Source organism: Oncorhynchus nerka, linkage group LG8, assembly GCF_034236695.1.
Source record: "Oncorhynchus nerka isolate Pitt River linkage group LG8, Oner_Uvic_2.0, whole genome shotgun sequence".
Taxonomy (NCBI): Eukaryota; Metazoa; Chordata; class Actinopteri; order Salmoniformes; family Salmonidae; genus Oncorhynchus; species Oncorhynchus nerka.
The window spans coordinates 23,688,958-23,740,352 of NC_088403.1; the positions used below are offsets into that span (position 1 = coordinate 23,688,958).

The 51,395-nt window shown below is 44.9% G+C and overlaps 1 protein-coding gene across 1 annotated transcript; it reads left to right on the forward strand.

Moving 5' to 3' along the window:
* The first annotated feature begins 25,687 nt into the window (after nt 1–25,687).
* Nucleotides 25,688–44,593, forward strand: LOC115125859 (myotrophin-like). Its single transcript, XM_029655434.2, has 4 exons — nt 25,688–25,944; nt 30,552–30,665; nt 35,682–35,765; nt 44,103–44,593. The coding sequence occupies exons 1-4, from the start codon at nt 25,876–25,878 to the stop codon at nt 44,187–44,189; spliced, it is 354 nt and encodes a 117-aa protein (XP_029511294.1). The 5' UTR covers nt 25,688–25,875; the 3' UTR covers nt 44,190–44,593.
* Nucleotides 44,594–51,395: the final 6,802 nt, after the last annotated feature.

Genomic DNA, 51,395 nt, shown 5'->3' on the forward strand with positions numbered 1-51,395 from the left:
ATCTAACACAAAAGGACATAAGTGAGCAAATCATTGCCACACTAAATGCAAACTCAATCGTAATCTTCTCTCTCTTGTTCCTGATTTAGTTTCCTAGACTGGCTTGGTAAGGAGATTTAAGTCGCGAGACTGTTGATTAGAGGAGGAGGGAACAGGGTTTGGACCAGGGCCTTATGAGTAGGGCCAGGAGTTTTTGGCCACAATTGTAGGAACTGCTTTTACGGGTATTTACAGCATTGTCCACTAGTATTGACATAAACTCTACACATCACTTTGCTCAAGCTGAACCTTTCCAACACCTTGGAAGTTGCTGTTGAGTTCCTCCCAGGTTAATCACCCAGCGACTGGGAGACGCATAGCACTCCTATATTTCTTCTGTGAGGCAGTACCACGGACAGCTTAGAGGGAAAAATTTTCACCCAGATGCAGACACGTCAAATTGACAATGGTTTAATATTCCAACAGGGGCAGGCAATAGACAGGTCAAGGCAGGCAGGTGTCAGTAAACCAGAGGTGGGGCAATGGTACCGGACGACAGGCAGCCGCAGGAGACAAAGGGCTGTGAGACATAGGTTTGACTCTGGACACATGAAAGGTGGGGTGTATACGAAGGGTACGGGGCAACAGAAGATTAACAGCAGAAGGCCTAATAATCTTGGAGATGGGAAATGGGCCCATAAACCGAGGGGAGAGTTTGCGGGATTCCACCCGAAGGGGCAGATCCTGGGTGGATAGCCATACCTTCTGCCTGAGACGATGTTGATCAACTTCTCCTTGTTCCCTGGAGTGGGTCTTGAGGAGGGCCGACCGGGCTCTCCTCCAGGTATGACGACAGCGGCGGACAAACATCTGGGCAGAAGGTACGCCGACCTCTTGCTCCAATTCGGGGAAGAGTGAGAGCTGATACCTCAGGGAACACTCAAATGGCGATAGGTCCATGGCAGAGCAGAGAAGGGTGTTGCGGGCGTACTCGACCCGCACCAGCTGCTGGCTACAGGAGGTGGGGTTGGCGAAGACCAGGCAGTGCAGAGTAGTCTCAAGATACAGGTTGGCTCTCTCCGACTGGCCATTTGACTGGGGGTGGAATCTAGAGGACAGGCTGGCCGACGACCCAATGAGGGCACAAAACGGCTTCCAGAACCAGAAGAGAACTGAGGCCCCCAGTCGGAGACCAAGTCCATGGGAAGTCCATGGATCCAGAAGACGTGCTGCACCATGAGCTGGGCCGTCTCCTTGGCCGAGGGTAGTTTGGGGAGAGGAATGAAGTGAGCGGCCTTGGAAAACCGGTCGACCACAGTCAGGATGGCAGTGTTGCCCTTAGATGGGGGGAGACCCGTGACAAAATCCAGGGATATGTGAGACCAGGGACTGTGAGGGACAGGCAGTGGCTGCAGAAGACTAGCCGGAAGTCTAGTACAGACCGTGCAGGCGGAGACAAACGCAGCGACATCTGGAACCATCGTAGACCATGAAAAGCGTTGCCTCATGAAGGCCAGGGTCTGGCAGGAGCCCGTGTGGCTGGCAAACCTGTAGGAATGGGCCCACTCCAGGACCGCAGAGCGGACAGCGTCAGGCACAAACATCCGATTATTCCCCCCCCCCCATACACCAGTCACGAGGTTTCCCTATACACCAGTCACGAGGTGGGAAGGATGGTCTCGGGATCCGGTGTGGTACCCGTGGGGCTATGGCAGTGGGACAGTGCATCCGCTTGACGTTCTTGGATCCCGGCCGGTACGAGAGGGAGAAGTTGAACCGTGTGAACAGCATCTGGCTTTCCTGGAGTTGCGGCGCTTGGCAGTGCGGAGATACTCCAGGTTCTTGTAGTCGGTCCAGACAATGAATGGGTGTTCCGCCTCCTCCAGCCAGTGACTCCATTCCTCCAACGCCATCTTCACCGCGAGAAGCGCACGATTCCCCACATCGTAGTTCTTTCTGTGGCGTTGAGGCAGTGGGAGAAGAAGGCACAGGGATGTAGCTTGAGATCCAGGGCAGAACGCTGAGACAGGACCACCCCCACTCCGACATCAGAAGCATCGGCCTCCACCACAAACAGATGGGGAGGGTCCGGTTGAACCTAGATGGGAGCTGTGGTGAAGCGATGTTTGAGGTCCCGGAATGCCCGGTCATTAGCTGGAGACCACATGATAGAGCCTTGGGCGAGGTCAAATCAAATCAATTTTTATTGGTCACATACACATGGTTAGCAGATGTTAATGCGAGTGTAGCGAAATGCTTGTGCTTCTAGTTCCGACCATGCAGTATCTAACAAGTAATCTAACAATTTAACAACAACAAAGGAATGAATAAGAATATGTGCATATAAATATATAGATGAGCGATGGCCAAATGGCATAGACAAGATGGAGTAGATGGTATAGAGTGCAGTATAGTGCACACAGGGGGATACCAGGGTGCTGTAACCCCAGATAAAGAGGCGATAGAACCCCAGGAAGCGTTGGAGCTGCACCCTGTAAGTAGAGTGGGGCCAATCCACCACCGCTCTCACCTTCCTGGGATCCATTTGCACACTCCCTGCGGTGAAGATGAAACCCAGAAAAGGGACGGTGTAATGATGGAACTCACACTTCTCTGCTTTTACAAACAGCTGGTTCTTCAGGAGGAGTTGAAGAACCTGTCGGATGTGGAGAACATGTTCTTAGGTGGAACAGGAGAAGATGAGGATGTCATCTAGGTAGACAAAGATGAACCGGTTCAACATATCACGGAGAACATCATTGACCAGAGCCTGGAACACAGCAGGGGCATTGGTAAGGCCAAATGGCATGACCCGGAGAGATTTGGACTGGTCTCCCCACAGCAGAATGGCATGAAAATGGGTGCGAGCAAGGAATGCAGGAATGTTCTCCATATGGCCCACCAGAGTACTCGATCCTACCGGTGAGCCTGGTTTCTTTAAAGGACAAGAGGACACAAAATGACCAAGAGTCCCGCAATACAGACAACTCTTCGTGACGATCCTGTATTGTCGTTCCGCTGGCGACAGCCCAGCTCTGCCTAGTGGCATGGGCTCAGGAAGTGGTGACTCGGCCATCTTCGGCAGCCCTCAGGGCAAGTCAGGAATCCTTGGGTTCTCCCGGCAACGAGAACGTCGGGAGCTTCCGGGACGACTCGGAGGCAAGGTGGGATCCCTGGGCGTGCGAGCGAAATTCAATTTCCTCTCCCTCAATCATTCCCGTAATCGCCCATTGATAATGAGGGAATCGAGCTCCGTAGGTAACTCCCAGGCTGCAAGCTTGTCCTTGATCTCCTCCGAGTCACTGTGCAGGAACATATCAAACAGTGCCTCTTGAGTCCAAGCACTCTCCGCTGCCAACGTGTGTAAATCCACGCCATAATCAGCAACACTGCGGGAGTCCTGCTGAAGTTGGATTAGCTTCCGGGCGGCCACTCGCCTGGAGAATGGGGTATCAAAAACCTTCTTCATTTCTCCCACGAGACTAGCGCATATGGCGGGCTGTTGTTCCCACACAGCAGTAGCCCAGGTGAGAGCCCTCCTGGACATCAGCGTGATGAGTTAGGCTATCTTGGAGCGATCTGAGGGGAAGGAGGAGGGCTGAAGCTCGAAGACGAGGGCACACGGAGCTAGGAATGCCCGACAGGTGCTCTGCTCTCCATTGAAGCGTACTGCAGGAGGTAAGTGGGGCTCCCGAGAAGGTGGAGTGACCGATGAGATGGCACTGCTAGCAGCTGAGTCACTGAGGAGCTGTGGGGTTACCACCATGGTAGGCGGCCTCCCAGACAACCCGTGGAATTGCTCCAGCAAACTGTCCAACGCCCAGTCATGGCGTTCAGCTACCGTTTGGACCCCCTCTACAAGGCCACGAAGCAATTCCTTGTGCTTTCCAATGGTGGCTCCCTGGGTGGAGATGGCGTTGTGCAGCTGGCCCGGGTCTGCTGGGTCAGTCATGGCCAGTTCGTACTATCATAAATCAAGGTAAGATCCAGATGCAGACACTTCGAATTGACAATGGTTTAATATTCCAACAGGGCCAGGCAATAGACAGGTCAAGGCAGGCGGGGGTCAGAGACTGGGAAAAGCAGGAGGTGAGAACAAAAATGCTGGTTGGCTTGACAAACAAGATGAACTGGCAACGGGCAAACAGGGAACACAGGTATACATACACAGGGGATAATGGGGAAGATGACAAGAAGACACCTGGAGGGGGGGGGGTGGAGATAATCACAAGGACAGTTGAATCAGATCAGTGTGTGACAAAGTTGTTCTTTAGGCAAAAACCTATCAACTGAATATGAACCATATTTGATGAGCCTTACATGTCTCTGGAACATGTGGGAGCAATCCTGTGCTCCCAATGTGAAACCAGTGAACAAACAACCTGAATTTGGAAAAGTGAGTAGTGTAGACTGAGGTGTTCTGTACCCCTTAGGTGGTTTAGCAGTCAGAAGTGATCTAATGTGTTGCTTAGCCCCTCTCCTTCAGTTTGTGTTCCTGAGCACCTGAAAAGCAAAGTTCAGTGACCTCGGCAGACAAGCCCTATTGATTCAAAAGGCTGTGAATCGCTCTCTGTTTTGTCCCGTGCATCCTTGCGAAATCCCCTGAACTCAACAACAATTCACAGGAGTGTGCTGTTTGCTCTCGTAAAAAATCAGAGACAGACTATTCAAGATCTAGTATTGTGCATATCAAAGAAGACAGTGAGCTTCCTGAGCTAGAGGCTAGCAGTTACTCCATAGCTCTGTGTACGCTCACCTCTGCCTTCTGTGTTCTCAGACAAAGCAACTACACAGGGTAGCTAATGTCAACCTACACTCTTAGAAAAAAAGTTGCTATCTTGAACCTTAATGGGTTCTTCGAATGTCCCCATAGGAGACCCCTTTTAAAAACCCTTTTTGATTATGGGTAGAACCCTTCTGGGTTCCATGTAGAACCCTTTCTACAGAGGATTCTATATGGAACCCAAAAGGATTCTACCTGGAACTCAAAAGGGTTCTCCTATGGGGACAGCTGAAGAACACTTGTTCTAATTGTAGCAAAACACATATTGATGAATTGCTGTCTAATTGGGCGGCTGGAAATTGCATAGATTTTCTGACCAGATTTATCACAAGTGAAGTCTATGTCTCACAAGCTGTGAAAGATAAGGAACCATATTAATAGGGGAGCTTTGTGGTGAACAACCTGAACAGGGAAATGCATGGTAAATGTTTTTAGATTGCCCAACCTTGATTAAGTATGAAGAGAAACACTTGTAAAAGTTGACTGTTCTATCTTCCGGTAATGTTCCCTCGATCCCTCCTTGAGAGGGAAATCTAAACATGCAGAAACATTTAGCCAAAGTGTGCGAAAATTTGTATTCACTTAATCCCATTCATTTTCCCCTTCTGTCTCTAACTCTAAACTTGGAGGCAGAAATTGGATGATTTCCATTGTCACTCGAGTGAGGCGCCTTTTCACAAGGCACTGCTAATCTTCCAGACCTCCCTCTGTTTAACTCATCCTGTGACATATTGACAGAGGGATTTCTCCATTCTTTACTGTGTTAGAACAAATCATCTAACTTGACTCATTCTGTAAATGGAATATATGTCAATGGAATAATTATTCATCTATTAGACATTCTCATGTATTACCATATTTTCAATCATATGGCTAATGTATTTTACTGTGGGCCCAAGTAGTTCGTATAATCAGTATGATCAACATGATTTCCCTCAGTCCATGATCGGTACATTGAACTAGTTATCAACCTTACACTGAGGAATTTCAGTGATTTAGCCTACAGTACATACAAATGTGTGGTACATTAGTACAACCTCTATTGCACCTCTATGTGTTCTGTCCCCTCCCCCCTCCACACCCTCTACAGTGCTAGATGAAGAAGCTGAGGATGCTTACAGGTCAATAGAAGGTGGTGATTGGCTGCTCTGAGTGATGGGCGGGACTTTATTCCCTGGATCACCGAGGCCAGGAGAGAATGGTGAGACTATATCCCAAGGGAGGACTGCTAGATGGTGAGGGAGCGGCGCAGATAATAGGGGGTGATATGCTGGAAGGAAAGAATGAAAGAAGATAGAGAAAGAGCGCAAGAGCGAGCGGGAGAGAGAGACAGCGAGGGCTGCCCGTGAAAACTGGAGCCCGCGGCGTACATCGCTCACACGTCCAGCAGAGAATGGAAGCAGGCTGACTGATTTGTGCCTAATAAAGTTGTCACATCCTATCAACAGCCACATTGACAACGTGCAGCACAAGCCCTCAGCCAGGGCTGTTTAGGGATGACCAGGGGCAGCCAATGGCGTGACAGGGCTAGCTGAGGGATGGATGATGCGACGGAGCACTGCTTGATGGGAGTGGGTGCGGATGATAGAAGGTTATAAGGGTTAACTCTGGACAGTGGACATGTACTATACAGTATATTTGCTTTTCAGTTGTAGCTGTACAGTGTATTTACTATTTAGTTGTAGCTGTACAGTATATTTACTATGTAGCTGTAGCTGTACAGCATATTTACTATGTAGTTGTAGCTGTACAGTGTATTAACTATTTAGTTGTTGCTGTACAGTATTTTTCCTATGTAGTTGTAGCTGTTCAGTATATTTTATTTAACCAGGTAGGCTAGTTGAGAACAAGTTCTCATTTACAACTGCGACCTGGCCAAGATAAAGCATAGCAGTGTGAACAGACCACACAGAGTTACACATGGAGTAAACAATTAACAAGTCAATAACACAGTAGGAAAAAAAGAGTCTATATACATTGTGTGCAAAAGGCATGAGGAGGTAGGCGAATAATTACAATTTTGCAGATTAACACTGGAGTGATAAATGATCAGATGGGCATGTACAGGTAGAGATACTGGTGGGCAAAAGAGCAGAAAAGTAAATAAATATAAACAGTATGAGGATGAGGTAGGTAAATTGGGTGGGCTATTTACCGATAGACTATGTACAGCTGCAGCGATCGGTTAGCTGCTCAGATAGCAGATGTTTGATGTTGGTGAGGGAGATAAAAGTCTCCAACTTCAGCGATTTTTGCAATTCGTTCCAGTCACAGGCAGCAGAGAACTGGAACGAAAGGCGGCCAAATGAAGTGTTGGCTTTAGGGATGATCAGTGAGATACACCTGCTGGAGCGCGTGCTACGGGTGGGTGTTGCCATCGTGACCAGTGAACTGAGATAAGGCGGAGCTTTACCTAGCATGGACTTGTAGATGACCTGGAGCCAGTGGGTCTGGCGACGAATATGTAGAGGGGGCCAGCCGACGAGAGCATACAGGTCGCAGTGGTGGGTGGTATAAGGTGCTATAGTAACAAAACTGATGGCACTGTGATAAACTGCATCCAGTTTGCTGAATAGAGTATTGGAAGCTATTTTGTAGATGACATTGCCGAAGTCGAGGATCGGTAGGATAGTCAGTTTTACTAGGGTAAGTTTGGCGGCGTGAGTGAAGGAGGCTTTGTTGCGGAAAAGAAAGCCGACTCTAGATTTAATTTTAGATTGGAGATGTTTGATATGAGTCTGGAAGGAGAGTTTACAGTCTAGCCAGACACCTAGGTACTTATAGATGTCCACATATTTTAGGTCGGAACCATCCAGGGTGGTGATGCTCGTCGGGCGTGCAGGCAGCGAACGGTTGAAAAGAATGCATTTGGTTTTACTAGCGTTTAAGAGCAGTTGGAGGCCACGGAAGGAGTGTTGTATGGCGATGAAGCTCGTTTGGAGGTTAGATAGCACAGTGTCCAAGGAAGGGCCGGAAGTATACAGAATGGTGTCTTCTGCGTAGAGGTGGATCAGGGAATCGCCCGCAGCAAGAGCAACATCATTGATATATACAGAGAAAAGAGTCGGCCCGAGAATTGAACCCTGTGGCACCCCCATAGAGACTGCCAGAGAACCGGACAACATGCCCTCCGATTTGACACACTGAACTCTGTCTGCAAAGTAGTTGGTGAACCAGGCAAGGCAGTCATTAGAAAAACCGGGGCTACTGAGTCTGCCGATAAGAATATGGTGATTGACAGAGTCGAAAGCCTTGGCCAGGTCGATGAAGACGGCTGCACAGTACTGTCTTTTATCGATGGCGGTTATGATATCGTTTAGTACCTTGAGCGTGGCTGAGGTGCACCCGTGACCGGCTCGGAAACCAGATTGCACAGCGGAGAAGGTACGGTGGGATTCGAGATGGCCAGTGACCTGTTTGTTGACTTGGCTTTCAAAGACCTTAGATAGGCAGGGCAGGATGGATATAGGTCTGTAACAGTTTGGGTCCAGGGTGTCTCCCCCTTTGAAGAGGGGGATGACTGCAGCAGCTTTCCAATCCTTGGGGATCTCAGACGATATGAAAAAGAGGTTGAACAGGCTGGTAATAGGGGTTGCAACAATGGCGGCGGATAGTTTCAGAAATAGAGGGTCCAGATTGTCAAGCCCAGCTGATTTGTACGGGTCCAGGTTTTGCAGCTCTTTCAGAACGTCTGCTATCTGGATTTGGGTAAAGGAGAACCTGGAGAGGCTTGGGCGAGTATCTGGGGGGGGGGGGGGGCGGAGCTGTTGGCCGAGGTTGGAGTAGCCAGGAGGAAGGCATGGCCAGCCTTTGAGAAATGCTTGTTGAAGTTTTCGATAATCATGGATTTATCGGTGGTGACCGTGTTACCTAGCCTTAGTGCAGTGGGCAGCTGGGAGGAGGTGCTCTTGTATGCAACTGTTCATGGAAGTCGGGAACCAATACACGCAGTCAGTCAGGAAAGCCAAGGCCAGCTTCTTCAGGCAGAAATTTGCATCCTGTAGCTCTAACTCCAAAAAGTTCTGGGACACTGTAAAGTCTATGGAGAACAAGAGCACCTCCTCCCAGCTGCCCACTGCACTAAGGCTAGGTAACACGGTCACCACCGATAAATCCATGATTATCGAAAACTTCAACAAGCATTTCTCAAAGGCTGGCCATGCCTTCCTCCTGGCTACTCCAACCTCGGCCAACCTCGGCTGTTGGCCGAGGTTGGAGTAGCCAGGAGGAAGGCATGGCCAGCCTTTGAGAAATGCTTGTTGAAGATTTTTCGATAATCATGGATTTATCTTTGAGAAATGCTTGTGACCGTGATTTTACCCTAGCCTTAGTGCAGTGGGCAGCTGGGAGGAGGTGCTCTTGTTCTCCATAGACTTTACAGTGTCCCAGAACTTTTTGGAGTTAGAGCTACAGGATGCAAATTTCTGCCTGAAGAAGCTGGCCTTGGCTTTCCTGACTGACTGCGTGTATTGGTTCCCGACTTCCATGAACAGTTGCATATCGTGGGGACTATTTGATGCTATTGCAGTCTGCCACAGGATGTTTTTGTGCTGGTCGAGGGCAGTCAGGTCTGGAGTGAACCAAGGGCTATATCTGTTCTTAGTTCTGCATTTTTTGAACGGAGCATGCTTATCTAAAATGGTGAGTAAGTTACTTTTAAAGAATGACCAGGCATCCTCAACTGACGGGATGAGGTCAATATCCTTCCAGGATACCCGGGCCAGGTCGATTAGAAAAGCCTGCTCGCAGAAATGTTTTAGGGAGCGTTTGACAGTGATGAGGGGTGGTCGTTTGACTGCGGATCCATAGCGGATACAGGCAATGAGGCAGTGATCGCTGAGATCCTGGTTGAAGACAGCGGAGGTGTATTTGGAGGGCCAGTTGGTCAGGATGACGTCTATGAGGGTGCCCTTGTTTACAGATTTAGGGTTCTACCTGGTGGGTTCCTTGATGATTTGTGTGAAATTGAGGGCATCTATCTTAGATTGTAGGACTGCCGAGGTGTTAAGCATATCCCAGTTTAGGTCACCTAACAGAACAAACTCTGAAGCTAGATGGGGGGCGATCAATTCACAAATGGTGTCCAGGGCACAGCTGGGAGCTGAGGGGGGTTCGGTAGTAGGCGGCAACAGTGAGAGACTTATTTCTGGAGAGAGTAATTAGTAAAATTAGTAGTTCGAACTGTTTGGGTATGGACCTGGAAAATATGACATTACTTTGCAGGCTATCTCTGCAGTAGACTGCAACTCCTCCCCATTTGGCAGTTCTATCTTGACGGAAAATGTTATAGTTGGGTATGGAAATCTCCAGATTTTTGGTGGCCTTCCTAAGCCAGGATTCAGACACGGCAAGGACATCAGGGTTAGCAGAGTGTGCTAAAGCAGTGAGTAAAACAAACTTAGGGAGGAGGCTTCTGATGTTGACATGCATGAAAGCAAGGCTTTTTCGATCACAGAAGTCAACGAATGAGGGTGCCTGGGGACATGCAGGGCCTGGGTTTACCTCCACATCACCCGCGGAACAGAGGAGGAGTAGTATGGGGATGCGGCTAAAGGCTATCAAAACTGGTCGCCTAGAGCGTTGGGGACAAAGAATAAAAGGAGCAGATTTCTGGGCATGGTAGAATATATTCAGGGCATAATGCGCAGACAGGGGTATGGTGGGGTGCGGGTACAGCGGAGGTAAGCCCAGGCACTGGGTGATGATAAGAGAGGTTGTATCTCTGGACATGCTGGTTGTAATGGGTGAGGTCACTGCATGTGTGGGAGGTGGGACAAAGGAGGTATCAGAGGTATGAAGAGTGGAACTAGGGGCTCCATTGTAAACTAAAACAATGATAACTAACCTGACCAACAGTATACAAGGCATATTGACATTTGAGAGAGACATACAGCGAGGCATACAGTAATCGCAGGTGTTGATTGGGAGAGCTAGCTAAAACAGCAGGTGAGACAACAACAGCTAATCAGCTAGCACAACAACAGCAGGTAAAATGGCGTTGACTAGGCAGAGAGGGTCGGATTAACTACACACAGAGCCTGAGTGCGGCTGGGGCCGACAGATAAAAATATAAACAAACAGAATGGAGTACCGTGATAATGGACAGTCCAGCAGGCATCAGCTATGTAGCCAAGTTTACAGTAAGGGTCCGGTGGAGTATTGGGCTCTAGCCGTGTATGAGTGTGGTTCGGGTGAACAGCTGAGTAGGCCGGGAAGTGGGCCTCAGGGATAGCTTCGGTACTGCGTGCAAGCTAGCTGTGAAGATCAGAAGTAGTGGTCCAGGGATTACGGCAGGAATCCGGCGTTGTTGTGGAGAGACAGTTATCCAGGCTAAAAAAAAACTGTCTGGCTGTGCAGAAGGTAAAAGCCGCTAACAGTGGTTAACAATGACTAAATAGCTTGTAGCTAGTTAGCTGGTTAGCTTCTGGAGGTTCTTGAATGTGTTCTAAAACTGAAAAATAATAGTGATTCCGTATCACATTGGGTGAGGCAGGTTACCGGAAGGTATAATCAAATTAAAAATCGAAAAGAGATTGAAAATAAATATGGGTCCGGTGAGTGGTTGGGCTAGCTGGGGACTCGGCGATTCAGACAGTTAGCAGGCCTGTGCTAACAAGCTTAACAGTTAGTAGGCCGGGGCTAAACAAGCTAGCAGTTAGCAGACCGGGGCTAAACAAGCTAGCTGTTAGTAGGCAGGCTAGCAGTTAGCAGGCCAAATTAGCAAGCAAGCAGATAGCAAGGGCTAGAAAGTTAGCCTTTGGGGGACGTCGCGATGGGTTTAAGTCTGTTTATGCCTCTCCATGCGGTGACATCGATAGACCGGTATTTTTACTATGTAAAAATGCAATACGTAAGCAGCTTGGTTTGAAAAAAATCAACTGTGGGAGCAATTATTAGGAAATGGAAGACATACAAGACCACTGATAATCTCCCTCGATCTGGGGCTCCACGCAAGATCTCACCCCATGGGGTCAAAATGATCACAAGAACGGTGAGCAAAAATCCCAGAACCACACGGGGGGACCTAGTGAATGACCTGCAGAGAGCTGGGACCAAAGTAACAAAGCCTACCATCAGTAACACACTACGCCGCCAGGAACTCAAATCTTGCAGTGCCAGACGTGTCCCCCTGCTTAAGCCAGTACATGTCCAGGCCCATCTGAAGTTTGCTAGAGAGCATTTGGATGATCCAGAAGAAGATTGGGAGAATGTCATATGGTCAGATGAAACCAAAATATAACTTTTTGTAGAACTCAACTCGTCGTGTTTGGAGGACAAAGAATCCTGAGTTGCATCCAAAGAACACCATACCTACTGTGAAGCATGGGGGTGGAAACATCATGCTTTGGGGCTGTTTTTCTGCAAAGGGACCAGGACGACTGATCCGTGTAAAGGAAAGAATGAATGGGGCCATGTATCGTGAGATTTTGAGTGAAAACCTTCCATCAGCAAGGGCATTGAAGATGAAACGTGGCTGGGTCTTTCAGCATGACAATGATCCCAAACACACCTCCCGGGCAACGAAGGAGTGGCTTCGTAAGAAGTATTTCAAGGTCCTGGAGTGGCCTAGCCAGTCTCCAGATCTCAACCCCATAGAAAATCTTTGGAGGGAGTTGAAAGTCTGTGTTGCCCAGCAACAGCCCCAAAACATCACTGCTCTAGAGGAGATCTGCATGGAGGAATGGGCCAAAATACAAGCAACAGTGTGTGAAAACCTTGACTTACAGAAAACGTTTGACCTCTGTCATTGCCAACAAAGTATTGAGAAACTTTTGTTATTGACCAAATACTTATTTTCCACCATAATTTGCAAATAAATTCATTAAAAATCCTATAATGTGATTTTCTGTACCTATGATGAAAATTACAGGCCTCTCTCATCTTTTTAAGTGGGAGAACTTGCACAATTGGTGGCTGACTAAATACGTTTTTGCCCCACTGTAGTTGTACAGTATATTTACTATATAGTTGTACAGTATATTTACTGTGTAGTTGTACAGTTTTGCAATAGTTGTAAATATGTTATGAGATAGCGTTGTTGACTTCATTCCCAATGTTGTAGATGTATTCTAGAAACAGCCAGAACACACTGCTCCTCTAGTGACATGGCACCCCTCGTCTAGTGAAGTGATATATTTATATTTTAGTCATTTAGCAGATACTCTTATTCAGAGCAATTAGGATTAAGTGCCTTGCTCAAGGGCAAATCGACAGATTTTTCACCTAGTTGGCTCTGGGATTTGAATCAGTGACCTTTGGTTACTGGCCTAATGCTCTTAAGCCACTAAAATCTAAACAAATCATTGGAATCCACCTCTCTGCACCTTTGAGTGAGAGTAGCTGTGTGCTACATAATTCCAACGGTTGGAATGTAGTTAGAATTACACCGTCGCGGCTTTGTAGACAGGGTCCCGTCCAGGAGCCTTCTTATTTTCTCCCCACCCACACAGCCACGCTCCCATGTGGAGTGGCAGTACAGGGGTATCCAGGGCCTGACCTCGAGAGGGAGGCAGAAGCTGGAGTCAGAAAGCCGCAGTTCCATATATCCACTGCCTTTAATAGATGCGGAGATTCAGACATGGTCAATGGTCAGTACAGAACATGTTCCCGCCACACCGTTGATGATGATCTCTGGTCTCTGAGTGGTTTCACCGTTTTACAATGGCCTGCTTTTTATGAACCTGTCAGTCAGTCAGCTTTATATACGTAAAGAGAACATGCTTTTAGAACTTCCCAGTGTTGCTCCTGCCAAACTATTTTCAGAGTGAAGCCTTTATCACCTTGTTATTAATTTCATAAAGTTAACGAGATCGCACAGTACATTAAAATGATACGCCATTAAGTTGATTCAAATGTATTATTGGTTATTCCTCAGGTGCTTGGGGAATCTAGCGTGGATTACATGTGGTGTGAAGCCGATGTGGAGAGGAAGACGGATATAGATTTATATAGATCGGGTTTTATTGGTTTAGAATTGCAACTAATTTGCAGCAGTATTAAGCTGATATGCATTCAAACTCTTTCTACCACGGGAGGTTGGTGGCACCTTAATTGGGGAAACGGTCTCGTGTTAATGACTGGAGCAGAATTAGTGGAATGGTATCAAATACATCAAGCACATGGTTTCCAGGTGTTAAATACCTTGCCATTTGCTTCGTTCCGGCCATTATCATGAGCTGTCCTCCTCTCAGCAGCCTTCTGTGCTTTCTACAAATTTCTAAACTGTCTCCTTAAGCTAGAATCGCTAGCTGCTAAATCTATTATAAATTAATGATACATACTCATTGATTGTTGAAGAACATAACTTATAAATGCCTCATGAGCTTAGTTCAACTGTTGTACCCCATCAGATCCCAGAAATATGTGCTTGTACTTCAATGTTTGTAACAATGTAAATGTAAACAAACACTATATAACTTCAAAACATGGTTAAAAACTATAATGTTGATATCATGGATGGTCAGTCCTTGCACCCATAGCTCTGTCTAGGAATTTGAGAGTGGTTCCATTGCTCAAAGCCCATCCCTCCGTTTTTTAAAATCAAAACAGAGGCGGAGAGACACTTTGTTATTATTTCAATGAAGGATCCTAGCTTTACATGTAACGAGACTGATAATAGTATTGTTGAACCATGCTGTCATCCTGTACGGGTGCTGTTGTGACTCCGCTCTCCAGAAACAATGGTTTGGTTGTGCAGAGGGGAAGGGAAAGCATATAAGCCCCAAACTTCCTCTTCTCAATATACTCAGTATCTTCCTCTCCTCTCAATATACTCAGTATCTTCCTCTTCCCCTTTATGACTTTTCCAATCTGCATTTTGATTCATTCTACAAACACGCCAAAGAGAAAACAGAACTATAATCTGCAACTGTCTTATCAAAACTTTCCAAAATGTAAAGCGACAAGACCAGATGCTGCCTCTCTTCCTCATAATCTATTTCATTCCTCAACATCAGAAACTGAATTGGGTTCATATGGAATATCTTTGGGTATAAATGGTTTGCAAAGATTCAGAGCATGCTAGTCTATAGCAATCATGGTCGGCTACTTACTTTTGAGGGTGACTTAATGTAAAGGCTCTGTGGAATTCTGTGCAAAGCCAATATGGAAGCAGTTGAAGGCTCAAGCGAACACTGATACAGAAGCACGGTGGTTACATAAACACTTATCAAGCGTTTATATAAAATCACTTAAATCCCTTCAATTAATCATAACTCTTACAAGTGCAATCTCGGTCAATTAACATTTTCATTAAATCCATTTTCAATTTCTTTAAGTAATGCTGTATAGTTAAGCAATAAGGCACGAGGAGGTGTGGTATATGGTCAATATACCACGGCTAAGGGCTGTTCTTATGCACGACACATCACGGAGCGCCTGGACACAGCCCTTAGCCGTGGTGTATTATTGGCCATATACCACAAACCCCCGAGGTGCCTTATTGCTATTATAAATGGTTTTCAACGTTATTAGAGCAGTAAAAATACATGTTTCGTCATACCCGTGGTATACGGTCTGATATACCACGGCTGTCAGCCAATCAACACTCAGGGCTCGAACCACCCAGTTTATAATCATGTATATAATGTATATAATCATGAAGCACAATGTTATTGTAGTCAATTTGGAGTCTGTCTCTGTCTATGCTAATGCAGTGATGTCATTGTGTTGGGATCTCCCTGGCTACTGTATGAACCCGGCACGGTCTGTCTCACTAATCATCAGCCAGTTAGCATTGACAAGACTGATAGAGATGGATTACTGCAACATGGTCAGCACATGGATTACCTGTCAGTACTCTGACTAGCTGACTGAGCTGGAGAGTTGGAGATGCTCTTATAGGTATCAGAGCTTGACAGAAAGCTGGAGATGAGTTTGCTATGCGGGGCAGACAGAAGAAGACAGAGGAAATAAAAGAAGAAGCAGGGCAGACAGAAGAAGAGAGAGGAGGACGAGGAGGAGGGAGGAAGATAAGGAGAGCATGTAGGGTGAACTAGATGTTTGATCCCGCTGCATTGGCAGGTGAAGACTCATGCTCGGTGATGAAGAGAAACTGCCCCAATTACCCGATGTTACCCCTGGATGCACACCGGAAGCATATCTCCCTCATGTGGCACACATGAATATTGTTCACCTTCATGTTTAATTCGAACCTTCTGCAATGAGAATGAATGGCCCTGCCTGAGAGGAGGAAAAGTTGCTTCGTTGTCAAGGTTTTTGGACACGGCCTCTGAAAATGCGATCTTTCATTTAATGAGATTCTTCTCCAACGTTTCTTTATCTTTGCGGTGCGATAAAAAACTACTGCCTGATCACTAGTAAGACAACTAAAGGGGACATGTACTAGAAAACACGTTCAATATCAGTTTCCCAGATCATTTAAGATAGAGCTGAAAATAGGGGTTTGTTCATCGTTTTAAGAGAGAAAACATGTATTAAAATTTTTGCCCCGCTTTTTTATTGAAAACAGGTTCATATTTTTGCCGCCTTGGGATTGTTTTACCAAAGTGAAAAATGGAGGTGCCCCATACTGTCAAATCTGCAGGGACAATTTGTTTTACACTCTATTCCTCAACATCAATGCAGCATCTAGAGATGTGACAGAAAAGTGTATGTCCTAACTTTACTCTCCCTTTAGAGTCCTGCCCGAGCATTCATTTTGAATGTGGTGCCAATTCATCTATGTTTATTCTTAGTCCAGCACTCTTCAGGCTTTATTGTCTATAATAAGGTGGGATGTCCTGTAAATCGTCTGCTTTAAAGTGTGATGTGACCCACTATAATCAGTAGGCGGCCATCTTACCAGCCAATGATAATGACGTTAGCACATTGAAATGTTCCCTTCAATCCTCATTAGGTATTGCAGTGGGGACATTTCAAAGGAACACAGCAGCACCCACGAACATTCATTTGAGTTTTAACCAGCCATCAACATTTTGTATATCGGCCTGCTGCTCATATATACTTTACTGTATGAACTTTAGATCACCCCATGGTGACTCATTTGAGACATGTATGAGACATTAGCATGCCAAGCAGGGGAATGTAGGGAGTAATGGCCTATGTCCTCATCATCAGGTGGCGAATAGATACTCCAACCCCCGTACTCTGGAGAGTTTATTACAAACACATAAAGCAGTTTTAATGGCCACCCTGAGCCTCTCCTCAGACAAGCAGTATGTGTGTATTGTACATCTACCAGGCTTAGAAGAGTGGGGGACGGGGGAAGAGGCTGGGCTGCAGGCAGGGCGTTGGAGGAGAGTTAGAGAGTATCATTACCTTCATTTTTATCCCCAGTGCAGAGCCCTATTGAATTTTCTCCAAATGGCGACTTTTATAGTCGCTTTTCGTCTGCTGGCCGAGTTTGTTTTAGCTCCAGAGTGCTTATTTGATGTAATAATAGTGCTACAAAGAGCCATTCATCACAGAGAGAGGGACGTATAAAGCCATTTGATAGCGTGGGTTGGGGGAGGGGGGGGGGGGGGGGGGTAGTAGAGGGTGGAATATAGATGTGCGGGTCTTCCTGTTAGGGAGGCTAGAGACTATGACATGAGGAAGATCTCAGTTGCATACTCCCCGTTTCTTCTCTCTCCTCTCCTTCTGAAAACTCATTGGAAGAGAAGGTCAGAGAGGAGGGTCCTCTGTTTTTTTTTTCGAGAAGGAGATGAGGATTTGAGGAGTATGCAATTTAGATCGTCTCATAGCCTTTAACTTCTCTGATCTTGGCCTTACCCCTTTACATTGATTGACATTAACCTTTGATAAGATGTTCAATCTACTATCATCAGTGGCTATTTTGCCCCATTGGGAGTTTGGTTTAGTCCTGATGTGTTTTTATTAACCTGTGGGTTCAGCAGACCTGGTATCTATTAGTAATGTCCCATTGAATAGCAAGAGGGAGGTAATGGAAATTGCCATGGAGTGAAGAGCAGATGCCAGGAGATGGGGGGTTACTTCCTCTCTATCACCCAGAGCCAGTCACACTCCTCTGGGATGATTGAGTGATGACAGGAGCTGTTACACCACATGCCTTGCAGACCCCAAACTAACAAACTTAATTGTCTGGGCCGAGCCTTTCCAGTAAAATAAAGCTCTGTCTTCCTTTTTATTTAATCACTTATGTGAACACCAAATTATTCAAGATGGCGTAGCAGTCGGACATGTGTCTTTGTCTTGTCCCATCCTGTCCTGTCCCATGTATATATCGTTTTCTTCATATATATTTCATATATATTTTAATCTCACTTTCCATCTACGGACTGAATATACTCTCCTCCAACCCACCTTACCCAATGTGGTACGGATCTGCTATTTTTATACTTTAGAACCGGAACCCCCTTCAGAAGCTAGCCAGTTAACTAGCTACTAGCTAGTAGTCAGTTAGCCACTGCTAGCGGTCCTCACCGTTAACTCGGACATCAGCCAGCCTCAACCCAGTCAATTCCTGCCAGTCTGCACAGAGCGATATCAACCCAGAGCATATCAGACTGCTTTTCCTCTACTACATCTCCGGATTCCTATCGCAAGCTCTGAACCTTCACACCTTCACCACCAGCCTGTTCTACCTCTTTTTTTGTATTGTCTGAGATCCCCAAAGATTGGAAAGCTGCCGCGGTCATCCACCTCTTCAAAGGTGGAGACACTCTAGACCCAAACTGTTACAGACCTATATCTATCCTACCCTGCCTTTCGAAAGCCAAGTTAACAAAAAAGATCACCGACCCTTTCGAATCCCACCGCACCTTCTCCGCTATGCAATCTGGTTTCCAAGCTGGTCATGGGTGCACCTCAGCCACGCTTAAGATCCTAAACAATATCATAATCGCCATCGACAAAAGACAATACTGTGCAGCCGTATTCATCGACCTGACAAGGCTTTCAACTCTGTCAATCACCACATTCGTATCGGCAGACTCAACAGCCTTGGTTTTTCAAATGATTGCCTCCCCTGGTTCACCAACAACTTCTCAGATAGAGTTCAGTGTGTCAAATCTGTTGTCCGGACCTCTGGCAGTCTCTATGGGGGTGCCACAGGGTTCAATTATCAGGCCGACTCTTTTCTCTGTATACATCAATGATGTCGCTTTTGCGGCTGGTGATTCTCTGATCGACCTCTACGCAGACGACACCATTCTGTATACCTCTGGCCCTTCTTTGGACACTGTGTTAACAAACCTCCAGGCGAGCTTCAATGCCATACAACTCTCCTTCCGTGGCCTCCAACTGCTCTTAAATGCAAGTAAAACTAAATGCATGCTCTTCAACCGATCGCTGCCCGCACCTGCCCGCCTACCTAGCATCACTGCTCTGTACGGCTCTGACTTAGAATATGTGGACAACTACAAATACCTGGGTGTCTGGTTAGACTGTAAACTCTCCTTACAAACTCTTATTAAGCATCTCCAATCCAAAATTAAATCCAGAATCGGCATCCTATTTCGCAACAAAGCCTCCTTCACTCATGCTGCCAAACATACCCTCGTAAAACTGACTATTCTACCGATCCTCGACTTCGGAACGTCATTTACAAAATAGCCTCCAACACTGGATGCAGTTTATCACAGTGCCATGTCACCAAAGCTCCATCTACTACTCACCACTGCGACCTGTATGCTCTCATTGGCCGGCACTCGCTTCACATTTTTGCCCACTTTGAGGACAATACAGTGCCACTGACACGGCCTGCAACGAAAACATGCGGTCTCTCCTTCACTGCAGCCGAGGTGAGTAAGACATTTAAACGTGTTAACCCTCGCAAGGCTGCAGGCCCAGACGGCATCCCCAGCCGCGCCCTCAGAGCATGCTCAGACCAGCTGGCCGGTGTGTTTACGGACATATTCAATCAATCCCTATACCAGTCTGCTGTTCCCACATGCTTCAAGAGGGCCACCATTGTTCCTGTTCCCAAGAAAGCTAAGGTAACTGAGCTAAACGACTACCGCCCCGTAGCATTCACTTCCGTCATCATGAAGTGCTTTGAGAGACTAGTCAAGGACCATATCACCTCCACCCTACCTGACACCCTAGACCCACTCCAATTTGCTTACCGCCCAAATAGGTCCACAGACGATGCAATCTCAACCACACTGCACACTGTCCTAACCCATCTGGACAAGAGGAATACCTATGTGAGAATGCTGTTCATCGACTACAGCTCGGCATTCAACACCATAGTACCCTCCAAGCTCGTCATCAAGCTAGAGACCCTGGGTCTCGACCCCGCCCTGTGCAACTGGGTACTGGACTTCCTGACGGGCCGCCCCCAGGTGGTGAGGGTAGGCAACAACATCTCCTCCCCGCTGATCCTCAACACGGGGGCCCCACAAGGGTGCGTTCTGAGCCCTCTCCTGTACTCCCTGTTCACCCACGACTGTGTGGCCACGCACGCCTCCAACTCAATCATCAAGTTTGTGGACGACACGACAGTGGTAGGCTTGATTACCAACAACGACGAGACGGCCTACAGGGAGGAGGTGAGGGCCCTCGGAGTGTGGTGTCAGGAAAATAACCTCACACTCAACGTCAACAAAACTAAAGAGATGATTGTGGACTTCAGGAAACAGCAGAGGGAACACCCCCCTATCCACATCGATGGAACAGTAGTGGAGAGGGTAGCAAGTTTTAAGTTCCTCGGCATACACATCACAGACAAACTGAATTGGTCCACTCACACAGACAGCATCGTGAAGAAGGCGCAGCAGCGCCTCTTCAACCTCAGGAGGCTGAAGAAATTCGGCTTGTCACCAAAAGCACTCACAATCTTCTACAGATGCACAATCGAGAGCATCCTGGCGGGCTGTATCACCGCCTGGTACGGCAACTGCTCCGCCCTCAACCGTAAGGCTCTCCAGAGGGTAGTGAGGTCTGCACAACGCATCACCGGGGGCAAACTACCTGCCCTCCAGGACACCTACACCACCCGATGTTACAGGAAGGCCATAAAGATCATCAAGGACATCAACCACCCGAGCCACTGCCTGTTCACCCCGCTATCATCCAGAAGGCGAGGTCAGTACAGGTGCATCAAAGCTGGGACCGAGAGACTGAAAAACAGCTTCTATCTCAAGGCCATCAGACTGTTAAACAGCCACCACTAACATTGAGTGGCTGCTGCCAACACACTGACATTGACACTGACTCAACTCCAGCCACTTTAATAATGGGAATTGATGGGAAATGATGTAAATATATCACTAGCCACTTTAAACAATGCTACCTTATATAATGTTACTTACCCTACATTATTCATCTCATATGCATACGTATATACTGTATTCTATATCATCGACTGCATCCTTATGTAATACATGTATCACTAGCCACTTTAACTATGCCACTTTGTTTACATACTCATCTCATATGTATATACTGTACTCGATACCATCTACTGTATGCTGCCCTGTACCATCACTCATTCATTACATTTACATTTACATTTAAGTCATTTAGCAGACGCTCTTATCCAGAGCGACTTACAAATTGGTGCATTCACCTTATGACATCCAGTGGAACAGTAGTGCATCTAAATATTTTAAGGGGGGGGGGGGGGGTGAGAGGGATTACTTTATCCTATCCTAGGTATTCCTTAAAGAGGTGGGGTTTCAGGTGTCTCCGGAAGGTGGTGATTGACTCCGCTGTCCTGGCGTCGTGAGGGAGTTTGTTCCACCATTGGGGGGCCAGAGCAGCGAACAGTTTTGACTGGGCTGAGCGGGAACTGTACTTCCTCAGTGGTAGGGAACTGGAATGAAAGGTGGCCAAAGGAGGAATTGGCTACATATTCTTTATCCCCTTACACTGTGTATAAGACAGTAGTTTTGGAATTGTTAGTTAGATTACTTGTTGGTTATTAATGCATTGTCGGAACTAGAAGCACAAGCATTTCGCTACACTCACATTAACATCTGCTAACCATGTGTATGTGACAAATAAAATTTGATTTGATTTGATTTGTCGCCAAACCCACTGGCTCCAGGTCATCCATAAGGCCTTGCTAGGTAAAGCGCCCCCTTATCTCAGCGCACTGGTCAACATAGCAACATCCACCTGTAGCACGCGCTTCAGCAGGTATATTTCATTGGTCACCCCCCAAAGCCAATTCCTCCTTTGGCCACCTTTCATTCCAGTTCTCTGCTGCCAAATACTGGAACGAATTGCAAAAATCACTGACTGTCTTATATCTCCCTCTCTAACTTTAAGCGTCAGCTGTCAGAGCAGCTTACCGATCACTGTACCTGTACACAGCCAATGGAGTTTTGCCTAAGCGCTGATATAAGATCAGTTTTGCTTGAACCATAGACGTTTGAGTAGTGTGAAAAGGTTAACTGACAGCTGATCTGAGATCTGGGAGACGGAAGGATGACATGAGGGAGAAAGAATGGCGCTAAGAACTAACTGTACAAACCAACATTGGCGAAATAAAAACTGAGTACTTTCTCCTATGAGTCAACAACAGGAGAGACAGTTACATGTCCCTCTCCTGAAAACCTTATGGAGTAGGAATGTGGAAGTTCAGAAATCGAATCCTATAGAAGTGAAGAGGAAGAACTTGTGGTGAAGGCTTCCTCACCTCACCTCAATGAGCAGGGACATGCCTGAGATGACTCTGGCCCAGTGGGAGTTTGTTTCGCGGAGAAAGTAGAGTCATGTGGACTCTACTTTGGAAGGGGGAGTTGGGTGTTGTTAACTCAGTATCCAGAAGTGGCCTTATATTGATTTTTTTGTGTGTCTTCCACCCAGAGGGAGTGGACGCTATGTGTCACGCGCCTCGTTGCTCCCGAGGGGCACAGCGGTATAAGGCACTGTATCTCAGTGCTAGAGGCGTCACTACAGACCCTGGTTCGAATCCAGGTTGTATCACAACTGGCCATGATTGGGAGTCCCATAGGGCTGCACACAATTGGCCCAGCGTCATCCGGGTTAGGGTTTGGCCGGGGTAGGCCGTCATTGTAAATAAGAACTTGTTCTTAACTGACTTGCCTAGTTAAATAAAGGTTCAATAAAAATAAATAAAAGGACAAGAACTGTGTCAAGCTATGCTCTCCAGAGCAGAGCACCACTGAAGTTAGTGATTACTTAGGTGGCTTTGAGTGTGGAGATGGATCAACTGAAGTTGAAGATCACTGTGATGAGTGTCCTGAAATAGTTTGTGTTTTAGCAAGGTTGGTTAATTGGCATTCATCGCTATGGTAATTAACTGTATAGCACAGATGAAAAGGAATGGAAGTTGCAGAAGATAAAAGAAGTAGTAGCAGCAGCAGAAAAGTTATTAGGAGTGAACGATTTTACTGCAGAATAGTTACAGGAGATCTTGAAAGGAGTCCAATCCTCCCAAGCTAGAAGCCAGGAGTAGGAACAGTTGTTGAGAAAAGTTGTGGGATAAGGGGTGTGTTTTGATTTTATAGGTAAAGGGTTAGTGGGTGGTGCAAATGTTATTTTACCGTTCACATTTATATATATATATAATTGTCAAATTCCGAACTGAGAAAGGCTGGAATACTCAAAAAGCGTCTCATCAGGCGGAAATTCACACGAAGAAGATCTGCGATCTCGGTCGTCACTAGTTACCACAGCCACAAATTCATAAATCCCGCCCATTTCTACAATTTATCTTCTTTAAATGTGGTTTTAAACCTAACCTTGAACCTAACTTTAACTACACTGCTAACATTATGCCTAACCCTAAACTTACTTTTTTTTAAGCGAATGGTTCATATCTAGCCAATTTTGACTTTGTGTTTTCTAGTGGAATTTTTCTGACACAGTAGAGCATCAGTTTCTCTTCCACTCCCTTGAGAGACTTGGCTTTGGGGATTTTTTCTGTAAGGCTATTAAGACTCTCTATGCAAATGGTAACAGCTCTATCAAATTGAAATATGGCACCTCACCTAGATTTGAGTTAAAGAGAGGAATTAGGCAAGGTTGTCCTATCTCTCCGTACCTGTTTTTATTAATCACCCAACTTCTTGCAAATTCTTTAAATAATAGTCCTGTACAAGGTATTTCCATAGCTGGTAAAGAAATTATTATAAGCCAGCTGGCTGACGATACTACACTTTTTCTGAAAGACGCTAACCAAATTCCCATATCGATCAATGTGATACAATCCTTTTCCAAAGCGTCTGGTCTATATCTTAACATTAAGAAATGTGAACTCATGGCTGTCAAAGATTGTGTGACACCTTCATATTATGGTATTCCAGTAAAAGAAGAACTTACATATTTAGGCATAACCATTACAAAGGATCAGAAGTCTAGAGGCTTACTAAATTTTAACCCTCTTATTAAAAAAAACCCAGAAGAAACTAAATCAATGGCTACAGAGGGACTTATCTTTAAAAGGTAGAGTCCTAATAACCAAGGCTGAAGGTATCTCTAGACTAACATATGGTGCTCTATCTTTATATCTTGACCGTAAAATAAGCAAGGAGATAGACCAGATGCTTTTCAACTTTCTTTGGAGAAACCGTACCCATTACATTAGGAAAACTGTTGTAATGAACACTTATGAGAATGGTGGACTGAATTTTCTGGATTTTACTACTTTAAATAATACTTTCAAGATCAATTGGATAAAACAATTCCTAAGAAGACCCACTTCTATCTGGAATTGTATTCCTCATCATGTCTTCTCTACTTTTGGTGGCCTTAACTTCATGTTGTTTTGCAATTATAATATTGACAAAGTTCCAGTGAAACTTTCTGCTTTTCATCGGCAGGTTTTCTTGTCATGGTCCTTAATTTATAAACACAATTTTTCTCCACACAGATATTATATATGGAATAATCGGGATATATTGTATAAAAATACCTCTCTGTTTTTAGAATATAGGTTCAGAAATAATATCCTATTGGTGAGCCAACTGGTAAATGCAGATGGTCTTTTACTCAGTTATAAAGAATTCTTATCACTTTACAAGGTCCCTGTAACACCTAAAGATTTTGCAATTGTTTTAGATGCCATTCCCTCAGGTGTTGCTATGTTATTCAGGAACATGTCAAGACCTGACCCTCAGAGCCTACCTTCTGTTGACCCTGTTGACTCATCAGTAGGAAAGATTTGTTTCTCTTTTGGTCCATTCAACAACAGAGCGATACGATCCTTGTTTCAGCAGGATGTTGTATCTATACCTTATGTCATGCCTTACTGGAATGGATTTATTGATAATATCTGTTGGAAAAAAGTTTGGATGTTGCCACAAACATACCTACTTGTTAACAAAATTAAGGAAGTTTCCTTTAAAATTATTCATAAATACTATCCTGCCAACCACTATATGAAGAAGTTTAAAGAAAACATCAACTCAAATTGCTCCTTTTGTAATGACCACCCAGAAACAGTTGTGCATCTTTTTTGGCATTGTATGCATGTAAGAAAACTGTGGCAAGACATCAGTAGGTTTATAATTGAACACATTTATGAAGATTTTACACTATTGTGGAGAGATGTACTGTTTGGATTCTTTACATACAATAGAAATAAGCGGAATCATTTTTATGTAATTAATTTCATTATTCTTTTGGCCAAATTTCATATACACAAATGTAAATTTACAAACAGAAAACCACATTTTCGTATCCTACAAAAAGAAATTGAACTGTATTTTAAGACGGTTAAATGCTCTACTAACAAAAAAGCTGTTAGAATTGTAAGTATATGCATGTCCCTTAAGGTCCTTGTGTAATTGTAATGTGATATTGTACCCCCTAGCTCGATTGTCCATTGTTTGTAATCTATGTATGCTTGTGTTCCCTCATGTGCTTTATGTATTGATTTGTTGTTAATAAAAAAATATATTAAAAAAATAAAAAAATAAAAAAAATGAAGGAAAGGTTAACTTCCGGGTGTGCGGCATCGGAAACGCTTCATGAGAGAAAGGCGGACCCCTCTGCTGTCCTTTCTTTGAAACTTTATTTTTTAACAATTGCCTGCAGTGCACTATAGAAGTACCAGGTGTTCAATTTAGCAAATTATTTAATTCCTTTAACGCTGCAAATTTTATAGCCGCCTTCCATTGACTACGGAGTGATCTGTCAAGAACTGCTTGCCTTGAGAGAAGTTTGACAGCTGCCTTTTTCATTAGGGAAGCCACAGTGAACTCTTGGAACACAAGAAAATGGGGGATAAAGAATTGATGTGGGCCTTGAAAAATGGAGACCTTGACGAGGTTAAGACTCTAATGAAGGTACGATATACTGTAGCTATCTTACTCGCAAATCAGCCAGCTATGTGCGCTAGCTAGCTATGTTTTGTCTGTATAGCTAGCAAACGTTAGCTAGCCATGGCATTGCAAGGTTAGCTAGGTAGGTAGCTAACTTTCATAGCTAGCTTAGTGTACATACATTAGCTAACTATCCGTTCACCTAACTATCACCAACTCACTGTAGTTACCTAGCTAGAAGGTTTGCTTTTACAAACGTTTGTAAAACAATCGGTAGCTAGATTGGGTAAATTGTTAGATAGCTAGCTTTAACAAACTACCATGCTAAACAGATGGTTAGCGAGCTACTGCAACCACTTGTAATCTGATTCAATCACTGTGTATCGGTGTGTGTCTGTTTGCCATTGCCTAATGAATGACTAAAGTTCTACAGACAAGCATATATATGGTCAAGTACCTAGCTAACGTTAACTATCTATTTAGCTAGATAATTGGCTCCTGCTTGAGAATCAGTCATGGTTGGTTTTAGCAAGCAGCCAAACTAGCTATAGCCAAATCCACAGGCCCGTGTTGTGACAGCTAGCTAGTGTGCGGGTGTCTCAGAGCTTTGTTGCAAGGCAGATCTATCTAGATGGCTAGCTTGCTAACGTAATGCTGTTGAAACCATGAAGTAGGCCTAATCATAATACTTGTTTGCGCTCTACTTTGAATGAGGATGTTCCGGCAAATCTTATCATTCAGCCTCCATACTGACTGGGTCTCACATTTTCAGGCCACACCTATGCCATTTTTAGAGCAGTGAAACATTAGCTATTGGTCTGTAAACTGGTCATTTTAGACTAACTTATTTTGGTCAAATTCTAGACATAAAATACTCAAACTTGAATCAATCATATTTGAAGAACACTTTAATGGTGGCAGTCGTTTTGTAGGCATCTCCTTGAATTTTATCACCAATGTTGCATTCTCTGTAGGCCTACATTCCAGGCACACACCATGCATTTGGAAAGTATTCAGACCCCTAGACTATTTCCACATTTTGTTACATTTCAGCCTTATCCTTTCTTTCTTTTTAGAATAATCCCTCAACAATCTACACACTACCCCATAATGACAAGGCAAAAACAGGTTTTTAGACATTTTTGCAAATGTATTAAAAAACAAATGTTCACATTTGCATAAGTTTTCAGACCCTTTTACTCAGTACTTTGTTGAAGCACCTTTGGCAGCGATTACAGCCTTGAGTCTAGGGTATGATGCTACAAGCTTGGTACGCCTGTATTTTTGGAGTTTCTCCCATTCTTCTCTGCAGGACTTCTCCAAGCTCTGTCAGGTTGGATGGGGAGCATTGCTGCAGCTATTTTCAGGCCTCTCCAGAGATGTTCGATCAGGTTCAAGTCCAGGCTCTGGTTGGGCCACTCAATGACATTATACTCTTTGGGACAAGTGTCAATCTTGGTTTCATCAGACCTGAGAATGTTGTTTCTCATGGTCAGAGTCCTTTAGGGCTGTCATGTGCCTTTTACAGAAAAGTGGCTTCCGTTTGGCCACTACCATAAAGGCCTGATTGGTGGCATGCTGCAGAGATGGTTGTCCTTCTAGAAGGTTCTCCCATTTCCACAGAGGAACTCTGGAGCTCTGTCAGTGACCATCAGGTTCTTGGCCATCTCCCTGACCAAGGCCCTTCTCCGATTGCTCAGTTTGGCCAGGCGGCCAGCTCTAGGAAGAGTCTTGGTGGTTCCAAACAAATTCAATTTCAAGAATGATGGAGGCCACTGTTCTTGTGGAGCTTCAATGCTGTAGAAATCTTTTGGTACCCTTCACCATATCTGTGCCTTGACACAATCCTGTCTAGGACCTCTGTTGACAATTTCCTTTGACCTCATGGCTTGGTTTTTGCTCTGACATGCACTGTCAACTGTGGGACCTTTGACAGGTGTGTGCATTTCCAAATCATGTCCAGTCAATAGAAACAGGATGCACTTCAGCTCAATTTCAAGTCTCATAGCAAAGTGTCTGAATAAATAAAATACAAATCTTAAACCCTTTACACTTGTGTGTGTATAAGGTAGTAGTTTTGGAATTGTTATGTTAGATTACTCGTTGGTCATTACTGCATTGTCAGAACTAGAAGCACAAGCATTTCGCTACACTCGCATTAACATCTGCTAACCATGTGTATGTGACAAATACATTTGTTTTTATTTGAATACATATGTAAATAAGGTATTCATGATTTTTTTATTTTAATACATTTGCAACCATTTCTTACCCTATTTTCACTTTGTCATTGTGGGGTAGAAGAAGGCTGTAACGTAACAAAATGTGGAAAAGGGGAAGGGGTCTGAATACTCCCCCCAAATACACAGTACATAAGGTATCTAAGCATTGGATCTTTATGCGAAGTACCTAAAAATAATACTGTGGTTTGAGGTTTAGCTAGTCTGGTGTAGGTTGAACCCCTTAAAATAGCTGTGGGGCTAACTATTGTTGAAAGCTGAACCACACTGATGAATCATTAGGTCTGTAGCGCTCCTATGTAAAAGCAACATGTCTTTTTATGCATTTTGTTTAGACCGTAGGCTTGGCGCTAGACAATCAGACCTCTATTCTTTATCCTCAACCTCAACCTATCAGTTGATTAGCTAACTGCTGTGAAACAGTCTAGCCCTAACCATTAGGGTGGACTGTATTTAGGCTCTGCTTTCTTTTCAGCTTTTGGTGATTGAGTCTAATCAAAGTCAGAAGTACAGCTATTTCAAAAAAGTCTTTACTGATTTTTGGAACGCAAGGACATTACTAATGCACTGAGTTGCTGCATTACTCATATTGATCTCAAAGGCTGTGTTTACACGGGCAACCCAATTCTGATCTTTTGCCGCTAATTAGTCTTTTGGCCAATCAGATGTTTTGCCAGTAATTGACTAAAATATCAGAATTTGCCTGCCTGTGTAAACCTAGCCCAATAATCCCAGATAACAATTAAATTGCAATAGGATGGAAATGTTTCAGATCTGGGCCATTCAGTTGCCAAAGATTTTTCAAAAGCAGGCAGCTCCTAGACACTTCATACTGCACATGTGGATATTAGACTGATCCACTGTCGTTTCCCATATCCCTCAATGAAACCGTTTAAATTGGCCCCATATTACCCAGCTCCTGGAGGTAATATTTGAAAACTATTAGAACGGTGATGAGATACCATCATGCCTAATGGATTCAGTTGGCTTGTGTGTAAAATTAAGGCATGGAATCTGTTTTCCTTGACCTTCAGGGGAATGGTGACACAGGTGAGCATGCCAGAGATGGGTCTCTGTGGGATATATATATCCCACAGAGACCCATCTCTGGCATGCTCACCTGTGTCACCACCATATATATATATGCTCGCAGTCATACAGCTAGTGACAGGATAGCAGATTGACTACACATCACTGTCGGGTTTAGCCGTTATGTTTGTCATTCATATGTATTCATATTTGAACTGCAGGAAGGGCAACTAGTGTCTGCAGCTTCTGTCTGTTTATCCAATAGGAACCTTTCTCACCAGGCTACATTAGCTCTGATTACAACACATGGATCGACCATAGGCTACATTTACCTGAGTTATGGAGACCTATCAAGCTTCAGAAATCCAATGAATTGCAGCAACGGCATCCATTGGATCACTGTGCGGTCTAGCTTAAGCTTTTGAAGGCAGGTGAGTGGTGCTAGCATTACCCAAAGCCTGGCTGTAACCTTTACTGAGCCAGATTGATTATCACGCCCGGCCAGCACAGCCAAAAACTAGCCCAGACCCTGACTCATCTCCTGATAGGCTTGTTGCCTTAGGGCAGTTACGCGGTAATGGAATTATGCGGAGACTCAAACAAAAACCATTGACTTCAAAGTTTAGCAAACCATACAACTCTATGCGCAACGACTTGTCTACTCTTAACAATTTCCACTGAACATTTTACAAAACACATTTACAGGGAGAACTATGCAAAAACAAAGTTTGATAACTGCACTAAACTGAGAGATTTTACCCTATTTATTTTTACCAAACTTTGCATCAAGGTTTCTTTTTTCACTGTGGAAATTGTTCAAAGTTGTCTGTGCATAGAGCTGTATGATTTTGTTGAACTTTGAAATCAATGGTTTTTGCTTGGCATATATTTTTCTGCAGGATGCTTAAGCAGGTGAATACATTCCCGTCTTCTTTCCTCAGGCCACATAACCAGCTAATGAGAAAGGTGCTATGGTATGACATTGCACTGACTATGCTGCCCGGTCTGAGTGACCCGTCTCTGTGATGAGTGTTGTCTCTTCAGGACTACCCACCGCTCCACACAATGGACTGTGGCTACAGAGCCTGTCTTTCCTCTCGCCTGCTGGCTTGACATTTTGAGGCCTCGCAATACCACAGCAGGGAGACTCTAGGAAGAGGCGTGTTGTGTGACGGCCTTTGTTTTTTTAACTGAGGGGTGTTTCTGGCACAAGAAAGGATTTCTGTTATGTGATTGTATTAACTGTGTGCATGTCCATGCAGTAAGTGTTTGTTCCTTTTTAGCAAGCGGGTGACCGAGTCTTGATACAGAAGGGGATGTTGTGTAGGTGATGGTATCTCAACCGTTTGTATTTTGTTTTAGGATGAGGATGTGAACAGGACCCTGGAGGGTGGCAGGAAGCCCCTGCACTATGCTGCTGACTGTGGCCAGGCTGAGATGCTGGAGTTCCTCCTCTCCAAGGGAGCAGATGTTAATGTAAGAGCTGCTAGTGGGAATACTGCTATCAATATAGGCCTACTGCTGTTATACAGTTATTTGAATACTTCTGTCAATATAGGCCTACTGCTGTTATACAGTTATTAGAATACTGTTATACAGTTGTCAGAATACTGCTGTCAATATAGGCCTACTACTGTTATACAGTTATTAGAATACTGTTATACAGTTGTCAGAATACTGCTGTCAATATAGGCCTACTGTTATACAGTTATTAGAATACTTCTGTCAATATAGGCCTACTGCTGTTATTAGAATACTGCTGTTAATATAGGCCTACTGTTATACAGTTATTAGAATACTTCTGTCAATATAGGCCTACTGCTGTTATTAGAATACTCTTAATATAGGCCTGCTGTTATACAGTTATTAGAATACTGCTCTTAATGTAGGCCTACTGCTGTTATACAGTTATTAGAATACTGCTCTTAATGTAGGCCTACTGCTGTTATACAGTTATTAGAATACTGCTGTTAATATAGGCCTACTGTTATACAGTTATTAGAATACTGCTGTTAATATAGGCCTACTGTTATACAGTTATTAGAATACTGCTGTTAATATAGGCCTACTGCTATACAGTTATTAGAATACTGCTGTTAATATAGTCCTACTGCTGTTATACAGTTATTAGAATACTGTTATATTGTTATTAGAATACTGCTGTTAATATAGGCCTACTGTTATACAGTTATTAGAATACTCTTGTTAATATAGGCCTACTGTTATACAGTTATTAGAATACTGCTGTTAATATAGGCCTACTGCTGTTATACAGTTATTAGAATACTGCTGTTAATGTAGGCCTACTGCTGTTATACAGTTATTAGAATACTGCTCTTAATGTAGGCCTACTGCTGTTATACAGTTATTAGAATACTGCTCTTAATGTAGGCCTACTGTTATACAGTTATTAGAATACTGCTGTTAATATAGGCCTACTACTGTTATACAGTTATTAGAATACTGTTATACAGTTGTCAGAATACTGCTGTCAATATAGGCCTACTGTTATACAGTTATTAGAATACTTCTGTCAATATAGGCCTACTGCTGTTATTAGAATACTCTTAATATAGGCCTGCTGTTATACAGTTATTAGAATACTGCTGTTAATATAGGCCTACTGCTGTTATTAGAATACTGCTGTTAATATAGGCCTACTGTTATACAGTTATTAGAATACTGCTGTTAATATAGGCCTACTGTTATACAGTTATTAGAATACTTCTGTCAATATAGGCCTACTGCTGTTATTAGAATACTCTTAATATAGGCCTGCTGTTATACAGTTATTAGAATACTGCTCTTAATGTAGGCCTACTGCTGTTATACAGTTATTAGAATACTGCTCTTAATGTAGGCCTACTGCTGTTATACAGTTATTAGAATACTGCTGTTAATATAGGCCTACTGTTATACAGTTATTAGAATACTGCTGTTAATATAGGCCTACTGCTATACAGTTATTAGAATACTGCTGTTAATATAGTCCTACTGCTGTTATACAGTTATTAGAATACTGTTATATTGTTATTAGAATACTGCTGTTAATATAGGCCTACTGTTATACAGTTATTAGAATACTCTTGTTAATATAGGCCTACTGTTATACAGTTATTAGAATACTGCTGTTAATATAGGCCTACTGCTGTTATACAGTTATTAGAATACTGCTGTTAATATAGGCCTACTGCTGTTATACAGTTATTAGAATACTGCTCTTAATGTAGGCCTACTGCTGTTATACAGTTATTAGAATACTGCTCTTAATGTAGGCCTACTGTTATACAGTTATTAGAATACTGCTGTTAATATAGGCCTACTACTGTTATACAGTTATTAGAATACTGTTATACAGTTGTCAGAATACTGCTGTCAATATAGGCCTACTGTTATACAGTTATTAGAATACTTCTGTCAATATAGGCCTACTGCTGTTATTAGAATACTGCTGTTAATATAGGCCTACTGTTATACAGTTATTAGAATACTGCTGTTAATATAGGCCTACTGTTATACAGTTATTAGAATACTTCTGTCAATATAGGCCTACTGCTGTTATTAGAATACTCTTAATATAGGCCTGCTGTTATACAGTTATTAGAATACTGCTCTTAATGTAGGCCTACTGCTGTTATACAGTTATTAGAATACTGCTCTTAATGTAGGCCTACTGCTGTTATACAGTTATTAGAATACTGCTGTTAATATAGGCCTACTGTTATACAGTTATTAGAATACTGCTGTTAATATAGGCCTACTGCTATACAGTTATTAGAATACTGCTGTTAATATAGTCCTACTGCTGTTATACAGTTATTAGAATACTGTTATATTGTTATTAGAATACTGCTGTTAATATAGGCCTACTGTTATACAGTTATTAGAATACTCTTGTTAATATAGGCCTACTGTTATACAGTTATTAGAATACTGCTGTTAATATAGGCCTACTGCTGTTATACAGTTATTAGAATACTGCTCTTAATGTAGGCCTACTGCTGTTATACAGTTATTAGAATACTGCTCTTAATGTAGGCCTACTGTTATACAGTTATTAGAATACTGCTGTTAATATAGGCCTACTACTGTTATACAGTTATTAGAATACTGCTCTTAATGTAGGCCTACTGTTATACAGTTATTAGAATACTGCTGTTAATATAGGCCTACTACTGTTATACAGTTATTCGAATACTGCTGTTAATATAGGCCTACTACTGTTATACAGTTATTAGAATACTGCTGTTAATATAGGCCTACTACTGTTATACAGTTATTAGAATACTGCTGTTAATATAGGCCTACTGCTGTTATACAGTTATTAGAATACTGCTGTTAATGTAGGCCTACTGCTGTTATACAGTTATTAGAATACTGCTCTTAATGTAGGCCTACTGCTGTTATACAGTTATTAGAATACTGCTCTTAATGTAGGCCTACTGTTATACAGTTATTAGAATACTGCTGTTAATATAGGCCTACTACTGTTATACAGTTATTAGAATACTGCTGTTAATATAGGCCTACTACTGTTATACAGTTATTAGAATACTGCTCTTAATGTAGGCCTACTGTTATACAGTTATTAGAATACTGCTGTTAATATAGGCCTACTACTGTTATACAGTTATTAAATACTGCTGTTAATATAGGCCTACTGCTGTTATACAGTTATTAGAATACTGCTGTTAATATAGGCCTACTGCTGTTATGATGTTAGTATTTAACAACCGTATTCTGAGTCCCTCTCCATTTTATTAGTACTGATATGGAAGAAGGCTATGGTGGTAGCCCTCTGTCACCTATCTGCTCACGTTAGAGATCAGTTATTACTGATGCCCAAGGAGGAAGGAATTATGTGTTTTCCATTCTGTGTGTTTGCATTCATTTGCTTATTGAATAGACCTAATGGTACCAGAGAGAACAAGTCCCTTATTCTGAATCCACTCATACAAAGCTTCTACTATAGTCAACCACATACTGTAGTAACGACTCAGACCGACATGACTTAACTACTGTAGACTCTGCTAGTTTTGTTCAGACATGTAGAGTGGTTAAGTTCTATATTTGGACCAATGGGATTCCTCCGTTATAAGGGACTTGTCATTCTCCTGAAGCCCCCCCCCATTCCCTTAGTGTGCAGAGAGCAGCACAGTCTAACTGGCCAGACCACATAGTCTGTCAGAATGCTCCCCTGAGCCTCAACCCATTACCACACTGCAGTGGAGGGAATCGATCTGCTTTTACAATGGGATTGAGTAGAGTGATGGTTGTGGCATTTACCAGTTAGGGAAGGTGACCGTATTGTACAGTTTTGCAACAATTCTTAATATTAGAAATTCTTAACCTTATTCGAAGCTCTTATTTGGTCTCAGCCCCTCATTATTGCCACACAAGCCTGAACGTGCTTATGGGTGTCACTGACCCAAGACGTTATAGTTAGTTTCACACAGACACGTGTTGACCGTTCAGGCGATACTTGCTAGAACTGGACGTTCTGACCCTGAATGTACCAATGTGAATTTGGAATGCTTGTTAACTAGGCCCGACTCTCACTGCACACAGTCTGTAGAGCCATGTCCTCTCCCAACCTCCCTTATCTGCCTCATGGTCTGATCACCAACAGACTTGTCATTCACTCCAACATCCATCAGTCTGGCTGTTACACCATTTTGCTTCCTCTAGTCTTGTATCACTAACACCCCCACCACAGAATGTGTAACTCTGTCTCTCTTCCCCAGTCCCTTCAGATAAGGGCCCCCAGTCCCTTCAGATAAGGGCCCCCAGTCCCTTCAGATAAGGGCCCCCAGTCCCTTCAGATAAGGGCCCCCAGTCCCTTCAGATAAGGGCCCCCAGTCCCTTCAGATAAGGGCCCCCCAGTCCCTTCAGATAAGGGCCCCCCAGTCCCTTCAGATAAGGGCCCCCCAGTCCCTTTAAGGGGCCCCCAGTCCTTCAGATAAGGGGCCCCCAGTCCCTTCAGATAAGGGCCCCCCAGTCCCTTCAGATAAGGGGCCCCCAGTCCCTTCAGATAAGGGGCCCCCAGTCCCTTCAGATAAGGGGCCCCCAGTCCCTTCAGATAAGGGGCCCCCAGTCCCTTCAGATAAGGGGCCCCCAGTCCCTTCAGATAAGGGGCCCCCAGTCCCTTCAGATAAGGGGCCCCAGTCCCTTCAGATAAGGGGCCCCAGTCCCTTCAGATAAGGGGCCCCAGTCCCTTCAGATAAGGGCCCCAGTCCCTTCAGATAAGGGGCCCAGCCAGGGCTCCTGAAACAGGGGAGATAAATAGTGGCAGAGTGGGTTTCCTCTCTAATTCATTGACGTGATAAGGAGAGAAATAAAAGCACTCCCTCTGAGTTATTTCCTCTGATAACGAGAGTGCCCTTGTGTTGGAGGCAGGGACGACTGGTCTGCTGATGTATGCTGCCTGTCCACGCACAAACCCGCTCACTCCCTTTTTTTTGTGTTTTTTTCACTTTCTTTGGTCTCCCACAGGCCCCAGACAAACATGACATCACTCCGCTGCTCTCTGCCACGTACGAGGGTCACCTCACCTGTGTCAAGATCCTGCTAGAAAAGGTAACGCTGCACACGCGTGCACAGAGCTGTCTTTACCCTCGTCAGAGCCATTTCTGTGTTGGAAGTTGTGTGTGATGTGTAACTGCTGATGCGGTAACTCCTGTATGACAAAGGACTACAATGAAGGCTGAATGTTCAGTGACTGTCTGGTCCTGCCTGCCCAAACCTTCTGTTCTGTGTGGAGGGAGCTGGAATGTTCTCAGACTTCATCACACAGCACTGCTGCTGTTTTGTTCCTATCCCACTAGCTAGCTCCACACACACACACCACACACACACACACACACACACACGTCTCACTCAGCTCTGGAACACTGAGGAGATGATACGATGGCTGAATGTGACACCTCTGTCCTGGCAGTCACCCACCGCTGTAGTGAGGAGCCAACACTTTTCCTGAACACCAAGGAGCTGCTTTTACAGTCCTGTAATGCTGCCATTTTTGGGATTCATACAATCAGATATGTTATGTATTCTTTGAGAGGTGATCTTTGTCAAATTATAAAATAATCGTATTCCTAGTACACAGTAACTATCACAGTGCAGTCGTAGAGCAGTGATTTAGACCATATTTTGTTTCATGCAGAACTGTGTACATACAGGACATGATTTGGGCACTGCCTTGTGGAGGAGTCAGTCACTCACTGTGTTGTGTTTTCATTCCGCTCACGTTTTCCCAGCTGCTATCATGGCATGCCGGCTCACTGAGGTACCTGTGGTGCAGCCACATAGAAATGACAGATGTCTCTAATAGTAAGCCCTGTGGAGGCTAATATCACTTTTCTCTCTCCCCATCCCTCTCTCTCCCCATCCCTCTCTCCCCCTCTCCCCCTCCTCTCTCTCTCTCTCTCTCTCCCTCTCTCTCTCTCTCTCTCTGCCCCCTCTCTCTCTCTCTCGCGCCCCCTGAAAACATGCCTAACTGCTGTGAAATGGATGTACCCCCTCTGTCCCACACTCGTAGCTGCACAACACATGGTAGAAGCACAATATGGCCATTTCTTTCATTACCTTGTGATTGTGCTTTTTATTTTATGTCTCTGGTCTCTATCTGGGGAGAGCCGACATGTCAGTACAATTACAAATTACTTTCATAAAACGTATGTGTGCCTCAGCATTTGTATGTGGATGTTTGTGTTTTCTTGTTTCTGACTGTGTGAGAATGGAAACCAACAGGCTAATATTTCCAGTGGGTAAGTATCGGTCATCTCCCAGCCCCAGCCAGGTTAAACGAGGTGGGGTATACAAAAGCACCGTGCCGCGCTTATCAGAGTGGCGTAGGCGGCCTCACTCGCCGAGTGATCCAGCGCCACAGCAGTTAAGGGACTTACTCCACTCACCGGTGTCCAAACTCCAAGCGGCGCCCCTTTCTTTGCATCCTACGGACACGACCCGCCACGTAAATCACCCGGCACCAACACTACTGGGAGGGGACACAGTCACGATGCATGCAGAGACCGAGATATCATATGGATTAGAGGTCGACCGATTCTGTTTTTTTTTTTTGACGCCGGTACCGATTATTGGAGGACCAAAAAAAAAAGCTGATGCCGATTGATCGGCCAAATTTTATTTTATTTTTCATTTTATTTAGTATATATGTAATAATGACAATTACAACAATACTGAATGAACTCTAACATAATATAATACATAAATAAAAATCGATTTGGGCTCAAATAAATAATGAAACCTGTTCCGTTTGGTTTAAATAACACAAAAACACAGTGTTGGCGAAGAAAGTAAAAGTGCAATATGTGCCATGTAAAATAAGCTAACGTTTAAGTTCCTTGCTCAGAAGATATGAATGCTGATGGTTCCTTTTAACATGAGTCTTCAATATTCCTAGTTAAGATGTTTCAGGTTGTAGTTATTATAGGAATTATAGGACTATTTCTCTCTATACCATTTGTATTTCATATACCTTTGACTATTGGATGTTCTTAGGCACTATAGTATTGCCAGCCTAATCTCGGGAGTTGATAGGCTTGAAGTCATAAACAGCGCTGTGCTTCAAGCATTGCTGAGAGCTGCTGGCAAACGCAGGAAAGTGCTGTTTGGATGAATGCTTATGAGCCTGCTGCTGCCCACCACCGCTCAGTCAGACTGTTCTATCAAATCATAGACTTAATTATAATATAATCAACACACAGAAATACGAGCCTTAGGTCATTAATATGGTCAAATCCGGAAACTACCATTTAGAAAACAAAACGTTTATTCTTTCAGTGAAATACGGAACCGTTACGTATTTTATCGAACGGGTGGCATCCATAAGTCTAAATATTGCTGTTACATTGCACAACCTTCAATGTTATGTCATAATTATGTCAAATTTAGCAAATTAATTACGGTCTTTGTTAGGAAGAAATGGTCTTCACACAGTTCGCAACGAGCCAGGCGGCCCAAACTGTGTATACACTGACTCTGCTTCCACTGAACGCAAGAGAAGTGACAATTTCCCTAGTTAATATTGCCTGCTAACATTAATTTCTTTTAACTAAATATGCAGGTTTAAAAAATATATACTTGTGTATTGATTTTAAGAAAGGCAAGGATGTTTAATGGCTAGGTACCTTGGTACAACGACAGTGCGAATCCGCTTGTTAAATCATCACCTGTTTGGCTAAGTAGGCTGTGATTCGATGATAAATGAACAGGCACCGCATCGATTATATGCAACACAGGACAGGCTAGATAAAACTAGTGATTATTGATTGTTTTTTGTAAGATCCGTTTAATGCCAGCTAGCAACTTACCGTTACTCCTTGCTGCACTCGCGTAACAGGTGGTCAGCCGGCCACAGTCTCATCGTGGAGTGCAATGTAATCGGTGTCCAAAAATACAGATTGTTATGAACATTTGAAATCGGCCCTAATTAATAGGCCATGCCGAATTTTATTTTATTTATTTTTTAAATATTTTTTATTTTTAAGGAAGAAAAAAAAGTTTTAAATCGGTCGACCTCTAATATGGATGGCACCAGATCACCTCTTAGGGATGGGACACAGTCACGATACATGCAGAGACCGAGATATGTGGCTGGAACCTGATCACCTCTTAGGGATGGGACACAGTCACGATACATGCAGAGACCGAGATATGTGGCTGGAACCTGATCACCTCTTGGGGCGGGGACACAGTCACGATACATGCAGAGACCGAGATATGTGGCTGGAACCAGATCACTTCTTAGGGATGGGACACAGTCACGATACATGCAGAGACCGAGATATGTGGCTGGAACCAGATCACTTCTTAGGGATGGGACACAGTCACGATACATGCAGAGACCGAGATATGTGGCTGGAACCAGATCACTTCTTAGGGATGGGACACAGTCACGATACATGCAGAGACCGAGATATGTGGCTGGAACCAGATCACCTCTTGGGGCGGGGACACAGTCACGATACATGCAGAGACCGAGATATGTGGCTGGAACCAGATCACCTCTTAGGGATGGGACACAGTCACGATACATGCAGAGACCGAGATATGTGGCTGGAACCAGATCACCTCTTAGGGATGGGACACAGTCACGATACATGCAGAGACCGAGATATGTGGCTGGAACCTGATCACCTCTTAGGGATGGGACACAGTCATGATACATGCAGAGACCGAGATATGTGGCTGGAACCAGATGAACACCTCTTGGGGCGAGGACAGCCTCGGCGCTATACGTCAGCAATTGAGACCCCATCTGGCAGATGAGAATGTGGCGTCTGTCATCAGGCGACGGCAGGCCCGGGTCACCGCCAGCCAAGGGCTCATCAACAGGGGTTAGGCCTGAAGTGGAGTGCGAGGAGATATGAGATGACGCTCCACTCCACAGCAGCCTGATGTCTCGTTTCAGCCAGAAGCTACAGCAGCAGGACTGGAGCTCTGAAACACTTTCTCTCTGGCTACCTTTAACCACACTGTTATTACACATCAAGAGCAACAGCAGGCCAGTGCTGGAATGTCTTCTCATTGATTCGTGTCCGCTCATTTATTCAGCTTTAAGAAACATTCAGAGGAATCGAATACTGCATCGGTAGTCCACTACTACCAGAATGTATCATTCATGATAACTCAAGTATTCATTCTAGACAAAATGCTTGACAGTCTCGGAAGTGTGCACCTGAGCATCATGGGAGCTGACCTCTGACTGACCACGGGTGGTTCCTGAATTATCGAAGGCCTGTTAACCCTGTGTTTGACCCTAACCAGCCAGCATGCTGGGGGAGGGAGAGTTGCTGCCTTGACTACAGGCCAGAGAGACGGCTTCAGAAGAACACGGGGCTTGTTAATTATGAATCAGCACTGAAGCCCTCCCTACCTCCCTTAACAACTCCCACTCTTTTACTTTTATTAAACCCTTGTCAGAGGACAAATATGTTTTTTTTTATTTACAGCTTTTGTGCTACATATACAGTGGGGCAAAAAAGTACTTAGTCAGCCACCAATTGCAATTTCTCCCACTTAAAAAGATGAGGCCTGTAATTTATCATAGGTACACTTCAACTACAATAGACAAAATGAGAAAAAAAATCCAGAAAATCACATTGTAGGATTTTTTTATGAATTTATTTGCAAATTATGGTGGAAAATAAGTATTTGGTCAATAACAAAAGTTTATCTCAATACTTTGTTATATACCCTTTGTTGGCAATGACAGAGGTCAAACGTTTTCTGTAAGTCTTCACAAGGTTTTCACACACTGTCGCTGGTATTTTGGCCCATTCCTCCATGCAGATCTCCTCTAGAGCAGTGATGTTTTGGGGCTGTTGCTGGGCAACAAGGACTTTCAACTCCCTCCAAAGATTTTCTATGGGGTTAAGATCTGGAGACTGGCTAGGCCACTCCAGGACCTTAAAATGCTTCTTACGCAGCCATCCCCCTCACTGTTGTCTTGCAGTACAGCCATCCCCCTCGCTGTTGTCTTGCAGTACAGCCATCCCCCTCGCTGTTGTCTTGCAGTACAGCCATCCCCCTCGCTGTTGTCTTGCAGTACAGCCATCCCCCTCCCGCTGTTGTCTTGCAGTACAGCCATCCCCCTCCCGCTGTTGTCTTGCAGTACAGCCATCCCCCTCCCGCTGTTGTCTTGCAGTACAGCCATCCCCCTCCCGCTGTTGTCTTGCAGTACAGCCATCCCCCTCCCGCTGTTGTCTTGCAGTACAGCCATCCCCCTCCCGCTGTTGTCTTGCAGTACAGCCATCCCCCTCCCGCTGTTGTCTTGCAGTACAGCCAGCCATCCCCTCCCGCTGTTGTCTTGCAGTACAGACACCCATCCCCCTCCCGCTGTTGTCTTGCAGTACAGACACCCATCCCCTCCCGCTGTTGTCTTGCAGTACAGACACCCATCCCCTCCCGCTGTTGTCTTGCAGTACAGACACCCCCTCGCTGTTGTCTTGCAGTACAGCCATCCCCCTCTCGCTGTTGTCTTGCAGTACAGCCATCCCCCTCTCGCTGTTGTCTTGCAGTACAGACATCAGCACCCTGCTCGTGTTTTGGTCAAACAGCCCTCCGATCTTTTTCCTCTTCTTTGAGCACAGTGCAGCCAACAGAAGTATTTCTCCATCCCTCTACAGATATCGATCTCTCCTTTCTTTCCTCTCCTCCCTCGTTCAAGGCCATGTAAAATATGCCCCGTGAACGGCCCCACGGCCGCTTGACTGGAGCGGGCGGGTCGATGGACTCCTGTAAGCATCACATCTTATAACCAATCCTGAGGGGAGGAGATCTGAGGGCCTGATAGATTATGCATGGGCAGTCTCTCCTTTCCACTCAATAATGGCATAATGAAGACTTAATGGACACCTCGGCCAAGAGGCAGACTTACATAACCCCTATTACTACACACACACACCGTGGCGTTGTTTTGCTCTGTCACTCCAGGATGCTGTGACAGGCCTACATCTCACTTAGCTCAGGCTGTATCGCATCCGGCCATGATTGGGCGGCGCACAATTGGCCCAGCGCTGTTCGGGTCTTGCCGGGGTAGGCCGTCATTGTAAATAAGAATTTGTTCTTAACTGACTCGCCTAGTTAAAGGTTAAATACATTTAAAAAAATAGTTGCAGCCTCAATATCTTCCTGGCTGGATGTTGTTAAGGCCATCAGTGATTACTGGCTACCATCATTACTCCCATTTTAGACTAGCTCATTATTCTAAGTGGAGACCGGTGGATGTCCATGGTAGATGGCCTCCTCCACGTCCCTCAAGTCTACAGTTGTTTTCTCCCCCCTGTCAGTAGAGCCCAGGGAGAGTGAGAAGCCGTGTCGGTGTACGACAACACGAGTTGGTCTTCACTGGATAATACAGCTCGCTAGCTCCAGTTATATGAGTCAGGGAATGCTCATTAGATGGTGCTGGAAGGCTCCTGTAGGTAGTCTGCTAGGTAGCAGCCATCTCCCAGGCTGTGTTGACTAGGAGTCTTGTTGAGGTGAGCGTCGGGGTGAAGTGGTGCTGTTGTGTAAATGAGGCCTGTGGAGTACTGCTACGTCTGGGTCCTCCACCACCGGTACCAGCTGCTAGCTAATGACTTCCCCTGAGCTAGAGGGCCTCCTCCACCGGTACCAGCTGCTAGCTAATGACTTCCCCTGAGCTAGAGGGCCTCCTCCACCGGTACCAGCTGCTAGCCAATGACTTCCCCTGAGCTAGAGGGCCTCCTCCACCGGTACCAGCTGCTAGCTAATGACTTCCCCTGAGCTAGAGGGCCTCCTCCACCGGTACCAGCTGCTAGCTAATGACTTCCCCTGAGCTAGAGGGCCTCCTCCACCGGTACCAGCTGCTAGCTAATGACTTCCCCTGAGCTAGAGGGCCTCCTCCACCGGTACCAGCTGCTAGCTAATGACTTCCCCTGAGCTAGAGGGCCTCCTCCACCGGTACCAGCTGCTAGCTAATGACTTCCCCCTGAGCTAGAGGGCCTCCTCCACCGGTACCAGCTGCTAGCTAATGACTTCCCCTGAGCTAGAGGGCCTCCTCCACCGGTACCAGCTGCTAGCTAATGACTTACCCTGAGCTAGAGGGCCTCCTCCACCGGTACCAGCTGCTAGCTAATGACTTACCCTGAGCTAGAGGGCCTCCTCCACCGGTACCAGCTGCTAGCTAATGACTTACCCTGAGCTAGAGAGCCTCCGCCTCCTCTTCCTCCTTGTTCTCTTTGCTGTCAGCCCACTAGAGCTGAGAACACGATGACCATGGAGAACACCAGGCTTGGTCACAAGATGCCTCACTAACACACCATCCAACTACAGGTGTTGAGGCTTGCGCTCTCGCTGCATGTCTGTAGATTGCTGTTTTGTTTAACCGTGTTACCACATTTATTTGGTGATAGTTTGGTCCTGTTATGAATATTGAAACCCATACAATCTCACTAAGCCAGGTCGTCATTGTAAATAAAATAAAATATATAACTTTTCAGTTTCATCAGAACACTGTAAACTGTATTGTTAGATGCAAGTAAACTCTTAAATTGAGCTTTTCCCTCAATTTTAGAGATCTCTATCTAAGACAGTATCCACCAGTCCTGTTTAATCCCTGTAGCCCGTGCCCCGCCCCGGTGCCCCGCCCCGGTGCCCCGCTCCGATGCCCCGCTCCGGTGCCCCGCTCCGTGCTCCGATGCCCCGCTCCGATGCCCCGCTCCGATGCCCCGCTCCGATGCCCCGCTCCGATGCCCCTTTTGGCAGCACATACACACACACTTTCTGCCTGGCACTCAAAGTGGGTCAGGCTTCTCCACTCGACAATGGCGTGTTCTCTGCCTGGGCTCCGTAAGCCCCCGCTAAGAGGCTAAAGTTTTCCATTTAAGTTGTTGGTCTGGTAATGCTCAACCACTCGTCGTCTTGTACGTTTTATCCCACTTTGTCCGTTATTTGCAACCCTTGCTGCATTCCCTTCACCCTCATTCACCTTCACGGTCTTGTTCTAAAACTGTGTGTGTGTGAGTGAGATGAAGAGAAACATTGGGTTAGAGGGAGTCGGCCAGAGCAGGGCACTGCACAGCTTTGCTAATCTTGAACCTATAATGAGTAGTAGTTTGGGATGCTTGTTGATGAGTTAATCAGTGATTCTGCGCAGTGCCTTGCCTCTCCTTTTGGAATGCACTTGGAGAGGGTGAGAGACCACATCACAGAGTGGGTTGAGGGGGACAGGCAGGTTGGCCCACACTGTCACAGAGCATTACTGATGGGCTGAACCTGTGGCCTTGGGTAGAGGGCTAGATGGGGGGGGGGGGGTGAACACTGATTCTAACCTTGGCCTGTTGTTCATTTTGAGAGAGCGGGTTCACACTGAGGTTGAGGCCTTGATGCTCCACTCAGATCATAATGTCTCCCTGTCATGTCCCCCAGGGAGCTGACAAGGAGCAGAAAGGACCAGACGGACAGAGCGCCTTCGAAGCAGCCGAGACCGACGCCATCAAGGCTCTCCTCAAGTGAGACGGGAGCCTAGAAGGGACGGATGCAGCAGTGGTCCCCCAGACAGACCAGATGGACACACCCCTTCCCCCGACCTCTGTCTTTAGCACTGCTTTGTCTGTTTGCACTTTTTGTGTTTTTTCTTCCTTTTTTGTTTTGTTTTTTAAGTTGTAGGGATTCTCTCTTCTTGCCTCTTCAGTAGCCATTGAATGGATGGACTTGTCAATCATGTCTCCCTTGGGGACCAAACACTGAGGGGAAAAGCACCGACTTGGACCCTCCCAGAACACACAAGGATGCAATGTAAAAAAAATGAGTAGAGCTTAACACTTAAATATGATCGCTCTCAAGTCCTGTGTGCACTCCTTGCACAAAGATGTTGGCAGAAAAACCGGAGACATTCAATAGTGTTCAATTTTGTTGGCCGTTTTCAGTATTGTAAGACCACTTGGTTATATTCATCTTCCAAACATCAGTTGTGCTAGATGGAGAACTGTTGTAAAGATGAATTCTATTAGCCCAGTAAGATGGCCTCTTTCCCCTGGCTGTGTGCTGTAGCTCTTCTCTGTAGACCTGACTGGCTAACTGTCCAGCGCTTCAACTAGGGGGTTTTGTACTGTATGAGAGGGTAGGTCCTGTTTAGGTTGCTAATAATATTGGTTACCCACTCTCTACGTAACCCTCTACTGATAACATATCACACTAAACATTAATGACCAAGGTTACTCTAACGTATAATAGCGTAAATACCCCCTTGACCAATCACCACGTTGGCTATTACAAAGGATTAATCTGTTATTAAAACATTGCTGTGTAGTGATGTCATTATGTCAACATTGACCATTATGCAATTTAGAATTGCATAATGTTTTTCCCTTTTTGAGTGAGTTTTGAACGTGTTCTGATCTGCAATCCTTTGTTGCCGCAGTGTGTTTTGTATTAGGTGAATTTGGTGGGTGGGCTCTGAACGGAGGGATATACAGGGGTTTAGGGTTCAAACTGTGGATCGGGGAAATGATCGTCCTCTCGCTCTCTGGGTTTGATTAACCTGCCGGCTCTGCTGCATGTCAGAACTGCTTCTACTGCTACGTTCTCCAAAATGGCTGCCTTCCTCTTTTGGTTGCTTTCAAGTAATTACAATGCAATGGTAACAAAATACTTTCTCTCTGGCATTGTTGTGAGGGGAAAACTGAAATAAAAAATCTTAATTATTATTCTTTGTGTGGTAATCCATTGATTTTGTTTTCTACTGGTATTGTCACATTTCAGTCAGTCTTTACAAATAGAAAAACACTCATTGACTCTGAACGGACACTTCTGAGCGGTGCTGCGTACACTTAACTGTAATCCATATTAGTTCCTTTGTATACAGCTATACACGTCTGTGGACCCACTTACCTGCGAGGCTGCGATCCATACTAGGTGCTTTGTATACAGCCATGCCCTCCATCTTAATGACTTGAGTATTGCTTGTGTCTTTGTCAAACTGTCAGCAGCATCAAAGCCCCCCTCCAGCTGTGTCTGAGCCTGGAGCACAGTGGGTTGTCCTGAATGAATAACAAGCAGCAGCTATTGATTCCATTGATTCCTCATTATACTGTCTGGGCTCTCTGAGTGGTGAGTGTCTCTGGCAGGGGGAAAAAATGACTTGCTCATATTGTTCACTAACTGCTGCCTCTAGAGTGCCCCCAGTCCCAGGTGAACTAGCTAGCTCGCTCTCCCCCTGGTTAAATACCCTCCTCTGCTTAGACGTTGACTAACACCTAGCCAGTTGCCTCCCATTGGGTGAAGGGCCAATGGAACACTATCAAGTTCTGCTGCTCTCTCCAGCCTGTAGGATGACATTAGAAAATAATGGCTGCGGTTTGAGGAAGGGATGTTTATCACTGACATCTTGGTGTTTTATTTTCCCTTCGCTGGTGTCTTTTTGTTCATATCCTTTGGCTTCTCAATAGAAATCAGCCTGTGTTCATGAGCTTGACCTGAACAAAGCCTCCCTTTTCACCTCCGATAGGTCTGTGTGTCTTTCAGGAGGTGAATGAGGTATCTTGATGGTATGGGGGACCATTGAGTTGCTTCCCTGATGCTTGTAGACATGGGTCACCTACCAGGCACATTGCTCTGTACAGAGGACTGAGAGCATGACATCAGTCTGAAACACAACACAACAATGTGCTGTGAAGGCAGGGCCCAGGTCTTTTTCATATTTCACTAAACGACGCATGGCTTAGTGAAGAGCCAGCTCTGTACCGTCTGAGATCATAATCCTCTTTCTTCATCCCTACACATTGCATGTTATGTTCTGTTATGCTCCTTGACAGTCAATAGAATACCGTGGACAAGCTCAGGTCAGGAAACCCATTCCATCCTGGCCCATTGGCCATTACTCGACACACACCCCATCTAAAACAATGGTATCATTGAAAAGAGCTGCACACTGGAACAGTGCTAACGTACGTGTTTGTGAAGTATCTTGAATATGGCTGAAGTGGGCGGGCTGCCTAGTATCCAATGGTATTTCTGTTATAGAAGTAGGCGGGCTGACAGGTATCCAATGGTGCTTCTGTTATAGAGGCTTTTCCTCCTTCTCTAAAAGGCATTACTGGAGATGATCAACTGTCTGTCCGTCCATTCTTGATTGGCAAGGAAATTCTGCTTGGGAATATAAAGCACTTAATTTCCTTCTGTCTTTGCAATGCAGAGGCACAAATAATCTTCATATGTGATGAGAAAAACCTATGATTTAGGCTGATGATAAATAAGAATTCATTTAGCCTATAAATTGCCTCTCTCCACAGGCCTGCGGACGTGCTCACAGGCAGTTCCGGTGTTTTCAACTGAGCTTTATCTGCCAAGACCAGGGAGGGAGATCCTGTTTTATAATCAAACCATAATGATTTGCTTGAAAATGGAAGCCGTTCCCAATAGTTTAGATACTGTGGGTAGTCTAGGGGAGAATCTCAATTCCATACTCATGTCCTCCCTCCTCGCCGCCTCCTAAAAACCCACTGGAGGAGAAGGTCAGAGGGCCGAGACCTCTGACTTTCTCATCCAATTGGTTTTGAGAAGTAGGTGAGGAAAGTGGAGTGAAGACGCGAGGAGTATGGAATGAGATTCTCCCTTGGAGGCCATCTATTTGATGTGCTGCTTATCGGAAGGCTTTTCTATATGTGATAGTAAGACTGGGTCAAATAGACATCAGAACCAATGTTTGAACCAGGTCAAATAGACATCAAAACTGATGTTTGAACGAGGTCAAATAGACATCAAAACTGATGTTTGAACGAGGTCAAATAGACATCAAAACTTATGTTTGAACTAGCGCTTCATATCAGGGAGTTGGTCTAATGTTTCATATATTAATGAAGTGAAAAGAAAAGGCTATTTTACATACATGTCAGACATGATAAAGATCAATGGGTTTCTTTCTGTTCCCTTGAACTCTACTCCCACCTTCTGTATGGAAAAGAGAACTGCACCAACTGTAGTTGTTTTTTCTTCCATAAATGATTATGCAACCACATACGTGCATTTAGACTCAAATAGATATCATACTTGTGAAATGCCAATTCACAAAGAACACTGTTCTGTTCATCATTATGTTTCACCAAAGCGAATGTTCTAAACCTGATAATGTAGGGAATAGTAGTAGCAGATTGATTACTAAGTGTCCTGTCTCACAGACATACTTGCCAGACGCAGTAATTAGTGTGTGCACGCATGGACACACACACTATCCTCTCTCCTCCAGTTTTTTTTCTATTTCTACAGAGATTCCTTGTAGATTGGAGCTCGTGATTAACCAGCTCAAAATGCTGCCAAATTAACTAACAAATCCTGGTCATTATAATAATAATGATTTGTCTTTCTATCTATGATTGTCTCTGCCTGTCTCCTGTTTTTTCACCAACATGCATGGTCTACACTACATAGTGCAGCGAATAGTAGAGGCAGATTGATTGCTAAGTGTCCTGTATTACAGATATAATTGCCAGATGCAGTAATTAGTGTGTGAGCGCATGGACACACATTCACACACACACGCCATACTCTCTCCTTCCTGTTGCTACTGAGAATCCATGCAGAGTATGATAGTGATAAAAATGTGTCTTTCTATCAGTTATTGCCTCTGGACGATCCCCTATGTTTGTACTTTTAATTTCAATAAATTATTTGTCTTCTTCACAGAGAGAAATTAAAAAGGAAACCAGTCCTCTGGAAAAAATAACACCTTTCATATATAAATTGCTATCAAATCCCTCAGGCAGTTTAGATTGGCAAAACGGTTTGGCTTTTAAACTGTTCTGAACACATGTAAAACAGTACTTGTTCTGTCAGTGTGTGCTTGTGTGTGGAACAGTACTTGCTCTGACAGTGTGTGCTTGTGTGTGGAACAGTACTTGCTCTGACAGTGTGTGCTTGTGTGTGGAACAGTACTTGCTCTGACAGTGTGTGCTTGTGTGTGGAACAGTACTTGCTCTGACAGTGTGTGCTTGTGTGTAAAACAGTACTTGCTCTGTCAGTGTGTGCTTGTGTGTGGAACAGTACTTGCTCTGACAGTGTGTGCTTGTGTGTAAAACAGTACTTGCTCTGTCAGTGTGTGCTTGTGTGTAAAACAGTACTTGCTCTGTCAGTGTGTGCTTGTGTGTGGAACAGTACTTGCTCTGTCAGCGTGTGCTTGTGTGTAAAACAGTACTTGCTCTGTCAGTGTGTGCTTGTGTGTAGAACAGTCCTTGCTCTGACAGTGTGTGCTTGTGTGTAAAACAGTACTTGCTCTGTCAGTGTGTGCTTGTGTGTAAAACAGTACTTGCTCTGTCAGTGTGTGCTTGTGTGTGGAACAGTACTTGCTCTGTCAGTGTGTGCTTGTGTGTAAAACAGTACTTGCTCTGTCAGTGTGTGCTTGTGTGTGGAACAGTACTTGCTCTGACAGTGTGTGCTTGTGTGTGGAACAGTACTTGCTCTGTCAGTGTGTGCTTGTGTGTGGAACAGTACTTGCTCTGTCAGTGTGTGCTTGTGTGTGGAACAGTACTTGCTCTGTCAGTGTGTGCTTGTGTGTGGAACAGTACTTGCTCTGTCAGTGTGTGCTTGTGTGTGGAACAGTACTTGCTCTGACAGTGTGTGCTTGTGTGTGGAACAGTACTTGCTCTGTCAGTGTGTGCTTGTGTGTGGAACAGTACTTGCTCTGTCAGTGTGTGCTTGTGTGTAAAACAGTACTTGCTCTGTCAGTGTGTGCTTGTGTGTGGAACAGTACTTGCTCTGTCAGTGTGTGCTTGTGTGTGGAACAGTACTTGCTCTGTCAGTGTGTGCTTGTGTGTGGAACAGCCCTTGCTCTGTCAGTGTGTGCTTGTGTGTGGAACAGTACTTGCTCTGTCAGTGTGTGCTTGTGTGTGGAACAGTACTTGCTCTGACAGTGTGTGCTTGTGTGTAGAACAGCCCTTGCTCTGACAGTGTGTGCTTGTGTGTGGAACAGTACTTGCTCTGACAGTGTGTGCTTGTGTGTGGAACAGTACTTGCTCTGACAGTGTGTGCTTGTGTGTGGAACAGTACTTGCTCTGACAGTGTGTGCTTGTGTGTGGAACAGTACTTGCTCTGTCAGTGTGTGCTTGTGTGTAGAACAGCCCTTGCTCTGACAGTGTGTGCTTGTGTGTAGAACAGCCCTTGCTCTGACAGTGTGTGCTTGTGTGTAGAACAGCCCTTGCTCTGTCAGTGTGTGCTTGTGTGTAGAACAGCCCTTGCTCTGTCAGTGTGTGCTTGTGTGTGGAACAGTACTTGCTCTGTCAGTGTGTGCTTGTGTGTAGAACAGCCCTTGTTCTGTCAGTGTGTGCTTGTGTGTAAAACAGTACTTGCTCTGTCAGTGTGTGCTTGTGTGTAGAACAGCCCTTGCTCTGACAGTGTGTGCTTGTGTGTAAAACAGTACTTGCTCTGTCAGTGTGTGCTTGTGTGTAGAACAGTACTTGCTCTGTCAGTGTGTGCTTGTGTGTGGAACAGTACTTGCTCTGTCAGTGTGTGCTTGTGTGTGGAACAGTACTTGCTCTGTCAGTGTGTGCTTGTGTGTGGAACAGTACTTGCTCTGTCAGTGTGTGCTTGTGTGTGGAACAGTACTTGCTCTGACAGTGTGTGCTTGTGTGTGGAACAGTACTTGCTCTGTCAGTGTGTGCTTGTGTGTGGAACAGTACTTGCTCTGTCAGTGTGTGCTTGTGTGTGGAACAGTACTTGCTCTGTCAGTGTGTGCTTGTGTGTGGAACAGTACTTGCTACTGCTCTGACAGTGTGCTTGTGTGTGGAACAGCCCTTGCTCTGTCAGTGTGTGCTTGTGTGTAGAACAGCCCTTGCTCTGTCAGTGTGTGCTTGTGTGTGGAACAGCCCTTGCTCTGACAGTGTGTGCTTGTGTGTAGAACAGCCCTTGCTCTGTCAGTGTGTGCTTGTGTGTAGAACAGCCCTTGCTCTGACAGTGTGTGCTTGTGTGTAGAACAGCCCTTGCTCTGACAGTGTGTGCTTGTGTGTAGAACAGCCCTTGCTCTGACAGTGTGTGCTTGTGTGTAGAACAGCCCTTGCTCTGTCAGTGTGTGCTTGTGTGTGGAACAGTACTTGCTCTGTCAGTGTGTGCTTGTGTGTAGAACAGCCCTTGTTCTGTCAGTGTGTGCTTGTGTGTAAAACAGTACTTGCTCTGTCAGTGTGTGCTTGTGTGTAGAACAGCCCTTGCTCTGACAGTGTGTGCTTGTGTGTAAAACAGTACTTGCTCTGTCAGTGTGTGCTTGTGTGTAGAACAGCCCTTGCTCTGACAGTGTGTGCTTTTGTGTGTAAAACAGTACTTGCTCTGTCAGTGTGTGCTTGTGTGTGGAACAGTACTTGCTCTGTCAGTGTGTGCTTGTGTGTGGAACAGTACTTGCTCTGTCAGTGTGTGCTTGTGTGTGGAACAGTACTTGCTCTGTCAGTGTGTGCTTGTGTGTGGAACAGTACTTGCTCTGTCAGTGTGTGCTTGTGTGTAGAACAGTACTTGCTCTGTCAGTGTGTGCTTGTGTGTGGAACAGTACTTGCTCTGACAGTGTGTGCTTGTGTGTGGAACAGCCCTTGCTCTGTCAGTGTGTGCTTGTGTGTGGAACAGCCCTTGCTCTGACAGTGTGTGCTTGTGTGTAGAACAGCCCTTGCTCTGACAGTGTGTGCTTGTGTGTAGAACAGCCCTTGCTCTGACAGTGTGTGCTTGTGTGTAGAACAGCCCTTGCTCTGA

Coding starts and splice junctions, on each gene's coding strand:
- LOC115125859 (XM_029655434.2), top strand. CDS start 25,876: ATGGGGGATAAAGAATTGATGTGGGCCTTGAAAAATGGAGACCTTGAC. Junction 25,945..30,551: donor AGGTTAAGACTCTAATGAAG/GTACGATATACT, acceptor ATTTTGTTTTAG/GATGAGGATGTGAACAGGAC. Junction 30,666..35,681: donor CCAAGGGAGCAGATGTTAAT/GTAAGAGCTGCT, acceptor GGTCTCCCACAG/GCCCCAGACAAACATGACAT.